Source organism: Monodon monoceros, unplaced genomic scaffold (genome assembly GCF_005190385.1).
Source record: "Monodon monoceros isolate NGI ecotype Baffin Bay Population unplaced genomic scaffold, NGI_Narwhal_1 Super_Scaffold_7, whole genome shotgun sequence".
Taxonomy (NCBI): Eukaryota; Metazoa; Chordata; class Mammalia; order Artiodactyla; family Monodontidae; genus Monodon; species Monodon monoceros.
The window spans coordinates 21126777-21198865 of record NW_021703784.1 but is presented as its reverse complement, the minus strand read 5'-3'; the positions used below and the strand labels follow the sequence as shown (position 1 = coordinate 21198865).

The 72089-nt window shown below is 39.0% G+C and overlaps 1 pseudogene; it reads right to left on the bottom strand.

Moving 5' to 3' along the window:
- Window positions 1-36780: 36780 nt before the first annotated feature.
- Window positions 36781-69125, bottom strand: LOC114887510 (annotated as a pseudogene).
- Between the last annotated feature and the right edge of the window lie 2964 nt (window positions 69126-72089).

The following is a 72089-nucleotide window of genomic DNA, read 5'->3' as shown; positions in this document are numbered from 1 at the left end:
GTTTCAGGTCGATTGTTTTAAAGGTCACATTTCTGGGAAGGGTTGAAACTGCAATTAAATCTTGATTTGCTGTGGGTAGGGAGCAAATGACTTCATTTTGGGCGTTCATTTCTTTTTTAAAAAAATTTATTTTATTTATTTATTTATTTTTGGTTGCATTGGGTCTTCGTTGCAGTGCGCGGACTTCTCATTGCGGTGGCGTTTCTTTGGGGGAGCCCGGGCTCGAGGCGCGTGGGCTTCAGTAGTTGTGGCACTCAGGATGACTTAGTTGCTCCACGGCATGTGGGATCTTCCCGGACCAGGGCTCGAACCCATGTCCCCTGCATTGGCAGGCAGATTCTTAACCACTGTGCCACCAGGGAAGCTCCATTAATTTTTTTTTTTTTTTTGTGGTACGCGGGCCTCTCACTGCTGTGGCCTCTCCCGTTGCGGGGCACAGGCTCCGGACACGCAGGCTCAGCAACCATGGCTCACGGGCCCAGCCGCTCCACGGCATGTGGGATCTTCCCGGACCGGAGCACGAACCAGTGTCCCCTGCATCGGCAGGCGGACTCTCAACCACTGCGCCACCAGGGAAGCCCCCGTTAGTTTCTTTTTAACGAGGTCTTGTGTAGGAAAAAATCTTTTCACAAGGATGGCTGAGGAGCTGTCCCTAATCACTCAATGGTTTCCATTAAATGTATTAAAGTTACGGCATTTCCTTCAGATATACAGTCAAATGCAACAGGTTTAGGTGGACGCTTCCTCATCCCCCATTACATTGGCTCCTCTTCTTTCCTCTCAGTTTTACTACCTTTCTGTCAACCCCCAAAAGTAAAAATGTGACTCCTACCTTTTCCTCAATCTCCATGCTAAATCAGTTAAGTAATGCTCAAACATGCATCTTCTTCTAACCTCAGCAAGTGCACGTGCGTGCACGCACGCGCGCGCGCACACACACACACACACACACACACACACACACACTCCTCTTCTTCTCAGTGCTTGGATTCTTACAAGCTGGTCTTCATACCTCCATTCTCTTCATGTCCAGCCCTCCTACAGATCCTGTGATTTGTGTGTAGGAGGGTTATCAGAAAGTGCTCACAGAAACATCTGTGAGGGAATAAAGGAAGCAGGATTGGGCAGATGGAAATGTAAAATTGCAACGTAGTTGCAACAGAGGCCTTAACCAATTCCACAGGGAACTCTGAAGGGCTGGACCTTCAGAGATATCCACAATTGAGGCAAGTGGGCTGGGCCCTTGTAATCCCACAGAGAGCTGTCATTAGAGGTGGGCTGCCTATGGAGATGTAGGCATAATCTTGGGCAAGGTAGCTCTCTTTAGCCACCATGCCCTCCTCAGGCTATGGCTGTAGCATTTGTCTATTTACCACCAAAACTGTGCATAAGAATACCAAAAAATTCCCCAGTTGGTCACCTGGGGTCCTAAATAGACTGCATACTGGCCCAGAGAATGGCACTTGCAGGGTATTGTCTCTGAAAGCTCTCAGTTGGTGATACTGTTTGAGGCCTTGTGGGCAGGAAAGGCAAACCCTACCTGGAATATGTGGCACTTCTAGTCAAGGTGAATTGTTGCCCATTTCAGTGTGGAGGGAATCCACTGTAATAAATCTGCTAAGAGGCTAATTGATCTCTTCAAGAGATAGTGCTGTAACAGGGACTCAGCATGGGTTTCTGTTTTTGGCAGGGGGGACATTTGGCAGTGGTAGTAACTGAATCAACCCTGGTGATTGGGAGCCTGTGCAATTGGGCCCATGAGTATCCTCTATGGCTTTTCTTTATATAAACCAATTGTACTAGCACTTATTTTTCCAGTGGCAAATGTAGGCTGACGTCAAATGGCTAGGCCATTCTGTCTACTTGGGGGTTAAGTGCCTCTTCTGTGGGTGTATGCTCTCTGGTGGCGATAACATGTGACACAAAGATCTTTACCATTTGTACTCTCTCCCATTTGTCTGTCCACATGCCTCCTCCCCAAACTTGTACACAATCTCCCGATCTTTCTCCTTCATGCCCCTGCCAAGTCAATCATCACTGCCATGGGTTTATATTCTTTCCTTGGCCTACTGCTCTTTTCATACAAAGTGGATGACCAGTACACTATCCAAAGATTCCCCATCACTAGCTTGCTTACATTCTCTTCTTATTCTTATGCTTAACTCCAGATATACCCCTTCTATCTTAAGATGGATTGATGCTGGGAAAGGCCATTCTTGGTAGGTCTGACAGAATGATGGACTGTTCTGGCCTCATAGTCACCTGACGTTTCACAGTCAAATCTCCATCTCTACTAGGGCCCCGTATATATTGGGATACATATATTGTAGTATGTTTGTCAAATGGTGTATAATTTTGTGTTATAGATAGCATGACCCTAGGATCTACTTGTGATTCTTCTATGGCTGCTTTCCAAAAATTCCACACAGTGTCTTTTCCCACCAGAGGTACAGTAGGGTCTGCTGGGTTGTATGAGTCATATGGCCCGAGTGGCAAGGCTATTGACACCACAGCCTGGACCTGTGCAGGGCATATCCTTGCTCCAGGTCTCACTCAAAGCTGGCAGCATTATGGGTCACTCAGTAAATGGGCAGAGTAGTATTTCCAGTTGGGGAATATGCTGACTCCAGAATTCAATAAAGAAGTTTTGTGTTTCTTTTTTCATGGTCAGAGGGACAAGATGTAATAATTTGTACTTTACTTTGATAAGATATCTTAGGCTCCCCCACTAGCTTCCTGAACATTGCACTGATCTGGCAGGTCTTCTATCTTTAGAGTGCACATATCTTACCAAGGCCTCCAATGTACTTGCCAAGGTTCTTTCTTATTTTGTTCAATGAATGTGATCTCTTCTGCCCACTGAGATATTCTGCAGAGTGTCTAGATGGTCTAGGTTCCTTTGGATTATATTAAGACAGACAGCAGGATAGTTAACATCCCTGGGGCATGACTATAACTTTATACTGATGTTTGTCCCACGTGAATGTAAATTGCTTCTAGCCCTCCTTCCAGATAGGGTAAAAAAAACCCAAAACATATTCCTCAGATTAGTAGCCTTATACCAAGTACCCAAGACCATGGTATTCAGTTTTAGCTACATCTGGCACAACAATTGGGCCTACTACTTGGTTGATTTTGCATTATCCCACTTTCATTCTGCGGGATCTATCTAATGTTTGTAGGACCCAGACTAGTGAATTAATGGAGATTCAATGTGGACACCATTTCTGTATCCTTCAGGTTTTTTAAGTTGGCAATCTTCTCTTCCATTCCTGGGAAATAATTTTATATTCTCAACTGGGAAATTTCAGAGGTTTCCACTTGGCCTTCTCTAGAGTCATAGTTTGTACTTCATAGGCCAAGGAACCAATGTTGAGGAGATGACCATGGATCAAGTAGATGCACTCTGAGTCAAACCCTTTTATTATCTGGACCCCATAAGCCTCACTCTAAAAAACAAGTCAAGGATGGGTAATCAGGCTCTAAGCCCTGATTATCCATTCATGATTTCTTTTGATTTACAAAATTTAACAATATCTTTATTGGCTGTCCATTTATATTGCCCATAGGGGTGCCATGTTCCATTAACCTAGTAGTTCTCAAGTTGTGATTTCAAACTACCAGCATCAGTAACAAAAGAGAGCTTATTTACAATGCAGTTTATCAAGTTCCACCTCAGACCTACTGAATCAGAAATCTGGAGGGTGAGGTCCAGCAAGTTGTGTTTTAGAAACTCTCCAGATGATTTTGGTGCATGCTCAAATTTGAGAAAAATTATATTAACCATTACCTTAGCTCTCTTTGAGTCAGGTCTCTCTGACATCCACTCTCAGTTTTTTTTTTTTTTTTAACATCCTTATTGGAATATAATTTCTTTACAATGGTATGTTAGTTTCTGCTTTATAACAAAGTGAATCAGCTATACATATACAGATATAGCCATATCTCCTCCCTCTTGCGTCTCCCTCCCACCCTCCCTATCCCACCCCTCTAGGTGGTCACAAAGCACCGAGCTGATCTCCCTGTGCTATACGGCTGCTTCCCACTAGCTATCTATGTTACATTTGGTAGTGTATATATGTCCATGCCACTCTCTCACTTCATCCCAACCTAGCCTTCCCACTTGCCATGTCCTCAAGTCCATTCTCTATATCTGCATCTTTATTCCTGTCCTGCCCCTAGGTTCTTCAAAACCATTTTTTTTCTTAGATTCCATATATATGTGTTAGCATACGGTATTTGTTTTTCTCTTTCTGACTTACTTCACTCTGTATGACAGTCTCTAGGTCCATCCACCTCACTACAAATAACTCAGTTTCGTTTCTTTTTATGGTTGAGTAATATTCCATTGTGTATATATGCCACATCTTCTTTATCCATTCATCTGTCGATGGACACTTAAGTTGTTCCATGTCCTGGCTATAGTAAATAAAGCTGTAATGAACATTGTGGTACATGACTCTTTTTTTTTTTTTTTTTATTAATTAACTTATTTATTTATTTTTGGCTGTGTTGGGCCTTTGTTTCTGTGCAAGGGCTTTCTCTAGTTGTGGCAAGCGGGGGCCACTCTTCATCGCGATGCGTGGGCCTCTCACTATCACGGCCTCTCTTGTTGCAGAGCACAGGCTCCAGACACGCAGGCTCAGTAGTTGTGGCCCACAGGCCCAGTTGCTCCGCACCATGTGGGACCTTCCCAGACCAGGGCTCGAACCCGTGTCCCCTGCACAGGCAGACAGATTCTCAACCACTGCGCCACCAGGGAAGCCCCCATGACTCTTTTTGAAATATGGTTTTCTCAGGATATATGCCCAATACTGGGATAGCAGGGTCATATGGTAGTTCTATTTTTAGATTTTTTTTTTTTTTTTCTGTGCGCGGACCTCTCACTGTTGTGGCTTCTCCCGTTGCGGAGCACAGGCTCCGGACGCGCAGGCTCAGCGGCCATGGCTCACGGGCCCAGCCGCTCCACGGCATGTGGGATCTTCCCGGACTGGGGCACGAACCCGTGTCCCCTGCATCGGCAGGCGGACTCTCAACCACTGTGCCACCAGGGAAGCCCTATTTTTAGATTTTTAAGGAACCTCCATACTGTTCTTCATAGTGAGTGTATCAATTGACATTCCCACCGACACTGCAAGAGGTTGCCCGTTTCTCCACACCCTCTTCAGCATTTATTGTTTGTAGATTTTTTGATGATGGCCATTCTGACTGGTGTGAGGTGATACCTCATTGTAGTTTTGATTTGCATTTCTCTAATGATTAGTGATGCTGAGCATTTTTCATGTGTTTGTTGGCAGTCTGTATATCTTCTTTGGATAAATGTCTATTTAGGTCTTCTGACCATTTTTGGATTGGGTTGTTTGTTTTATTGATATTGAGCTGCCTGAGCTGCCTATATATTTTAGAGATTAATCCTTTGTCAGTTGCTTCATTTGCAAATATTTTCTCCCATTCTGAGGGTTGTCTTTTCATCTTATTTATGGTTTCCTTTGCTGTGCAAAAGCTTTTAAGTTTCATTAGGTCACATTTCATTAGGTCCCATTTATTTTCGTTTTTATTTCCATTTCTCTTGAGGTGGGTCAAAAAGGATCTTGTTGTGATGTATGTCACAGAGTGTTCTGCCTATGTTTTCCTCTAAGACTTTTATAGTGTCTGGCCTTACATTTAAGTCTTTAATCCATTTTGAGTTTAGTTTTGTGTATGGTGTTAGGGAGTGTTCTAAATTCATTCTTTTACATGTAGCTGTCCAGTTTTCCCAGTACCACTTATTTAAGAGGCTGTCTTTTCTCCATTGTATATTCTTGCCTCCTTTATCAAAGGTAAGGTGACCATATGTGCATGGGTTTATCTCTGGGCTTTCTATCCTGTTCCATTTATCCATATTTCTGTTTTTGTGCCAGTACCATACTGTCTTGATTACCATAGCTTTGTAGTACAGTCTGAAGTCAGGGAGCCTGATTCCTCCAGCTCTGTTTTTCTTTCTCAGATTGCTTTGGCTATTCAGGGTCTTTTGTGTTTCCATACACATTGTGAAATTTTTTGTTCTAGTTCTGCGAAAAATGCCATTTGTAGTTTGATAGAGATTACATTGGATCTGTAGATTGCTTTGGTAGTATTTCACAATATTGATTCTTCCAATCCAAGAACATGGTATATCTCTCCATCTGTTTGTATCATGTTTAATTTCTTTCATCAGTGTCTTACAGTTTTCTGCATACAGGTCTTTTGTTTCCTTAGGTAGGTTTGTTTCCTAGGTATTTTATTATTTTTGTTGCAGTGGTAAATGGGAGTGTTTCCTTAATTTCTCTTTCAGATTTTTCTCATTTGTATATAGGAATGCCAGAGATTTCTGTGCATTAATTTTGTATCCTGCTACTTTACCAAATTCATTGATTAGCTCTAGTAGTTTTCTGGTAGCATCTTTAGGATTCTCTATGTATAGTATCATGTCATCTACATGCAAACAGTGACAGCTTTACTTCTTCTTTTCTGATTTGGATTCCTTTTATTTCTTTTCTTCTCTGATTTCTGTGGCTAAAACTTCCAAAACTATGTTGAATAATAGTTGTGAGAGTCAGCAACCTTGTCTTGTTCCTGGTCTTAGTGGAAATGCTTTCAGTTTTTCACCATTGAGAATGATGTTGGCTGTGGGTTTGTCTTATATGGCTTTCATTTTTTAAATTTATTTTTATTTTTTTTTATTTTTTGCGGTATGCGGGCCTCTCACTGCTGTGGCCTTTCCCACCGTGGAGCACAGGCTCCAGACGCGCAGGCCCAGCGGTTACGGCTCACGGGCCCAGCCGCTCCATGGCACGCAGGATCCCCCTGGACCGGGGCACGAACCCACGTCCCCTGCATCGGCAGGCAGACCCCCAACCACTGCGCCACCAGGGAAGCCCCATGGCCTTTATTTTGTTGAGGGAAGTTCCCTCTATGCCTGTTTTCTGTAGGGTTTTTATCATAAATGTGTGTTGAATTTTTCAAATGATTTTTCTGCATCTATTGAGAGGATCATATGGTTTTTCTCCTTCAGTTTGTTAATATGGTTTATCACATTGATTGATTTGCATATATTGAAGAATCCTTGCATCCCTGGGATAAGCCCCACTTGATCATGGTGTATGATGCTTTTAATGTGCTGTTGGATTCTGTTTGCTAGTATTTTGTTGAGGATTTTTGCATCTATGTTCATCAGTGATATTGGCCTGTAATTTTCTTTCTTTGTGACATCTTTGTCTGGTTGTGGTATCAGGGTGATGGTTACCTCGTAGAATGAGTTTGGGAGTGTTCCTCCCTCTGCTATATTTTGGAAGAGTTTGAGGAGGGTAGGTGGTAGTTCTTCTCTAAATGTTTGATAGAATTTGCCTGTGAAGCCATCTGGTCCTGGGCTTTTGTTTGTTGGAAGATTTTTAATCACAGTGTCAATTTCAGTGCTTGTGATTGGTCTGTTTATATTTTCTATTTCTTCCTGGTTCAGTCTCGGAAGGTTGTGCTATTCTAAGAATTTGTCCATTTCTTTGTGGTTGTCCATTTTATTGGCATAGCGTTGCTCGTAGTAATCTCTTATGATCCTTTGTATTTCTGCAGTGTCAGTTGTTACTTCTCTCCTTTTTCATTTCTAATTCTATTGATTTGAGTCTTCTCCCTTTTTTTCTTGATGAGTCTTGCTATTGATTTATCAATATGTTTATCTTCTCAAAGAACCAATTTTTAGTTTTATTGATCTTTGCTATTGTTTCCTTCATTTCTTTTTCATTTATTTCTGTTCTGATCTTTATGATTTTTTTCTGTTGCTCACTTTGGGGTTTTTTTGTTCTTCTTTTTCTAATTGTTTTAGGTGTAAAGTTAGGTTGTTTATTTGAGATGTTTCTTGTTTCTTGAGGTAGGATTTTATTGCTATAAACTTCCCTCTTAGAACTGCTTTTGCTGCCTCCCATAGATTTGGGTCGTCGTGTTTTCATTGTCATTTGTTTCTAGGTATTTTTTGATTTCCTGTTTGATTTCTTCAGTGATCTCTTGGTTATTTAGTAGTGTGTTGCTTAGCCTCCATGTGTTTGTATTTTGTGCAGATTTTTTCCTGTAATTGATATCTATTCTCATAGCATTGTGGTCGGAAAAGATACCTGATATCATTTCAATTTTCTTAAATATACCAAGGCTTGATTTGTGACCCAAGATATGAACTATCCTGGAGAATACTAGCTGTGGCACACTGGAACCCTTCAGGCTGTCTTCATGTAGCCAACCGCAGTCTTCTCCCTTTGATCTGACCTCCAACGTCTGAGCCTCAGCTCCCAACCCTGCCTGCCCCAGTGGGTGAGCAGACAAGCCTCTCGGGCTGGTGAGTGCTGGTTGGCTCCAGTCTTCTGTGCGGGGATTTCTGTGCTTTGCCCTCTGCAGCCCTGTTGCTGCACTCTCCTCTGTGGCTCTGAGCTTCACCTCCTACCCACTCAACATCTCCTCCAGTAAAAGGGCTTCCTGGTGTGTGGAAACTATTCCTCTTTCACAGCTCCCTCCAAGAGGTGCAGGTCCTATCCCTATTCTTTTGTCTCTGTTATTTTCTTTTTCCTTTTGCCCTACCCAGGTATGTGGGGATTTTCTTGCCTTTTGGGAAGTCTGAGGTCTTCTGTCAGCATTCAGTAGGTTCTCTGTTGGAGTTGTTCCACATGAAGATGCATTTCTGATGTATCTGTGGGGAGGATGATGATCTCCATGTTTTACTCCTCTGCCATCTTGAAAGTCTCCTCCCACTCTCACCTTTCGAGTTGTATGAGTTATTTTTATATTTTGGATATTAACCCCTTATTGGTACATCATTTTCAAATATCTTCCCCACGCAGTTGGCAGGCTTTTTGTTTTGTTGATACTTTCCTTTGCTGTACATGAGCTTTTTAGTTTGATGTAGTCCCATTTGTCTATTTTTCTTTTGTTTCCTTTGCCTAAGGAGATATATCCAAAAAATATTGCTAAGATCCATGTCAAAGAGCTTACTGCCTGTTTTTTTCTAAAAATTTTCTGGTTTGGAGTCTTACATTTAAGTCTCTAATCCATTTTGAGTTTATTTTTATATATGGTGTGAGAAAGTAGTCCAGTTTGAGTCTTATGCATGTAACTGTCCAGTTTTCCCAACACCTCTTATTGAAGAGGCTGTCTTTCCCCCATTGTAATTCTTGCCTCCTTTGTCCTAGATTAATTGACCATGTAAGTGTGGGTTTATTTCTGGGATCTCTATTTAGTTTCATTGATCTATGTGTCTGTTTGGGGGCCAGTACCATACTGTTTTGATTACTGTAGCTTTATAGTATAGATTGAAATCAGCAAGTGTGATACTTCAATCTTTGTTCTTTTTTCTCAAGATTGCTTTGGCTATTCTGGGTTACCTGTGGTTCCATATAAATTTTAGGACTATTTGTTCTAGTTCTGTGAAAAATGTCATCAGTATTTTGATAGGGATTGCATTGAATCTATAGATTGCCTTGGGTAGTATGGTCATTTTAACAATATTTGTTCCTTCAGTTCATGAGCATGTTATATCTTTCCATCTGTTTGTGTCATTTCCAATTTCTTTCATCAGTGTCTTATACTTTTCTGAGTACAGATTTTACCTCCTTGGTTAGATTTATTCGTAGGTATTTTATTCTTTTTGATGCAATTATAATGGGATTGTTTTCTTAATTTTTGTTTCTGATAGTTTGTTGTTAGTGTATAGAAACAAAAACAGATTTATGTATATTAATTTTGTATCCTGCAACTTTATTGAACTCATGGATGACTTCTAATTTTTTTTGGTGGTGTCTTTAGGATTTTCTATGTATAGTATCATGTCATCTACAAAAAGTGATGATTTTACTTTTTCCTTTCCAATTTGGGTTCCTTTTGTTTCTTTTTCTTGTCTTGTTTCTGTGGCTAGGACTTCCAATACTATGATGAATAAAAGTAGTGGGAGTTCCCATCCTTGTCTTGTTTCAGATCTTAGAGGAAATGTTTTCAGCTTTTCACCATTGAGCATGATGTTGGCTGTAGGTTTGCCATATATAGCCTTTATTACATTGAAAGTTTATATCTCTATAACCACTTTTTTGAGAATTTTTATTATAAATGGATGTTGAATTTTATCAAAACCTTTTTCTGGATTTATTGAGATGATTATATGATTTTTATTCTTCAGTTGTTAATGTGGTGTATCACATTGATTTATTTGTGAATAAATCAAAACCTTTTTCTGGATTTATTGAGATGATTATACGATTTTTATTCTTCAGTTGTTAATGTGGTGTATCACATTGATTTATTTGTGAATATTGAAATATTCTTGCATCCCTGACATTTATTGAACTTTATCATGGTGTATGATCCTTTTAATGTATTGTTGAATTTATTTGCTAAAATTTTGTTGAGAATTTTTGCATCAATGTTCATCAGTCATATTGGCTTGTAATTTTTTTTCATTGTGTGTTTGTCTGGTGTTTGTATCAGAATGGCTTGGTAGAATGAATTTAGAAGCATTACTTCCTCTTCAACTTTTTGGTATAGTTTAAGAAAGATAGGCATTAACTCTTCTTTAAATGTTTGGTAGAATTCACCTATGAATTAATCTCATTTTGCACTTTTGTTTTTTTAGGATTTTCTTTGACTACTGATTCAATTTCATTACTAGTAAACAATCTGTTTATGTTTTCTATTTCTTCCTGATTCTGTCTTGGAAGAGTGTACATTTCTAGGAATTTATCCATTTCTTCTAGACTGTCCTTTGTTAGCACATAATTTTTTTGTAGTAATCTCTTGTGATCTTTTGTATATCTGTGGTGTTGTAACGTCTCCTTTTTCATTTCTTATTTTATTTACTTGGGCCCTCTCTCTTTTTTTTCTTGATGAGTCTGGCTAATGGTTCATCAATTTTGATTATCTTTTCAAAGAACCAACTCTTTAACCAGTTTCATTGATCTTTTCTATTTTTTTTGTCTCTATTTCATTTGTTTCTGTTCCAATCTTTATTATTTCTTTTCTTTTACTAACATTGGATTTTGTTTGTTCTTTGTTTTCTAATTACTTTAGTTGTAAGGTTATAGTGTTTATTTGAGATGTTTCTTGTTTCCTGTAGTAGGCTTGTATCATTATAATCTTTCCTCCCAGGACAGCTTTTGCTGCATCCCATAGCTTTTGAATCATTGTGTTTTCATTTTGTTTTGTCTCCAAGTATTTTTTGATTTCTTCTTCAACTTTTTCAGTGATCCATTCGTTGTTTAGTAGCATATTGCTTAGCCTGTACATGTTTGTGTTTTTTGTAGCTTCTTTTCTTGTCCTTGATGTAGTCTCATACTGTGGTGGTTGGAAATGATGCTTTATATGATTTCAGTCTTCTTAAATTTATTGGGACTTGTTTTGTGGCCTAACATGTGATCTATCCTGGAGAATGTTGCAAGTGCTTTTGAAAAGAATGTCCATTCTGCTATTTTTGGATGGAATGTTCTGTAGATATCTATTAAGTCTACTGACCTATGTGTCACTTAACACCACATTGCCTGAGAGGTGGAGTCAAGATGGTGGTGTGGGAAGACGCAGAGTTAGCATCTCCCCAGAACTGGGGCACCTGCCAGCCACTGGTGGAGAACTCTGATGCCCAAGGAGGTGGAAGAAACCCCAAAGTGAACCAGTAGGACATAGGGAGACTGAGGGGGGAGAAGTGGAGGCCAGACAGGATCAGAACCCCTGAGCCAAGGGAGATCAGGAGAGGTGGTGGGAGGGACTCTCCAGGAAGAGCAAGAGAGGAGCGGAGGGCGATTGCATGGCCCACTTGAGCCAGGGAGCCTGCTGAGCTCCCAAGACAGTGTCCCCAATCCAAAGCCCCATCCAGGCCACGTGGGTCCTGGGGGCATAGGAGGGAGGCTGGGGAGATCAGGAGAGGCAGGGTGGAGGAGCCATCCAAGAGGAGCAGGAGAGGATCCGAGGGCGATTGCCCCACCCACTTGGGTACAGGAGCCTGCTAAGCTCCCAGGCTGGCCCCCTGCTCTCAAGAGCCCCCTCCAGGCTGCATAGGTCCTTGCTGGCATAGGAGGTAGGTTGGGGAGATCAGAAGAGGCAGGTGGGAGGGGACTTCCCAGTTAAGAGGAGCAGGAGAGGAGAGAAGGGCATTTGCCCCACTCACTCGAGCCCAGGAAGCCTGCTATGCTCCCAGATGAGGTCCCCTGCCCTCTGAGACCAGGTATTGGGAGCAAACCTGGCCCCATTCTGTTTTTTGAGCCTAAGCCCCACCATCCACAGCCCCCAGGGCCTTTTCCAGCCCTGTGAGTCCTGAGCATTGGCCCCACCCACCACCCAAACATCACCCTTGCTTAGGCCCCACCCTCCATAGCCAAGGCCTTTAACCCCTTTTTTTTCTTTTCCCTCCTCCTCTTTTTTACTATTGTGGTACTGATGTACCTTCCGCTTGATGATTCATCTTATTTTTATTTTCTTCCTAACATATCTGTAAGTTTCCTAGTCTAATTTTATTTTTTACTTTGTTATTGGTCTTTTTCTTTCTTTGCTGCCCCAGGTGGCTTGTGGGATCTTGGTTCATGAACCTGGGGTCAGGCCGAAGCTCCTGCAATAGGAGCTACAAGTCCGAACCACTGGACTAACAGAGAAACTCAGACCCCAGGAAATATTCATCGGAGCGAGGTCTCACAGAGTTCCTCATCTCAGTACCAAGACTCATCTCTACCCAATAGGCTACAAACTCATATGTTGGAGGCCTCAGGCCAAACAACCAGTAAGACAGGAACATAATCTCACTCATAAAAAAAGAAAAAAAAAATGACACGGCAAAAAAAAATCTTACCGATGAAGGAGCAAGGTAAAAACCTACAAGACCAAATAAATGATGAGGGAATAGGCAATCAACCTGAGAAAGAATTCAGAGTAATGATAGTAAAGATGATGCAGAATCTTGGAAATAGAATGGAGGCATGGATTGAGCAAATACAAGAAATGTTGAACAAACATCTAGAAGAAGTAAAGAACAAACAGAGATGAACAACACAATAATTGAAATGAAAAATTCACTAGAATGAATCAATAACAGAATAACGGAGGCAGAAGAATGAATAAGTGAGCTGGAAGACAAAATGATGGAAATAACTGCCGAGAAGCAGAATAAAGAAAAAAAAAAGAAAAGAATTGAAGACAATCTCAAAGACCTCTGGAACAACACTAAATGCACCAACATCCGAATTTTAGGGGTCCTAGAAGAAGAAGAGACAAAGAAAGGGTCTGAGAAAATATTTGAAGAGATTACAGTCAAAAACTTCCCTAACATGGGAAAGGAAACAGTCACCCAAGTCCAGGAAGCACAGAGAGTCCCATACAGGATAAACCCCAGGAGAAACACACCAAGACACATATTAATCAAGCTAACAAAAATTAAATTCAGAGAAAAAAATATTAAAAGCAGCAAGGGAAAAACAAAAAATAACATACAAAGGAATCCCTATAAGGTTATCAGCTGATTTTTCAGTGGAAACTCTTCAAGCCATAAGGGAGTGGCAGGATATACTTAAAGTGATGAAAGAGAAAAACCTATAACCAAAATTACTCTACCCAGCAAGGATGTCATTCATATTCTATGGAGAAGACAAAAGCGTTTCAGACAAGCAAAAGCTAAGAGAATTCTGCACGACCAAACCAGCTATACAACAAATGCTAAAGAAACTTCTCTAAGTGGGAAACACAAGAGAAGAAAAGACCCACAAAAACAAACCCAAAACAATTAAGAAAATAGTAATAGGAACATACATATTGATAATAAACTTGAATGTAAATGGATTAAATGCCCCAACCAAAAGACACAGGCTGGCTGAATGGATACAAAAACAAGAGCCATATATATGCTGTCTATAAGAGACCCACTTCAGACCTAGGGACACATACAGACTGAAAGTGAAGGGATGGAAAAAGATATTCCATGCAAATGGAAATCAAAAGAAAGCTGGAGTAGCAATACTGGTATCAGATAAAATAGAATTTAAAATAAAGACTTTTACAAGAGATAAGGAGGGACACTACATAATGATCAAAGGATCAATCCAAGAAGAAGATATAACAATTACAAATGTTTATGCACCCTACATAGGAACACCTCAGTACATAAGGCAAATGTTAACAACAATGAAAGGAGAAATTGACAGTAACACAATAATAGTAGGGGACTTTAACACCCCACTTACACCAATGGACAGATCATCCAAACAGAAAATCTCTTCTCCAGGATAGATCACATCTTGGGTTACAAATCAAGCCTAGGAAAATTTAAGAAAATTGAAATTATATGAAGCATCATTTCTGATCACAACACTATGAGACTGGAAATCAATTACAGGAAATAAACTGTAAAAAACACAAATACATGGAGGCTAAAAGTGTGCTACTAAATAACCAAGAGATCACTAAAGAAATCAATGAAGAAATAAAGAAAATACATATGACAATGAAAACATGATGACCCAAAACCTATGGGATGCAGCAGAAGCAGTTCTAAGATGGAAGTTACTAGCAATACAATCTCCCCTCAAGTAACAAGAAAAATCTCAAATAAATAATCTAACCTTACACTTAAAACCACTAGAGGAAGACGAACAAAGAAAGCCCTAAGTCAGCAGAAGGAAAGAAATCATAAATATCAGAGCAGAAATAAATGAAATAGAAATGAAGAAAACAATAGCAAAGATCAATAAAATTAAAAGCTGATTCTTTGAGAAGATAAACAAAATTGATAAACCCTTAGCAAGACTCATCAAGTAAAAAAGGGAAAGGATGCAAATCAATAAAATTAGAAATGAAAAGGAGAAATCACAACTGACACTGCAGAAATAGAAAAGATTTTAAGAGACTACTACAAACAACTATATGCCAATAAAATGGACAACCACGAAGAAATGGACGAATTCTTGGAAAGGTACAATTTTCTAAGACTGAATGAGGAAGAATTAGAAAATATAAACAGACCTATCACAAGTAATGAAATTGAAACTGTAACTAAAAATCTTCCAACAAACAAAAATCCAGGACAAGGTGGCTTCACAGGTGAATTCTATCAAAGATTCAGAGAAGAGCTAACACTGATCCTTCTCAAAATCTTCCAAAAAATTGCAGATGGAGAAACACTCCCTAATTCATTCTGTGAAGCTACCATCACCCTGATACCAAAACCAGAAAAAGGTATCACAAAAAAAGAAAATTATAGACCAATATCACTGATGAACATAGATGCAAAAATCCTGAACAAAATATTAGCAAACAGGATCCAACAGCACATTAAAAGGGTCATACACCATGATCAAGTGGGATTTACCCCAGGGATGCAAGGATTCCTGAATATAGGCAAATCAATCAATGTGATACACCACATTAACAATTTAAGGAATAAAAACCATATGATCATCTCAATAGATGCAGAAAAAGCTTTTGACAAAATTCAGCACCTATTTATGATCAAAACTCTCCAGAAAATGGGCATAGAGGCAACCTACCTCAACATAATAAAGCCCATATATGACAAACCCACAGCAAGCATCATACTCAATGGTGAAAAAACTGAAAGCATTTTCACCTAAGATCAGGAACAAGACAAGGATGTCCACTCTTGCCCCTCTCATTTAACATAGTTTTGGAAGTCCTAGCCACAGTAATCAGAAAAGAAAAAGAAATAAAAGGACTACAAATTGGAAAAGCAGAAGTAAAACTGTCACTGTTTGCCAATGACATGATACTATACATAGAAAATCCTAAAGATGCCACCAGAAAACTACTAGAACTAATCAATGAATTTGGTAAGGTTTCAGGATACAAAATTAAAGCACAGAAATCTCTGGCATTCCTATACACCAACAACAAAAAATCAGAAAGAGAAATTAAGGAAACACTCCCATTTACCAATGCAGCAAAAAGAATACAATACCTAGGAATAAAACTACCTAAGGAGGAGAAAGACTTGTACTCTGAAAACTATAAAACACTGATGAAAGTAATCAAAGATGACGTAAGTAGATGGAGAAATATGCCATGTTCTTGGATTGGAAGAACCAATGTTGTGAAAATGACTATACTACCCAAAGCCATGTATAGATTCAACGCAATCCCTATCAAACTACCAATGGCATTTTTCACAGAATTAGAATAAAAAAATTTGCAATTCACATGGAAACACAAAAGACCCTGAATAGCTAAAGCAATCTTGAGAAAGAAAAACGGAGTTGGAGGAATCAGGTTCCCTGACTTCAAACTATACCACAAAGCTACAGTAATCAAGACAGTATAGTACTGGCAGAAAAACAGAAATATAGTCAATGGTACAAGATAGAATGCCCAGAGATAAACTCATGCACATATGGGCACCTATTTTATGACAAAGGAGGCAAGAACATATGGTGGAGAAAAGGCAGCCTCTTCAATAAGTGGTGCTGGGAAAACTGGACAGCTACATGTAAAAAAATGAAATTAGAACACTACCTAGTGGGAAGCAGCCGCATAGCACAGGGAGATCAGCTTGGTGCTTTGTGACCACCTAAGGGGTGGGATAGGGAGGGTGGGAGGGAGGAAGATGCAAGAGGGAAGAGATATGGGGATATATGTATATGTATAACTCATTCAATTTGTTATAAAGCAGAAACTAACACACCACTGTAAAGCAATTATGCTCTAATAAAGATGTTAAAATAAAAAAGAACACTACCTAACACCACACACAAGAATAAATTCCAAATGGATTAAAGACTTAAATGAAAGACCAGACACTAAAAATGCTTAGAGCAAAATGTAGGAAAAACACTGTTTGCCATAAACCATAGCAAGATATTTTTTGATGCACCTCCTAGAGTAACAGAAATAAAGACAAAAATAAACAAATGGGACTTAATTAAACTTAAAAGCTTTTGCACAGCAAAGGAAACCATAAACAAGATGAAAAGACAACTCTCAGAATGGGAGAAGATGTTTGCAAATGAAACAACAGACAAAGGATTAATCTCCAAAATATACAAACAGCTCATGGAGCTCAATATCAAAAAAAACAAACAATTCAGGTAAAAAATGGAAGATCTAAATACACATTTCACCAAGGAAGACATACAGTTGGCCAAGAGGCACATGAAAAGATGCCCAACATCACTAATTATTAGAGAAATGCAAATCAAAACTACAATGAGGTATCACCTCATGCCAGTCAGAATGGTCATTATCAAATAACCTAAAAACTATAAATGCTGGAAAGGGTGTGATGAAAAGGGAACCCTCCTGTGCTGTTGGTGGGAATGTAAATTGATACAACCAATATGGAAAACAGTATGGAGGTTCCTTAAAAAACTAAAAATAGAACTATCATATGACCCAGCAATCCCAGTACTGGCCATATATCCTGAGAAAACCATAATTCAAAAAGAGACATGTACCACAATGTTCATTGCAGCACTGTTTACAATAGCCAGAATGTGGAACCCACCTAAATGTCCATTGACAGATGAATGGATAAAGAAGATATGGCACATATATACAATGGAATATTACTCAGCCATAAAAAGAAATGAAATTGAGTTATTTGTAGTGAGGTGGATGGACGTAGAGTCTGTCATACAGAGTGAAGTAGTCAGATAGAGAACAACAAATACCGTATGCTAACACATATATATGGAATCTAAAAAAAAAAATTGTATTGATGAACCTAGTTGCAGGGCAGGAATAAAGAGGGAGACATAGAAAATGGACTTGAGGAAAATGGGTTGGAGTGTGAAGGTGGGGTGAAGTGAGAGTAGCGTCAACATATATACACTACTGAATGTAAAATAGTTGGCTGGTGGGAAGCAGCAGCATAGCACAGGGAGATCAGCTCAGTGCTTTGTGATGACCTATAGGGGTGGGATAGGGAGGAGGGGAGGGATGCTCAAGAAGGCGGGTATATGGGGACATGTATATGCATATGGCTGATTCACTTGGTTGTGCAACAAAAAACTAACACAGTATTGTGAAGCAATTATACTCCAATAAAGATGTTTAAAAAGAAAAAAAGTACATGTACATCTTCCCTATGACCGAGTAATTCACTTCTAGAGAAATAAAAACAAATGTCCAAAAAAAGAAAAAAAGAAAAGTCACTTTGATTCCCGTGTTCATTGTACCTTTATTCCTAGTAGCCAAAATGTAGAAACAACTCGTGTCTATCAACAAATGAATGGATAAACAAAATGTAGTCTATACATACAATGGGATATTAGTCACCCATGTAAAGGAATACACTTGTGATATATGCTACAACATGGATGAACGTGAAAATATGCTCTGTGAAATAAGGCAGTGACAAAAAGACAAATGTTGTATGATTCTATTTATATGAAATATCTAGACAGGCAAATTCATAGAGACAGAAAGTAGAATAGAGTTTCCCAGTGGCTGGGAGAAGAGGGGGATGGGAGATATATTCTTATGCTTATAGTTTCTTTTGGGGGTGATGGAAAAGATTTGGAAACAGAGCAGTGATGGTTGCACAACAGTGTGAATGTAATTACTACACTGAATTGTAAACTGAAAATGCTTAAAATGACATATTTTATGTCATATATATTTAATCACAATAAAGAATTTTTAACGCCCCCCCCACAGAAAAAAAACTACATTGCCTTATTGATTTTCTGTCTGGATGACCTGTACATTAATGTAAGTGGAGTGTTGAAGTCCTCTAGTGTTATTGTATTATTGTCAATTTCTCCCTTTTATGTCTGTTAACATTTGCTTTATATATTTAGGTGATCCTGTATTGGTGCATATATGTTAATGAAAGTAATATCCTCTTCTTTATTGATCTCTTTATCATTATATAATGCGCTTCTTTGAGTTTTGTTGTTGACTTTGTTTTAAAGTCTACTTTGTCTGATATGAGTATTGCTACCTCAGCTTTCTTGTCTTTTCCAGTTGCATGAAATAGCTTTTTCCATCTCCTCACTTTCAGTCTTTGTGTTTCTTTAGCTCTGAAGTGAGTCTTTTGTAGGCAACATATATATGAGTCTTGATTTTTAAATCCATTTAACCACTCTATGTCTTTTGGTTGGAGCATTTAGTCCATTTAAAGTTAAAGCAAGTATTAACAGTTATGTACTTACTGCCATTTTGTTCATTGTTTTGGGGTTGTTTTGTAGTTCTGTTTTCTTTCTTTCTTCTTCTTTTGCTCTCTTCCCTTGTGATTTGATGACTACCTTTAGTGTGACGTTTGCATTTACTTTTCTTGTCTGTATCTGTTATACATTTTTGGTTTGTTATTACGAACCTTTATACATTATTGTTTTAAGTTGATAATCTCTTAGGTTTGAATGCATTTTAACTCGCCCCACCACATTTAATATTTCTGATATCACATTTTATGTTTTTGTTTTGTGCATCCCTTAACTACTTATTGTGGATATAGATGATTTTACTACTTTTGTCTTTTAACCTTTCTAAGTGGTTTGTAAGTGGTTGATCTACTACCTTTACTATATGTTTGCTTTTACCCCTTAGATTTTTCTTTCCATAATTTTCATATTTGTAGTCATGGCCTTTTTTTTTTAATGCTTAAAGAAGTCCCTTTAACATTTTTTGTAAAGCCAGTTTAGTGGTACTAAACTCTTAGCTTTTGCTTGTCTGTGAAACTCTTTATCTCTCCTTCAAATCTGAATGAAAGCATTGCCAAGTAGAGTATTCTTGATTGGAGGTTTTCCCCTTCATCATTTAAAATTTATCATACCACTCACTTCTGGCCTGCCAAGTTTCTGATGGAAAGTCAGCTGATTATCTTATGGGAGTTCTCTGTTCTTACCTAGTTGCTTTTCTCTTGATGGTTTTAAGATTCTCTCTTTATTTTTAATTTTTTTTTTTTTCTTTTTTTTGCGGTACGCGGGCCTCTCACTGTTGTGGCCTCTCCCGTCGCAGAGCACAGGCTCCAGACGCGCAGGCTCAGCGGCCATGGCCCACGGGCCCAGCCGCTCCGCGGCATGTGGGATCTTCCCGGACCGGGGCACGAACCCGCGTCCCCTGCATCGGCAGGCGGACTCTCAACCACTGCGCCACCAGGGAAGCCCTATTTTTAATTTTTGACATTTTAATTGTAATGTGTCTTGGTGTGGACATCTTTGGTTTCCTCTTGTTTGGGACTCTCTGTGATTCCTGAACCTGAATTTCTCTTTCCTTTCCCAGATTCGGAAGGTTTTTTTTTTTACTTATTATTATTTTTTTTTTTGGTGGTACGCAGGCCTCTCACCACTGTGGCCTCTCCCATTGTGGAGCACAGGCTCCGGATGTGCAGACTCAGTGGCCATGACCCACAGGCCCAGCCACTCTGCAGCATGTGGGATCCTCCCAGACCAGGGCACGAACCTGCATCCCCTGCATCAGCAGGCAGACTCTCAACCATGGCGCCACCAGGGAGGCCCAATTGGGAAGTTTTCAGCTATTATTTCTTCAAATAATTTCTCTGTCCCTTTCTATCTATGTTTTTCTTCTGGGACCCCTATAATGGGGATGTTAGCATGCTCGATGTTATCCCAGAGGTCTCTTAAACTATCATTCTTTAAAATTCTTATTTCTTTTTTCTGTTCAGCTCAGGTGATTTCCGCTACCCTGTCTTCCAGTTTTCTATGTTTCTCTGTATCACCCAATCTACTCTTGATTCTTTCTAGTGTATTTTTATTTCAGTTATACTCTTTAGTTCCTTTAAGTTCTTCTTTATATTTTCTAACTCTTTGTTAAACATCTCTCTGTATTCATCCATTCTTCTCATGAGTTCATTGAGCATCTTTATAATCATAACCTTGAACTCTTTATCAGATAGATTTCTCGTCTCCATTTTACTTAGTTCTTCTTCTGGGGTTTTGTCTTATTCCTTCATTTGAAACATATTTCTCTCTCTCACCACATTTATTCTAATTCTCTCTGTTTATACCTATGTAATAGGTAGGTCAGTTACATTTCCCAATCTTGGAGAAGAGGCCTTATGTAGAAGACATTCTATAGAGCTCAGCAGCACACTCGTCTCTGGTTACCAGAGCTATATGCTCCAGGGGTGCCCACCTCTGGGCTTCATGGGCCCCTGTTGTTGTGTGGCTGACCACTATGGGCCTGCTGGTAGGTAGGGCTGGCCCCTGGTCTGGTAAGTTGCTAGGCCTTGCCTTGTGCGATGGCTGCTGGCCTGCTGGTGGGTGGGCCTGAGTCTCTGTGGGGCTGGCTGCTTGGCCTGGGGCTTCCAGTGCCTGGTTCAGGCCTGCTAGTGTGAAAGGCTGGGTCCCTCCATGACTGCCTACTCTGCCTGGAGGGGTCCTAGGACTGATGCCCGTTCACTGGTGGGTGGGTAAGCTCCTGGTGCTAATAGGCTAGAGAAGGAACTCCAAAATGGTGCTTGACAGCACTAGAGTGTCCTCATGGTAGAACAATCTTCCCAAATTGGCTACCACCAGTATCTCTGTTCCCAGGGAGTATCCCAGTGGCCTCTTGCCTCTCCAGGAGGCTCTCCAAGATCTGCAAGTGGGTCTGGCCCAGGTTCCTTTCCAATTATTGCCTCTGAACTCAGACTTGGAACATGAGAGATTTTGCATGCACACTTTAAGTGCAGAGTTTCTGTTTCTAGAGCCCTCTGACTCTCCCGCACCTAGGCCCCACTGGCTTTCAGAACCAGACATTTTGGGGGCTTGTCTTCCCAGTACAGGACCTCTAAGCTGGGAGCCTAATGTGGAGCTCAGACTCCTTGCCCCTTGGGGAGAAACTTTGTGATTGTGATTATTTTCCCTTTTGTGAGTTAACTATCTCAGAGTGTGGGTCTTGACTATTCTACATCTCTGCCCCTCCTACCCATCTCACTGTGGTTCTTTCTTTATATCTTTAATTGCGGAAAATCTTTTCTGCTAGTCTTCAGTTCATTATTATAGATAGTTGAAATTTTTATGTGGCTATGGGAGATGGTGAGCTCAGGGTCTTCCTACTCTGCCATCTTGCCCACACTCCTCCAGCAAAAGTTTTAAATTTTCATGAATTTTGTTGTGGTTAGTGCTTTTGCATTTTGTCTAAGAACTCTGTCTATATCAAGGTCACAAAGATAATCTCCTATGTTTTCTTCTAGAAGCTTTGTAGTCTGTAATTTGATCTTTCTCAAATTAAATTTGAGTATGATGTAAGAGAGAGAAGTAGAGGTTGTGTGCATGTGGTTTTTAAAAATATATGATTATCCAATTGTGTCAAAGACCTTCCACATTTAAATTGCATTGATATATTTGATAAAAATCAGTTGATTATATATATGTATATATATACATATACATATGTATATATATATATGTGTATCTATACATACATATATATGTGTATCTATATATAGGCTTATTTTTAGGTTCTTTAATTTGTTACATTGATTTATTTTTCTATCTTTATGCCAGTTGGATACTGTCTTCATTACCCTTTATATAGTAAGTTTTGAAATCCTGTAGATAAGCCTTCCAATTTTGTTCATTTTCAAGATTGTTTTGGCATTTCTAAGTCCTTTTTATTTCCATAAAATTTTAGAATTAGCTTCCCATTTTCTAAAAATATAAAAAACTTTAAACGGCCTGCTTGGATTTTAATTCAGATGGCATTGAGCCTATAAATCAATTAAGGACACTAGAATTAATCTTTTAATACATAATCTCAACTCTTTCAATCCATGAGCACGGGGTACCTTTACCTTTATTTAGGTCTTATTTAACTTTCTCAGAACATTTTAGTATCTTTTATTTTATAAGTCTCATACATATTTTGTTAAATTTATCTCTAAATATTTCATATTTTTGTGCTATTTTAAATGGAATAATTTTTAATTTTTTAAAAAATGATTGTTGCTAGTATACAGAAATACAATTAATTTTTGTATTTTTACCTTGTGTACTGTGACCCTCCTAAACTTACTTATCAGTTTTGGTATTTATTTTGTAGATTTCTTTGGATTGTCTATATAAGTCAATCATTTGTGAATTAAAACAGTTATATTCCTTCATTTCCAACATTTATGCCTTTTGAAAAATTTTATTGACTATTTCACTTGCTAGATCTCCAAAATAACATTGAATAACAGTGATGACAGTAAACATTCTTTTCTTCTCTCTGGTCGGGAAAGGGTTCAGTATTTCACCACTTAGTATGATGTTATTTGTAGTTTTTTTGAAAGATGCCCTTTATCAGATTGAGAAAATGTCTTTCTATTCTTAGTTTGATGAGAGTTTTATTTTTATATCATAAATGGATATTGAATTTTATCAAATCCTTTTAAAAAATCTTTTGAGATGATCACGTAACTTTCTCCTTTATTCTTTAATGTAGTAAGTTACAGTTATTTGTTCTCCCAATAGTGAACTGGTCTTGTTTTCCAATAATAAATCCCAGTTCATCATTTATTATCTTATTACTACTAAATTTGGTTTTTATTGAAATTTAGTATTCCCATCCATTATGTTTGTAGGCAACAAACCACAATAATATTATTGATGCTTGTGATTTAGTCACCAGTAAAAATGAGATGTTTTCATATTTCATTACAATTAATACAGATATCTTGAATATAGTTTATGCTCACTACTGCATTGGTATTATATATCATGGTTATTACACTTTCTGCTATATCATATTACTCAATGAGTTAAAGAAGTAGTACCTCTTATTATAATATCATAAATCTATTTTCTTGTATTTGCTAACTGTGTTTCAGCACAATGTATTTCTTTTATAATAGTCTGTATTTTACTTATACATTTAAAAACGTTTTCCTGTGAAGGGGTCCCTAGGCTTTATCAGACTGCAAGAGATGTTCATGGCACCGAAATTTAAGAATCCCTGGACTAGAGCTAAAAAATTCAGTCTTTATCTTAAAACATATAGAACTGGATGGGATCACCTAGAAAGTGTAGACAGAGAGGATTAGGGAGTGGAGGACACAGCCCCATATATTCTCAATGTTTAAAATTTGGTAGAAGTAGAGGATCTTACCAGGAGAAAAATCAAGTGATTGTGATATGAAAGATGTGTAGAAAAAAAGTTTCAGTAACACATCCAATTCTACTGAGAGGCCACAAAAGATGAAAATGGAAAATTGGGACGCTGACCAGGTTATGTCACTGATGAGTAGCAGCAACAAAAGCACAATTAGAGGAGGTCAAGAAGTGAATGGGAGTCAGGTTAAGTAGAGAAAGGAGCATAGATAACTCTTTTGAGTAGTTTTGCTGCTAAGGGAAGCTGAGAAACAGTGGAGCTAGAGAAATGTGGAATCAAGGGAGTCCAGTTTGTTTTTTTAAGACAGGAGACGTTAATTAAGTCATGTTTGTATGTCAATGAGAATGATCCATTAGAAAGGGAGAAATTTATGTAGAAGGGAAAAGATTGAAGGTGTAAGGAGGTTGGCAGAAGGATCATTAGGCAACGAGGTGGTTCTTTTTCTACTGGATTTATATTTTTCTATGAAGTATGAGGTAAGATCCTTAGGTATAAGGAGGAAGAGGAGGAGAAATTAGAGATTTGAAGAGAGAAGAGAAGGTTTGAAATAGATGCCTGGGGGAGTAGAAAGTTAATTTTCAGTATAAGTGATTTATTTAACCATCGGGTCTTATGACACTTGCTAAATAACTCTTATTAGGTATTAGGGCTGTCTTCAGCCACTCTTGTCAAGATAAATGTTATAAATTAGTTTTATAGGCAAAACACAGTCCTGGAATCCTTTTTAGTCTTTCCCATGTTAAGGTTTGTGTGACTGTTTAGGGGAGAGCACAGGGGGCAGGACTGTACCACAGCTGATGATAAATAGCCCTCTTCTAATCCTACAAAGTCAGAATCTGTAGGCAAGTGCTTTGTCATCCAGATTATTTAAAGATACTAGAAAGTTTCAAATGCTTAACACTAGTCAGTTTCACAAGATATCTTTAAACCAACTTCCATCACACTCCCTTTGTACCACTTACCCATATGTTGGTTACTTAATCCTTTGGCAGAAGTTTCCATTCATATCTGGCTATTTGATATCAGCCAGTTTCAGTGTGTGGATCATCACTCCCATGTAATGGACTGAAATGTCATGAACACTGGCTTTTGACAGTTCTAAATTAACAAGAAGATGAAAGGAACATTTGATTATTGAGCCAATTTTTTTTAAATGCATCTTTCTTGTTAGAAGTGATGGGAAAGGAAATACTGGAAAAGCACATGATGACTTAATGATGTTTTGGGAAAAAAAGTCAGTCTGTTTTCAGCAGTTCTTCCATGGAATGGCTGATTAGGCTTTGGTTGGTCCCACCTAAGTTTTATTTTTGGAAAAGAAAATTAACCTAACAGCTGTGGCTTATTGCAGTCAGCAAGGGCATCTACTTTATCAAGGGGCCTGTTATCTCAGGCCCCCATATGCTTCCATCCCTAGTCCATCCTTATGAAATGCAATCTCCTGGTGACACAAGGGCTTGCGTTTAATATCATGATAGTTTCCAAAAAATCTATCACAGGCCTGAAACCTTTGGGAACTGGATTCTAACTCTTTCACTTTATATATTTGCTCTCTCTTCCAATTTCAAGTCACCTACAAATTGTTGTTGTTGGTGGTGGTGGTGGTGGAGGTGGTGTGTGTGTATTTTAGTCACCTATACATTAGGAGATAGCACTGAAGAAATGCCCCAGGACTGCTCCCTCACTATACTGAGGTCCTTTGCAGTGAGAATCATGTGAGCCTGAGGTCCACCATGTTTTTGACACTATGGCCATGTCTTGCTTTTAGAAAATTTAATATGTATATTTAGAAATATTTACCTAACAAATATAGTGTATATATGGTTGATTCTGATTATTCTTGGTACTTGTGTTCTGTAAAGTTCCAGCAACACTTAATTAGTGAATACTGAATCATTGGTCCTAGGAGAAATACAAGGTTCTTTTCTTTTACTTTAAAAAATTTTTATTTTATTGATGTATAGTTGGGTTAGTTTCAGGTATACAGCAAGGTGATTCAGTTATACCTATATATACATTATTTTTTTCATATCCTTTTCCATTATGGTGTATCACAAGATATTGAATATAGTTCCCTGTGCTATACAGTAAGACCTTGCTGTTTATCCATTCTTTTTTTTGAATTTTTGAATTTTATTTTATTTATTTTTTTATACAGTTGGTTAATAGTTATCAATTTTATACACATCAGTGTATGCATGTCAATCCCAATCGCCCAATTCATCACACCACTACCCTCACCCCCCACCGCTTTCTCCCCTTTGTGTCCATACGTTTGTTCTCTACACCTGTGTCTCAATTTCTGCCCTGCAAACCGATTCATCTGCACAATTTTTCTAGGTTCCACATATATGCATTAATATACGATGTTTGTTTTCCTCTTTCTGACTTACTTCACTCTGTATGACAGTCTCTAGATCCATCCACGTCTCAACAAATGACCCAATTTCATTCCTTTCTATGGCTGAGTAATATTCCATTGTATATATGTACCACTCTTTCTTTATCCATTTGTCAGTTGATGGGCATTTAGGTTGCTTCCATGACCTGGCTATTGTAAATAGTGCTGCAATGAACATTGGGGTGCATGTGTCTTTTTGAATTATGGTTTTCTCTGGGTATATGGCCAGTAGTGGGATTGCTGGATCATATGGTAATTCTATTTTTAGTTTTTTAAGGAACCTCCATACTGTTCTCTATAGTGGCTGTATCAATTTAAATTCCCACCAACAGTGCAAGAGGGTTCCCTTTTCTCCACTCCCTCTCCAGCATTTGCTGTTTGTAGATTTTCTGATGATTCCCATTCTAACTGGTGTGAAGTAATACCTCATTGTAGTTTTGACTTGCATTTTTCTAATAATTAGTGATGTTGAGCAGCTTTTCATGTGCTTCTTGGCCTTCTGTATGTCTTCTTTGGAGAAATGTCTATTTAGGTCTTCTGCCCATTTTTGGATAGGGTTATTTGTTTTTTTAATATTGAGCTGCATGAGCCATTCTGACAGCTATCTTTTCATGTTGTTTATGGTTTCCTTTGCTGTGCAAAAGCTTATAAATTTCATTAGGTCCCATTTGTTTATTTTTGGTTTTATTTCCATTACTTTAGGAAGTGGATAAAAAAAGATGTGATTTATGTCATAGAGTGTTCTTCCTATGTTTTCCTCTAAGAGTTTTATCGTGTCTGGTCTTACATTTAGGTCTCTAATCCATTTTGAGTTTATTTTTGTGTATGGGGTTAGGGAGTGTTCTGATTTAATTCTTTTACATGTAGCTGTCTAGTTTTCCCAGCACCACTTACTGAGGAGATATCTTTTCTCCATTGTATATCCTTGCCTCCTTTGTTATAGATTATTTGACCATAGGTGCATGGGTTTATCTCTGGGCTTTCTATCTTGTTCCATTGATCTATATTTCTGTTTTTGTGCCAGTACCATATTGTCTTGATTGCTGTAGCTTTGTAGTATAGTCTGAAGTCAGGGAGTCTGATTCCTACAGATCCAGTTTTTTCCCTAAAGACTGCTTTGGCTATTCGGGGTCTTTTGTGTCTCCATACAAATTTTAAGATTTTTTGTTCTAGTTCTGTGGAAAATGCCATTGGTAATTTGATAGGGATTGCATTGAATCTGTAGATTGCTTTGGGTAGTATAGCCATTTTCACAATATTGATTCTTCCAATCCAAGAACATGGTATATCTCTCCATCTGTTGTTATCATCTTTAATTTCTTTCATCAGTGTCTTATAGTTTTCTTCATACAGGTCTTTTGTCTCCCTAAGTAGGTTTATTCCTAGGTATTTTATTCGTTTTGTTGCAATGGTAAATGGGCATGTTTCCTTAATTTCTCTTTCAGATTTTTCATCATTAGTATATAGGAATGCAAGAGATTGCTGTGCATTAATTTTGTATCCTGCTACGTTACCAAATTCATTGATTAGCTCTAGTAGTTTTCTGGTGACAAGTTTAGGATTCTCTACGTATAGTATCATGTCATCTGCAAACAGTGACAGTTTTACTTCTTCTTTTCCAATTTGTATTCCTTTTATTTCTTTTTTTTCTCTGATTGCCATGGCTAGGACTTCCAAAACTATGTTGAATAATAGTGGTGAGAGTGGACATCCTTGTCTTGTTCGTGATCTTAGAGGAAATGCTTTCCGTTTTTCACCATTGGGAATGATGTTTGCTGTGGGTTTGTCGATATGGCTGTTATTATTTGAGGTAGGTTCCCTCTATACCCACTTTCTGGAGAGTTTTTATCATAAATGTGTGTTGAATTTTGTCAAAATCTTTTTCTGCATCTATTGAGATGATCATATGGTTTTTCTTCTTAAATTTGTTAATATGGTGTATCACATTGATTGATTTGCATATATTGAAGAATCCTTGCATCCCTGGGATAAATCCCACTTGATCATGGTGTATGATCCTTTTAATATGTTGTTGGTTTCTGTTTGCTAGTCTTTTGTTGAGGCTTTTTGCATCTATATTCATCAGTGATATTGGTCTGTAATTTTATTTTTTTGTAGTATCTTTGGTTTAGGTATTAGGGTGATTGTGCCCTCATAGAATGAGTTTGGGAGTGTTCCTTCCTCTGAAATATTTTGAAAGCATTTGAGAAGGATGGGTGTTAGCTCTTCTCTAAATGTTTGATAAAATTCACCTGTGAAGCCATCTGGTCCTGGACTTTTGTTTGTTGGAAGATTTTTAATCACAGTTTCAATTACATTACTTGTGATTGGTCTGTTCATATTTTCTATTTCTTCCTGGTTCAGCCTTGGAAGGTTATACCTTTCTAAGAATTTTTCCATTTCTTCCAGGTTGTCCATTTTATTGGCATGGAGTTGCATGTAGTAGTCTCTTAGGATGCTTTGTATTTTTGCAGTGTCTGCTGTAACTTCTCCTTTTTCATTTCTAATTTTATTGATTTGAGTCCTCTCCCTCTTTTTTTTTGATGAGTCTGGCTAATGGTTTATCAATTTTGTTTATCTTCTCAAAGAATCAGCTTTTAGTTTTATTGATATTTGCTATTTTTCTTTGTTTCTATTTCATTTTTTTCTGCTCTCATCTTTATGATTTCTTCCCTTCTGCTAACTTTGGGTTTTGTTTGTTCTTCTTTCTCTAGTTCCTTTAGGTGTAACGTTAGATTGTTTATCTGAGATTTTTCTTGTATCTTGAGGTAGGATTTTATAGCTACAAACTTCCCTTTTAGAACTGCCTTTGCTGCATCCCATAGGTTTTGGATTGTCGTCTTTTCATTATCGTTTGTCTCTAGGTATTTTTTGATTTCCTGTTTGATTTCTTCAGTGATCTCTTGGTTATTTAGTAACGTACTTTTTAGCCTCCATGTGTTTGTGATTTTTACATTTTTTTCCCTTTAATTCATTTCTAATCTCATAGCATTGTGGTCAGAAAAGATGCTTGATATGATTTCAATTTTCTTAAATTTATTGAGGCTTGATTTGTGACCCAGGATGTGATCTATCCCAGAGAATGTTCCATGCACACTTGAGAAGAAAGTGTAATCTGCTGTTTTTGGATGGAATGTACTGTAAATATCAATTAACTCTACCTGGTCTATTGTGTCATATAAAGCTTGTGTTTCCTTATTAATTTTCTGTTTGGATGATCTCTCCATTGGTGTAACTGAGGTGTTAAAGTCCCCCACTATTACTGTGTTAATGTCAATTTCCTCTTTTATTGCTGTTAGCAGTTGCCTTATGTATTGAGGTGGTCCTTGTTGGGTGCATATATATTTATAATTGTTATATCTTCTTCTTGGATTGATCCCTTGATCACTATGTAATGTCCTTCCTTATCTCTTGTAACATTCTTTAAAGTCTATTTTATCTGATATGAGTATTGCTACTCCAACTTTCTTTTGATTTCCATTTGCACGGAATATCTTTTTCCATCCCCTCACCTTCAGTCTGTATGTGTCCTTAGGTTTGAAGTGGGTCTCTTGTAGACAGTATATATATGGGTCTTGTTTTTGTATCCATTCAACGAGCCTGTGTCTTTTGGTTGGAGCATTTAATCCATTCATGTTTAAGGTAATTTTCGATATGTATATTCTTATTACCATTTTCTTAATTGTTTTGAGTTTGTTTTTGTAGGCCCTTTTCTTCTCTTGTGTTTCCCACTTAGAGAAGTTCCTTTAGCATTTGTTTTAGAGCTGGTTTGGTGGTGCTGAATTCTCTTAGCTTTTGCTTGTCTCTAAAGCTTTTGATTTCTCCATCGAATATGAATGAGATCCTTGCCAGATAGAGTAATCTTGGTTGTAGATTCTTCCCTTTCATCACTTTAAGCATATCATGCCACTCCCTTCTGGCTTGTAGAGTTTCTGCTGAGAAATCTGCTGTTAACCTTATGGGGGTTCCCTTGTATGTTATTTGTCTTTTTTCCCTTGTTGCTTTCAATAATTTTTCTTTGTCTTTAATTTTTGCCAGTTTGATTACTATGTGTCTCGGTGTGTTTCTCCTTGGGTTTTTCCTGCATGGGACTCTCTGTGCTTCCTGGTCTTGGGTGGCTATTTCCTTTTCCATGTTACGGAAGTTTTCGACTATAATCTCTTCAAATATTTTCTTAGGTCGTTTCTTTCTCTCTTCTCTTTCTGGGACCCCTATAATTCAAATGTTGTTTTAGTTAATGTTGTCCCAGAGGTCTCTTAGTCTGTCTTCATTTCTTTTCATTCTTTTTTCTTTATTTTGTTCCACAGCAGTGAATTCCACCATTCTTTTTCTCCAGGTAACTTATCCATTCTTCTGCCTCAGTTATTCTGCTATTGATTCTTTGTAGTGTAGTTTTCATTTCAGTTATTATATTGTTCATCTCTGTTTGTTTGTTCTTTAATTCTTCTAGGTCTTTGTTAAACATTTCTTGCATCTTCTTGATCTTTGCCTCCATTTTTTTCCCAAGGTCCTGGATCATCTTCACTATCATTATTCTGATTCTTTTCCTGAATTGTTTCCTATCTTTACTTCATTTAGTTGTTTTTCTGGGGTTTTATCTTGTTCCTTCATCTAATACATAGCCCTCTGCCTTTTCATCTTGTCTATCTTTCTATGAATGTAGTTTTCCTTCCACAGGCTGCAGGATTATAGTTCTTCATGCTTCTGCTGTCTGCCCTCTGGTGGATGAGGCTATCTATGAGGCTTCCATGGTTACGTTCTGAGAACCTCTGATCATGACATTTTCATCTACTGATCAATAATACAGAGTCTTGTTTTATGTGTGTTTCTGTTTAAAGACACCTTATTTAATATACACCTTGAACTCAATCGCAAAAGCACTATAACTTTCACCTGAACAAAGCTTATCTTACACACATGTTTTCTCCTTAAGGCACATCACAGCTTTCTTGCCCTCAGAAACACGAGACAGCCCTTTAGCACTGTGCTTGGAGGCTTGTTTTAGATAGAAAAATCACCACCAAAAAGCACTAAAATGCAAAAACGTGACACTAAGTGGACAGTGAAAAGACAGACTATGGGAGTTGAAATAAGAAGGCAGAATGTCACCTAGTTTGACGTCAATTGGGAACGTACACATTGTGCAATTCAAAGTTTTCACTGATCTGTGCATGTTCACAAATGGCTGTGAAAGCACCATAGGTATTGATCTTGGCATTACAAGTACATTTTAGTGAGTAGGTGAATTCACAACTGCGGAATCTGCAAATAAGGAGGATGAACTATGTTTTTTTCAAGCAGATATGGAACATTTACAGATATTGACAACACTTTAGGCAAAACAAAAGCAAAAAACAAAAACCCTCAACTGTCAACGGATCAGTATCATACAGATTACATCTTGTGTCTAGAGTGTAATTAAAGTACAGACTAATCTTACCTCCCCGAAACTTATCAAACACTTAGAATTGAATAATAACAAAAATAACATAATTTAAAATGTGTGGGATATAGCTAAAATAGGGGGCATAGAGAATTTTATAGCTTTAAATACTTCATTAAAAAAAGTGAAATTGGATGTGCTAAGGGTATATCTTGTGTTAGAAAAGGAACAACAGAGCTAATCTAAAGAAAGTAAAAGTAATAAGATAATAAAAGTAGAGACTAGAAAAACAGAGCATAAATATATAATAATTTAGATTAATGTAACCAAAAATTAATAAACATGCCTCTGCTGAGACTGATCATAAAAAAAGGTAAAACAAACAAAATGTTAGGAATAAAAAGTGGTTATAATACAATATAGCAGACTTAGTGAAAGAATAATATATTTACATTTTGCTCATAAAATTTAAACATATACCAAATGACCATATTCCTCAAGGAGAAATAGAAAACCTAAATAGTCCTGTAATTAAAAAAATATTCTATCAGTAATCAACCACCTCCCTTGATTGAAGACATCTTACCAGATGATTTTATTAGTTCTACAAAACTCTAAAAAACAGATCATTTTAGTTTTATACAAAGTCTTCAAGACAATAGAAAAACAGAAAAATTCCCAAGTCATTTTACAATATTAAATAACCTTGATGTCAAATTTGGACAAAGAGAATAAATTAAAAATAAACAGGGCTTTCCTGGTGGCGCAGTGGTTGAGAGTCCGCCTGCCGATGCAGGGGACACGGGTTCGTGCCCCGGTCTGGGAGGATCCCGCATGCCGTGGAGCGGCTGGGCCCGTGAGCCATGGCCGATGAGCCTGCACGTCCGGAGCCTGTGCTCCGCAATGGGAGAGACCACAACAGTGAGAGGCCCGTGTATGGCAAAAAAAAAAAAAAAAAAAAGCCAATCCACTTTCTTTCCCCTTTAGAAAACTAGAATGCTACTCACCTTTACTTACTATGTCTTTTAAGACCCCTTCTCTACTTGTCTTAGAGCTCACTTGTATGAACACAGTGATTTTGCTTGCAAGATTTCTGAGTTCCCTGGCTTTAATCCCTGGCTGAGGAACTTGAACTGATTGGGAGCAGCCAGATGATTTCTTAGAATCTCTGAATCTACCTCATCCATTTTAATCTATCTTTCTCATCATGGAGATAATTTTCCTTGAAAAGGCAGAAGTAAAACAGAAGTTAAGCTCTATTTTCTCTTTGTTATCCATGAACATTACACTATCTTTCTTAAGTTAATGTCTAAAATTATTATTATTAATAACCCATAACTTAATAGATTTCAAAGGGTGATCACATACTTGGCCTGGAATAGTCATTGCAATTTAGCAAAGGAATATCCTGGAAAAAACTTGAACCCAAACCAAATAGAATAAATGGTTTCATTCATTTATTCAATAACTATTTATTGATCATCTGTTATATGTCAGGAATTATACTAGGCCCTATGGACACAGAGTTTTGTGTTCCTAACCTGGAGGAGCTCACAATTTAGGAGCTAGGAAGGGAGTGGGTTGGGGAAAAACATAACCTGAATGATAACACAGTAGCTAAAATTTCAGTTAGTTGTATATAAAAAAGATGATTAATAACTAGGTACTAACATGAAGGGAATTATTTCATGGTGCCAACGGGCTGTGTCCATGTCTGCCCTCTTCCAGAAACCTAGTGAAGATGTGGAAGGCATGCTCATCAAATCTACAGATAACACAAATCTGGGAGGAAGACTTAGGGCAGGGATGACACTTAGATTTAAAGCATTCCTAACAAGTCAAAAAAATAGGCTTAAAGCAGATAAAACGTAATACAGAAAACAATTATGTATATAAAATTTTTGATTGCATAGTATAGGAAGGAAAAGACTTGAATAAGCAATACTTCATACAACAAAATCCGGAAGTTTCAGTTGACCGCAAGCTCAGTTTCAACTGGTAAAAAGTTAATGCATTTTATGCTATATTAGTAAAAGTAAAATATGAAGATATGCTTGTGCATGCAGCTAATTTAGCAAATATCAAGCTATATTAAAATTATTTGTTTAGTGTTCCTCCCAATAGATTGTGAAATCCTTGAGTATAGGGTTTGTAAATTGTTTATTTACATATTCCCAAGATGTAGCTCAGTTCTTGGAATATAGTGAATATTCAGGAAACAACTGTCAAATGACTAATGAATAATAATTTTGTGTAGAGGCTGCTCTAAGCTTGTTAATGTAATTAACTCACTTAATCCTCTCAATATACCTATTAAGGAAAGTACTATTACTATTTCCATTTTATAGATGAGGAAACTGGGTCCTCAATATGTGGTTTATGAAATAAGGGGCACAGAAAAGCAAAATACACAAAAACTTTCAAAATCTAAATATAGAAAATCGTTTCCAACTTCTCTCTTCAAGACTTTTTCAAGACACAAATAACTTGTCAAAGGTGACACACCTATAAGTGGCAGAGCTGAGAGTTGAACCCCTGAAGTCAAGCTCTTAAGCTTAGGTTCTTATCCACTTTGTTTACTATAGTGTTTACATAACAATATGCTATTGGATTGCGTGGCTCAGAGCATCATAAGGTTCAAAGGCCAATGGAGACACTTTTCCTTTGCTTCTTCCCTTTCTTCTTCTCTCCTTCCCTCTCTCTCTTTTCCTTCCTTACACTTTTATAAAAGAAAAAAAAAGATGTAAATTGGTTTATAAAAATAAATGTAACAAAATGGAAAACAAAAAGGAAAAGTTTCAGTGAAGGGAAAATTAAGATAGGTAAATAAGATGGAGTCATAGTAAGGTTAGTACAGAGAACACACACAGTGAGGTCCTATTTCCATGAAATTCTTTGTGACTGCCTAACTCCATACTTAGAGCTCCCTTCTCTCATCTATTGCATTTCTTGTTTATATGATGCATTTGGCACTTTATCATAGACTTCTGATAATTTTATGTATATAATCTGTTTTCCCTATCTGTGAGTTCCACATCCCTGGATTCAACCAACCGTGGGTCAAAAATCACAGATATAAAGTGCTGATTGTACTATGCCATTTTATAAAAGGGGCTTGAGCATCTGTGGATTTTGGTATTCGAAGGGAGTCCTGGAACCAATCCTGCAGATACTGAGGGACGACTTTACAGCTTTTATCCCCTTAGTAAGATTGTACACTTATTGAGGTAGGGACCTTGTCATATTATCCTTCATATTCATTTCGCCACTAACATGATGCTAGTTTCATAATAGATTCTGTGTAAACACCTATTAAATTGAAAGGACATTCAATTATTGGGAGTTAATCCATATCTACTTCTGAACTTTTCCCAAATCCTTGTTTCTTCTCTTTGTCTTTCTGTCTTCCTGGAACTCCAGGCAGAATTAACCATTCTTCTTCAGTGCTTCTGCAAAGAACAATTTCCTTTATATTGTATTTCTACTCTAATACATTACCTACTACTTATATGTCTATTGTCCTGTATAGGCTGTGAATCGTTTGTGAACATTATTTATGCTCATATTCCACTATGAGTTCAATTCCTAGTAAAAATTCAGATTCAGTAAACAAACATGGTAAGGAGTAAAGAAGAAAGGGAGAGGGGAATAATTTTTTTCCTTTTGCCATTTGATTACTGATCATCACCAGAAAGATGTTAGGAGAAAACACTTAGGTGACAAAACTTTGCATGGTATGGGCATGGGCCACAATACACCCTGTTATGCATGGTAGGCCTAGCCCAATCCAGTGAAGGATGGATCTGGTATATACAGAGAGACCTGTGCCCTGGGACTAGAGGTCTGGAACAGGAATCCTTTATCACACATACAGTTGACTTTTACCTAATCTTGGTTTCCCCTCTCTGCACCTTTTACCTGGCCCAGCCTCTCCTAACCTCTCTGCACCACATTTTCCTGTTCAGACCAATTTCCAGTCTTTCAATAGAAGGAGACCAGTCATGGGGCAACCAAGTTAAAGCCTAGTCTCCCAAGAAACACTGAAGATGGAGGGGTTTAAAGAGGACACGATGGAAGAAAATCCAGCTCTAATTGGCAAAAATGAGGTAGTTCAATAGGTTATACGCTCCAAATAGTTGTTCCCTCTGGTGATACAGCAACAAAAAGTATTCCAGCTGTGCAGACCTGGAGCTGCTGCTGACTTATCCCTGAGATTGCTCACGTACCTGAGAACACAGTGCAGGAATGAGAACACAGTGCAGGAATGAGGGCCTTAGATTAAAATACACAGAAATACAAAACCAGAATATTTATATTATGAAAAAAAAAGTTAAAATGCACAAGATACATCATTCGCACACAGCTAGTGCAGCTGGCATCCTGGAGAAAGTGGGACCCAAGGTACAGTCATCCAAGGGAGCCAATAAATAAAATTGTATTGGCACAGAATGGAGTGGGATTGAGCTTAGAAGCAGCAGGTCTGCAGCTGCTCCCTCAACCACCCCTTTTGCCTAACATCACAACCCACTGCTTGGGACAGTTCTCAGCACTGTATCCCAGGAGGGGGTTATGAGGAGACAAGATGAGGAAAACCCTGCCTTACCCCTGAGATATTTCCTCCCACAGAAGGTAGTGGCTTGTGGGTTGGGTCCATCAATCTGGTCTCATGCTTAATCTTTTCACTCTAGCATAGGAAATATTATTCCCTATCTTTCTTTAAGAGTAAAACAACTTCCCTATCCAGGCCACTTTCAAAAGGTGGAGATTCTGGGGTTGGAGACTCAGATAAAGCATGTAGGGAGGGTTACCCCCCAAAGCCCTCAGGTGTATTTGGATAGAGGGAAGAGGGGGTGATGCTGTGGACCCTGGCCTGAGTTATATGGCAGTGCCAGCTGCCCCTACCCACCCTGTCCCCACTTTCTCCACTCTGCCAATTGATGTCTGTTCCTCAAAACTTTCTGATCACAGAAGGATAGCACCCACCCACTGTGGCTCAATTCTGGGCCTCTGGGAGCATGGCAGGGCTGTGAATCTCTTCTTCCTCTTCCCGAAGCAGGCTGGCCTTCTCTGTGAGCTGGGAGCTTGCTGGGCCTTCAGTGGACATGAGGCTATGATATGGTTGATGCTCTGGCAGAAGTGGCACTTCTTGGGCTGGGTGGCTGTTTGGATTCCTTGGCATGATGGTCTAGACCTCCACGGTTGTAGCACCTGTCTCCCTTTGATCTGCGTTTCTGCATGTTCTTCCCTTTGGGCCGCCTCTCGCTGCCAATAAAGGACACCCCACCAGGGCCGGTGACTCGGAGAGATTCAGGCCTTTGGCGGACTTCTTAAAGGTGAACTCCACGGCTTCACCATCCTTCAGGCTCCGGAAGCCCTCCATGTGCAGCTTACTTGGGTGCACAAAGACATCCCGCGCGGGCTGTCATGGGCAGGAAGCCGAATCCCATGCGCAAGTTGAACCACTTACGGATGCTGGCTCCGTGCATCAGCTGCGGCTCCACGGGCGCCCTGGCCGCATCCTCCTGCGACTCCTCAGGTGCCGCCACCTGCAAACTGCTGGTTTGACCCCAGAGCCCATGGCAGTTGGCTGAGCCCGGGGTCCCAGGCCCCTGGCTGGCCAGTTGCTGGCCCCAGAGAAGTCCGGAGGCAGAAAGAGTATTAATGAGGGGAAATAGTGGAAATTACTTGCTATAATGAGATTTTGGAATTTGTGTCTTTTGCTTTTCTACACCCCCTTTCAATGAATAGCCTTGTAAGTAAGAGTCTGTAACCTTCCTATCTGGGTTCGGATGCTGCCACTACTACTGCATAGCTATATAACCTTGCGCAAGGCATTTATTTCTCTGTACCCCAGACTCATTATGTATAGTATTGGGTTACTAAAAATAACCTACCTCACAGGGTCCTAGTATGAATTAACTAAATAGGTATGACAGAAATAATTAGAATGGTTCTTGGCACATAGAAAGTACTATAGAAGTGTTTGCTGTTATTATGACCCCTGTTTTTGAAAGATAGAATTTCTTGCATTGCAAAGTTTGGAATGCCAGATACTACTACAGCATCAACTTCCCTTTTAGAAGAACTGGAAACACTCCAGGACTTACTTTTAGCCAGGGTGCTCTGCACTTCCTGAAGTGATGCTGGCCACAAAAGCAATGCTCATACAAGATAATGAAGTACCACATGATTGCAAAGTCAAGAATATCTAACCTCTAAAAACACCAAAAGGAACTTGGTTTAGATTTGTCCTATGCTTGAGAGCATAATTGGTATAAGGCAGGCAAAGATCCAATTAATGGGTGGCCCAGGCAATGGAGAGGAGATCCTGGGGATGGGAGGATGGCCCCACAGAACACCCGGACTCAGCTATGACATTCCTGACAGCTGCACACAGGAGCTGGCTCCAGGACCTGAATCCAAGTTTACAAATTCTCTAAGTTAAAAGTGATGGAACAGAGGCAACTGAACCCATACTACACTTTTATTCTTGTAATAGCATCTTAACTCAGTAAAGTCTTTTGAAGTTTATAAATACTCTTTCCAATATAAAATCTCAGTGATTCACTAGTGAAAGATAGAGAGCATATATCTTCTCTAAAAAATTCATAATATAAAAATAAGTATTAAGAGGATGATACAAATTTACTTATCATCCCCAAAGTCATTTCCAATCTTTCACCTCTTATCCAATAGATACAGTTTTTCTTAGAGAAAACATCCTGGATCTAGAAGTTGAGAAACAAATTAGGAAAAGTGAAACTATTGAAAGGGTCATCTCAGCTAGGTAAGAAAAATAGTAACGGCACCATAAGCATGGCTCCAATGTTTAGATTTGACTCTACTCCCTCAGCCTGTACAGAAAGTCATGGCAGACACAGCTCCTACAGTGCTATGGTTTGCTGCTTCAACCCCACCCCAAACTCTGATTGAATCCATTCCAGATTCCCCCTTGCCCAAGCTGCTCAGCACTGCCTACTGCTCAGTGAAGATACTCCCAGTTGGAAGTGGTAGTTGAGGAGCAAATAAGATAGCAAGTTCAATTCAACTCAACTTAATTGAATTAAATTCAGTTAAATGTGTACTTATTGAACTCCTTATAATACAAATTATATAAATGTGCTAATTCATATAAATAAACTAGGTTCAGGATTAGGGATATAAGAAATCAATATAAGGTACTATTTCTACCTTCAAAGAGCTCATAATTTAATGAGTTAGACATGTAAAAGTATTAAGAACCAAGCTGCAGGGTGCCTTTTAAGAGATATAAATGTAATAAAATGGGCTATGAGGGCACAGAAAAAAGTGCTTATTTCTAATGGGGCAAGACAAGTACCCTGTGCTATAGTATCTCATTTAATCCTGTGAACTCATTAAGGTGGAAGCTATCCCCATTTGAGAGATAGAGTAACTGAGCTTGAAACAGGCTGCCCAAAGTTATGCAGGAAGTAAATGAGTGAACTTAGACTTGAACTCAGGTCTTCTGAAGCTAAAATCTTGTATTCTGTTCCTCACATCTTGCTGACAGTCCTGATCTGATTGGGGACCTGTAAAATTCCATCGTAGGGTCCCTGAAACCCTATACATTCCATGGGAAGGCAATGCCTTGTCCTTACAAGGGTCTGAGCCTACCCTGATATTACTTACAGTGGGAATTACAACATTTCGGTGGACTTGTGCATCTGGATTACAATAAAGGCAATATTAGGGAGATATAAATCCATAATTGCAATACACTCAATAAGGAAGAGGCACAGAATCTCAGAAATCAGTCCAGGAATGGGTTCTGCTCCCTGCTGTCACGTGATGCTTCTATGTCTGCAGCCCCTGTTGCAGCCCCCAGCACTGTGGCAGGTCCGTGAAGTGGTTTTCTCAGGGAGAACAAATGAGTGCTGCTGAACCAGGTGCCTGTTGCAGAACCATCATTCTATAGACTTTTTATTTGCAACGCTCACCTTAGGAAGTTAATGCTTCTAAGTGATGCCTAGGCAAACTGCCAGTTGTTTTTGCTTAACGTTAATACGTGCTTCTGATTTGGTTACTATGGTTACAGACACTTCCAGTGTTGGCTTTCACTCAAATCAGAAGCCCATCTTTTATACATCGTGAATGTTGCACTCTGACCCAACATTCCAATCTGGTCCCATCCAAACAGGGACCCATAACTTCATGTTGTAGTCTTCAAGGGCAGGGGGTTAGGTAAGGGGGCCTTATTTTTAAAAAAATGTTTTATGATACACTTTTATAATTAAGTGAAATGCTACCTTCTGAAAGGAAAACAGGATATTTTTTCCTAATAGGAGCCTGGGATCCAATTCAGGTGAGGGCCATTTACCTCAAATGGTACACACTTTACCTCCATGGGGAAAATTAGTTTTCTTTGCATTACTCCTCCAAAGTAATCAGAATTCAACAGAATTACTCTCCTTCATCACTACATAGTGGGGGATCCCCAATATCATGACTGGCTGCAACTTTGTCTATCATCACCCAAGGCAGAATCACCACCAGCCCGTGAAATTACTTCCCCCAATAGCAGGATGACCTTTATAACTGCCAGCCTTCGGAAAAGTGCCTGGGGAAGCCTTAGCCCATTCTTCCGATCAGATGCCTAGCTGCCTCTGCCTTTGATAAATTAATCATTCAGAGGGTGCCAGCTCAGATGCTGTGAGATTTAAAATAAGCATGTGCTTTACACGTCTACAGTTACCCTTCTGCTCAAGCTACTCAGACAGGAGGCTGGAGGTTGTTGGGAAGGCTGATAATGTACTCCCTGTCCCCTTTTCAAACTGCCCTTGACATTCATTTTTTACTAACTTAATCTGCATACAAGTCTTAGGCAGGGAGGTGAGGGCTCCACTTAGAATGACTGGTCCTAGGCCCCATCGCCAACATTTTGGTAACAATAAAAAGATGCTCTTGGGTTTCCCTGGTGGCGCAGTGGTTGAGAGTCCGCCTGCTGATGCAGGAGACACGGGTACGTTCCCCCGGTCCGGGAAGATCCCACATGCCGCGGAGTGGCTGGGCCCGTGAGCCATGGCCGTTGAGCCTGCACGTCCGGAGCCTGTGCTCCGCAAATGGGAGAGGCCACAACAGTGAGAGGCCCACATACCAAAAAAAAAAAAAGAAAAATGCTCTTTCTCATCATACATATTATTTTGATTCATCACTGTTTGCAGTGGCTTCGTTTTGTTCTTGCTGGAAAGGATTACGGAGAATACTTTTATTCTGGGTCTTTAAAATAGGAACGCTTTATTCTGCTCCCCTAAAACCCAGGCAGCAGGCAGCTCTGGCACTCCCCCAGAGCAAATAATGACTCGGTACTTCAATATTCATTCTGAACACTATCTATTCCCCTGGGCAGTGAGGCACATGGCCCTCTGGAAATCAAGCAGCAATAAAATCCAGTTTAAACTGGTCAAAGTTAAGACATTTCAGAGAACGTGCACTTGTTTTTTTCTACAAGTATAAATCTGACCACACTACTGTCTGTAGCTTCTCCTCAAGGACAGCAAGTATAGCTGCTGTAGTCAGGAAGGGATCTGACTTAAGAAAAAGGGCTCAAATTAACTATTTGCTTGCTTGATAACCAAAACGTTCCCCAAAGCCAAAGTCACAGTAAGGATACCTAATGAGGAAGGAATAAATAACAATTCTTACTTGCCTGCAGCCTGATTTCAGTTGGGGAAAGTTTAATTTAGTGCTTGTGTGAGTGGCATGTGCAAATTTGCAGAAAAACTAGCATTAACTGTTTATTTACTTGTCCTTTTGGAATTTGGCTTGCAGCCTGGCAGCCATTCACTGGCCAACACTTAGCAAAAGTGAGGAGTAAGGAAAGTTTATTTTAGACAACCCCACTGCCTCTTTCTGCTCCTTCTTTCCACATCTGTGGCATCCCTTCTCCCAGATGCCTCGAGCTATTACGTTCACTCTCTCTCTCTCAAAATTTGCTCTGGAAAGAATCAGAATAACTCATTTGTTCTAAGTTATGAAACATCATCCCTTTGGGACAATAATGTCTTTTTTATTCAGCAGTATTAGCAAATAAGGCATTCTACATAAATAAAATTTCCAGATAAATGAAGATTATACTTTTAAGTGCCAATTAAAAATTGTCTTGGATAGCTACATTTTAAAATGCATTATGTGTATCACTATCTTCATACACTAAGGATATTAAAAAATAATAATTGACCAATTGTGTAGCACTTTACATACTACAAAGTGTTTTCACTTACATTTTCCCATTGATTTTGACAGTTTTTAAAGGAAGATACTAGGTTCATGTTTGTAATATATGAATCATTGTTTCAAGTACAAGTTGCTATACTATAATTCATACTGCAATGTAATGCAATGATATCTTTCATGAGTGTATATCATTTGCCCCTTTGGGTCTTTGTGCTTGCTACCTCTGTAGAGTCAGCTCCTATTTCTCATTGCTGGAGAACCAGTATCCAGCAATTTTGACCATCCATCCTGGTTTACTATTTCTCCTTCAACTGACTGCTTCTATGAATTAACTTATTAAAATAGTGTCTTAAAGTAAGACCAAACAAAGCTATCCATTTTTTTCAGCTTGGCTTTCAGAATGACTCTATTTCCAAGATATAAAGCTTTAAAAGTCTCCTCTCTGACCACATTTTCTCAGACCATGACCCTTTTCTGGTTTTTAATGTGCTTCCATACCCAGCCTGGACCTTGTTGTGAGCCAAGCCCACAATACTTTATATTTTTATTTCATTTATTTATTTTTGGTTGTGTTGAGTCTTCATTGCTGTGCATGGACTTTTCTCTAGTTGCGGTGAGCGGGGACTACTCCTTGTTGCAATGTGCAGGCTCCTCATTGTGGTGGCCTCTCTTTTTGCAGAGCACGGGCTCTAGGTGCACGGGCTTCAGTAGTTGTGGCTCATGGGCTCCAGAGTGCCTGGTCAGCAGTTGTGACGCATGAGCTTTGTTGCTCCGCGGCATGTGGGATCCTCCCGGACCAGGGCTTGAACCCGTGTCCCCTGCATTGGCAGGCGGATTCTTAACCACTACGCCACCAGAGAAGCCCCACCATACTTTAATTAGGATCCCCCAATTGCTTCACTTCTGAGCAAGCCCAACCATCAGGTTCCTCTGATCCTGCCCGCAGGTTGCTGAACATTCCTAGGGAAATTCAGGGGCCCATGTTGAATAGTACATTATGATTTTTAAAATTTTGTAAAAATAATACATTATTTATAGAAATGTAGAAGATGAATTTTGAGATGGTCTCTTCTCCAGTAAAGGAAATAAATCACTAGCTTCGTTGGGCAGTTTGGTGTATTTCTCTTCAAACCTTTTTTTGTGTGTATACGTGCACATGCATGTGTGTTTGTGTGCATTTAGATAATACTTTTAATTTTGCATTCTTCTTTTTCCACATATGTTTATATCATTGGCATGTTCCCTTGTCATTGTATAGTTTTTCTACCCATCATATTTAATGATTGCATAATATTTTGTCAAGTAGTTATAAATATTTTCAATGTAAATCATGTCTCCATTATTAGATGTTTACCTTCTTTCTTATGGTTTGTGACTTTGTAAATAACACTGAAAAAACCTTTTAATATTTGTACATTTTCTCTAATTAGGATTATTTCCTAATTAGCTCCTTGAGTTAGAATTACTGATCAAATGGCAAGAACTTTTAAAAAACTTAAAGTCTCTAGAATCTTACATCTTTCCTTCACTTAAATTTTTATCTTTTCCTATTTAATATGCTCACTAATTGATCATTTATCTTGTGTCTACTTTGTGTCAGGGACTAGGGAGACCAAGAGGAATAAAACATGGTCCCTGCCCTCAAGGGATCCTCAGTTCAAAGTTATCCCATGATTGGTGCCACAATGAAGTATTTAAGTGGTGGTGACACAAGGAGAGAATGACTAACTTGACAGAGGAGGCAAGATGTTTGCCTTAAATTTTTTTTTTTTTTTTTTGCGGTACACAGGCCTCTCACTGCTGTGGCCTCTCCCGTTGCGGAGCACAGGCTCCGGCTCAGGACGCGCAGGCTCAGCGGCCATGGCTCACAGGCCCAGCTGCTCCGCGGCATGTGGGATCTTCCCGGACCGGGGCACGAACCCATGTGCTCTGCATCGGCAGACGGACTCTCAACCACTGCGCCACCAGGGAAGCCCTGCCTTAAATTTTAAAGAATGAGCAGGAATTCACCAGACAAAGGCACAGACCCTGAAGAAGAACGTTGTACTCAGAAAACTACAAGCACTTCATTTTCATTTGAACACAGTGGGGGAACCACTAAAATAAGAACACCTGATGTAATGTATTGCAAGCTAGGTATTGAGTACTTGCTAAATGTTTTGTAGACATCATCTCCATCAGTCTTCACAACAACCTGTGAGATAGGTATTATTAGCCACATTTTACAGATGAAGATTACTTAGTCACTGAATACTGATAAACAGCAGAAGTGTATCTGAACCCAGGTCCACCTGACTGCATAGCCAGAGGCCCTATTCATCCTGTTTTACTACCAGGTAGATTATAATTTCTGCTAAAGAGTATGGCTTTTTTTTTTAGTGCAGCAGGACTGATTATTCCCTCTTCTGTAGTCTTGTCAGACCTGTACATATTTCTATTACAGCATTCATTATACTTATTTCTAGGGTCTGTTTGCAAGTATGTCTTCTCCATTAACCTGATATTCTCAAGTGTAAAGGTTGTCTCTTATTTATATTTATCTTCTCAATGACTAACTCAGGCTCTAGCAAAGTGCAGAGATGAAATCAGTGTGAATGAATGAATTATTGGATGAATTTGTGAATTTTTAAGCCAGCCTGCAACAGGCCCTTTCTGTCTTGCAATTGCCAGTCATTTACATTTTTAGGAATTATCTGTTGTTAAACACAACCATTATTAAAAATTAGATTTTATAAACATATAATTAAATACATTCTATTAAAAGCACAGGTAGGACATTGTCAAAATTCATAATTTCTTAATTATTTTACTATTACATATGCCCTTGCATTTATTTCGTTTATTGCTTCTGAGTGGTGGAAATAGTCTCTAAAAGTGAGCTTCTCTTCCAACTCTGCCTTCATATTGGTATCTTACAATTGCCTTTAGTGCTGACCCTTTCTTTTCTTTTTTTTTTTTAACATCTTTATTGGAGTATAATTGCTTTACAATTGTGTGTTATGGTATTCATTGTTCTGATTTCCCTGTTTCTCTGACTATTTCTCTTTCCTTTGCGTGTTCCTCTCTTTCTTCCTGTCTTTTAGAAGTTCTTTCTTTGGTCCTCTTAAATTCTCTTATTTTTTATTTCACCTACTTCCAAAGTGTCAATTTCTATCTCTGTAGAAACGAATTTCTCATTTATATCTCCAATACTAGCTTCTCTTTTTGGCTCCAAAATGCATATATCTTATTTCCAAATACCTGATGGGTATCCTGATCTAGATATTCTAGAATAGTTCTTGAACCACCGTGCCCATCGCATGCCTGAGACCAGCCCCCCACACCCTTGTGGCCATTCTGACTCCCGTAATCAAGTTGATGGTGACTTCTTCATTTTATTTAGTTACCTAGGCATGGATACTTAGTGTCATCTTTGTTTCCTTCCCCTCAATCCCCCTGACATTTTCCTTAAAATCTTCATCTGATAGTAGTGTTCCTTATGTTCTCTTTTCTACTGAATATTGTATAGATGAGATAGCGTGACCACATTTTGCCTTGTATTGCAGTTATTTATGCACTTGTCTTATACTTCTTAGATAGCAAGTCTTTTAAAAGGCCAGAACTAATTTTTAGAGTTCTTGGTATTGCTTAGAGCATCTAATAATATTATACATAGTAAATGCCTTATCTATATTCATCAAACTTAATTGAGGGACAGCCTGAGGGAGCTCTCTTATGATTAAATTGTATGGACTTTATGAATATATTTTGGTGTCTTAAAGGCTTCCTTTGACTAATTTCAAGTTCTTGGCTAGGGCTTGCATAATTGAGAGTGACAGATAAATAACTTCAAAGTAAGAATTTGAAAGCAGTAAGCTGAATAATGGCCCCCAAAGATGTTGACATCCTAATTCTCAGAACCTATGAATATGTTATCTTACATGGCAGAAGAAACTTTACAGACGTGACATAAATGATCTTGAAATGAGGAGATTATCCTGGATTTTCCAATTGGGGTGTGTCCCATGTAATCACAAGGGTCCTTAGAAGGGGGAAGCAGGTGGGTCAGAGTCAGAGAAGGAGATATGATGACAGATGCAGAAGTTGGAGTAACGTGGAGCCAGGAGCCAAGGAATGCAGGGATCTTCTAGAATGTGCAAAACACAAGGAAATGGATTCTCCCTGAAGCCTCCACAAGAAACACAGCTTGGCTGACGCCTTGATTTTGGGCTTTTGACCTCTAGACTGATTGTGGACTTTTGATCTCTAGAACTATAAGGTAATAAAGTTGTGTAGCCTTAAGTCTCTATGTTTATGATAAATTGTTATAGTAGCAATAGGAAATTAATACAAGGGATCTTGCTGGAATGTACATTTTAATCTGAGACAAAGCCAAGGAGTCAATTCTTAATTGTGGAATTTCAAGTATATCTGTAAGCTGGTTGGAAGGGGTAGGTTTTGGCCAATACATCCACGGATTATAAGACTGGTTGGCCGCATGACAAGGAATTACCAGAAACGCCTCAGGGGCAGAAAGTGTTCATGTGTACGCATGATGTTCTGATCAGCAAACAACTCATCATAAACCCAGGAGTCAAATTAGCCTTCAGAGAATGAGAAATCAGAGAGCTAGAGGCTTCCCAGAAAGTACTCTTTTTATTAGAGATGAAGACATTAGAGACTAAAGTGTGAAGTTAGGCCTTTGTCACAATTACCTCATGGCTGCACTGGGACCAGAATCCAAGTTGTTTTAGTCCTAGTTCAGTGTTCTTTCCTCTCCACTTCACTTTAACCACCCATATATTTAAACCACTGTTGAAAAATATCACCTTTCATTCTTTAGCAAGATTTTGGCTAATGTGATCATGTATTAATTAGTTACCTATTGTTGTGTAACAAATTACCCCAAACCTAGTGACTTAGAACACATTGATTATTTCTCATAGTTTCTGTCAGTCAGAAACTCAGAGGCATCTTGACTGATCATTTCTGGCTCATGGTCTCTCAGGTTGCAATCAGGATGGTGGCTGAATGGGGCTGGAGTAACCCCTTCCATGCTTGAAGTTGGTGTTGGCTATTGGTGTGAGGCCTCTGTTTTCTCCATGTGAGTCTCTCCATAGGGCTTCTTGAGTATCCTCATAACATGGCGGCAGGTTTCCCCCAGATCATGAAATATAAGAGAGAAAGAGGTAGAAGCCTTCCTTTTTTATGATCTAGACTCAGAACTCACATAACATCACTTCCATTGTATGTGATTTATTAGAAGTGATTCACTAAGTCTGGCACACATTCAAGAGGAGGAGGATTAGATTCTACCTTTTGAAGGAAGAGTGTTAAAGAATTTTTGGACATATTTTAAAACCACCACATCATGCCTTGAACCTCATAAATTCTTTGCAAAAGATATTATTATTCTTACCTCCATTTTAAAAAGTAGGAAAGTGAGGTTTAGAGACCTTAAGAGACTTGCCAAATCTAGTCTTTGTGCCTCCAAAACTAGTGCTCTGTTTTATCCTCCACTTTCACTTTTTATTTTCCAATACCGGTGTCCTTATGGAGCAAACACAAGAAGAATATAAAATATGTCCCCCTTTTTCCTACACACTTTTGTGGCTCATTATAAAGAAGCATAAATTAAAATGAAATGTTTTCTGTGAACATACATTTTCACCTTCAATTTATTTCCCACCCTCACTTCATCTTGTTCTCCTGCCCTGCAATGGACAGAGGCTGCAGTAAGATGGCCATGCAGAGTGTTCTATGGCTGTCAATTACCGGGGTGACAAGGAGCATGATTCTTAACAGGGTACACAAGCTTCCTTCCTCCAAAGCACAGATATGCTCCATGAGAAATAGATGTTGTGTCATTTTAATCCACATGGTTAGCTGCCTCTCCTTAAAGTTCGGTGACTCTATCCAGGGTAAAGAAAGAAAAAGCAATGTATATCGATCCTCTGATATGTCCCAGATATGGTGCTTTATATACTGGTGAGCTCCTTGAGGGTGAGACTTATTTACCTTTGTCTCTTCCTTCTCTTCTCCCAAATTCTAAACAGTGACATTCCATGGGGCTTGATTTTTACATTTCTTCCCTTATCCATCTATACTAACTTTTGGATGAGCTCGTGGCTTTAAATGCCCTCTGTATCCCAATAGCTCCCAAATTTATGTCATCAGCCTGGATCTCTCCTCAGCACTGAACACTCACATATCCAGACACCTACTAGACATCTCTGCTTGGTGTCTTAAACCCAACCTGTACAAAACTGAACTTCTGACTTCCTTTCCCTTTAAACCTTTTCCTTACCAATCATAGTGAATGATGCTAATATTCATCCAATTGCTCAGATCAAAAGTCTTGGGAGTTCTTTCTGACTTTTCTGAAGTCTTCTCATACCCACATCTGATGCATCAGAAAATTCTATTAGTTTTATTTTCAAAATTTTATCTCAAATCCAGTGACTTCTCAACACCTCTATCACTACCTCCCAGTCTTAGTCATCATTCTTCTCCTAACCTGTCCTAACTTTTCCTTCTTCCATTCTCATCTGTCTTCCTCCAGTCTAGTCCCATGCAACAGTCAGAGTGATCCTTTGAAAATATAAATCCATATCTCATTACTCCCCTGGTCAAAATCCTCTAGTGCCTTCCCACAACACTCAGAACTTCTTTCCAGTGCCTCCAAGGCCCAACACACTCTGGCCCTTTCCCACCTGTCTGAGCCCTTTTCCTGCCACACTCACCCTTGCTCACTTTGCCTCAACCACAGGGCAGTCTAGCTTTTCCTTGAACATGCCAAGCACACCCCCACCCCAGGGCTTTACAACTCCTCGCAACTCTGCTGGAATGCTCTTCCACCAGACAGCCACTTGGCTTTCTCCTTTACTTCATTCCAACTTCTGCTAAATGTTGCCTTCTCAGAGAGGTCTTCCTTAGTTACTCTATTTAGAGCTCACTCTCCCACTACTTTCCCATCAGTCTCTGCCCCCTTATTCTGCTGTTTTTCTTTATAGCACTGATTAATTGTGCTGTAAACATATACGTAAATATTGGGTTAAGTGTGGTTTTTGCTTATGTCCTTCAGTACAACATAAGCTGGAGCTTTGTTTTATTCATTAGGCTAATAGTAGGTGCTCAGTCAACATTTTCTGAATGAATGAATGAGTGAATGAATAAGTGAATTAATTAATCTTTGTATCCTCAGTGTCTAATCTCAAATCTGTAATGTAAAACCTGCTCAATAATATTTACTTGAATTATTTCACTTAATGCACCTAACTAACTTCAGATGTGAATAATTTTCTCACTTTACAGACATTATGTAATTTGCCTAAGGGCACTCAGCTGAGCAGAAATTTGATTCCTGATCTCTGCACTTTAGAGCTTCTGCATTTCCACTTCCTCCTAGGGTTTCCATTTCCCTATGCTGCCTACCAGGTCTCAGGATGGCTCAGATGACAATGAAAAGGCTCCTCTACATTGTGTTCATATGAGAAAGCTAAGGAGAACTCAGGTGGATGGGATCTGGGTCTCCATAGTAACCCAAAGAGACACTTGGCAAATTCCAAGTACCAAGTCTTCTGATCGATGAGGGCAATAGCATTCTTGTCATTTCCTCCTCAAAGAGCTGTTCCAGAGTGCATCCTAAGAGTTTTTCCTGTACCTTGGCAATCGACAACACACTCCAAGGCTGTTGTCTGAGGCCAAGTCTAGATGGCCTTAGAGCCCACATTCCACTGTGGTTCTCTTCAGATCTCAGGAGAGATGGTGGAAAGACAGGGTACATATTAAATGACACTCTGCATACCTTAGGAAGCTGTGGGTGGGAGTGACGGTAGGAAGCATCAGTGAGCAAAATCAATTACTTTTCCACAAATCTTCATGTCAATAAGCCTTGCAAATAAGGCTATTTAGTGTAATTATCATGTACTTTGTAGCTATTGCTTCCAAGACTGCCCAATCTAAAAGGCTATCTTCTCCATGAAGCCAACTTCAGTTACTCCAGCTCAAACTAATCATTTTATCACTTGCCATCGGGTTTTATATTTTGTCCTTCAATTATAGAGTTCTTTGATACTGTTCTTGATTCTTTAGCGGGCACATAGCTTGGCTCCCTAACAGGATTGCCAGCTCCTTGAGAGCAGGACCACAGCATATATTCCTCTGTTGTCCTCACAAAGCTCTTTCCTTCCCCTCTCTTTTTTACTATAATCTACATATCAGCTCATCTCCATGGAGATTCCTGAAATAATCCAGGCCAAGGTAGAGAGTATTTTAGGTGGCTTCCTACCCCACTCTCCTACATCCCATCTCAACCAGGTTTTATATTCTAGAATTCACTGTGCTACATTGACCCATTGACTGATATGCCTGGAGGGAGCTCTGGTCACTTGCCCACCTAGCCATAGTCTTCCCTGAAGGCCTCCTACATCAGGTAGGAGATACAATTCTCTTACTTACTGACCCTTTAACTCCTGGCAAGTCATTTAACCTCTTCCAGTCTCCATTTTCTCTGTCTCTTAGGGCTGTTTGTGAAAATTAATTGAGGCAGTGTGTATTAAAAAACTTTTAAAAATATACATTTTCTTACTATATTTTTAGATACTTATAAGGTAATAACAATAACCAAGATTAATAAGATAGTAAGATGTGGTAATAAAATGGAGATTTTATTTTGTACAAAGCTAGCTGACTCATCTGGGCATTATAACCATAACTTTGTAAGAAAGAAAACTATCTCCATGTGGATTTTTCTCTGGAAGTAATTCCTAAGACCAGGATTCAAGTGCAAATACTATATCCCATGAAACACCAGCAGGGGAAAAAGGAATTGATATAGAAAAGGGAAGGCAGGGAAGAAGAGGTGTGTTATTTCACCAGCAACCAGAGTGGACAAATGAAGCTTATTCCCATGAGAAAACTCCAGGAAAATTATACAGCACATGCCTTGGGATTATCCCACTCGGGAGGTGAAGGAGCAGGGGATATTAATGCACTCATTCGCATCACTCATTGCTTGCAGACTGGTGGGGGTGAGAAAGTTAATTCCTGGTACTTCCAGCCTGCCTTGTGGAGGCGTCTGGGGGTGGTGGTGGGAGCTATAGTGCAGCTCTCTGGAAAAACCCACAGGCACATAACTGGCTAAAATATTGTGATCTATAATAAGAAACACATATTTGGTCTTTGTCACTGTTTCTGGCACAGAAATCCTAAAACCATTGGAATTTCTTAAATGACGAGAGTGATAAAGGTAAGACAATTTTAAGATTTTTTTAAGTTAATGAGGTGACTTTTGGAAAGTACCTAGGTAACCTAGGGGTGGAGGCTGGCCACCATGGGAGCCAAGTGTGTGATTAGAGGGTTGGAACTTTTAGTCCCACTCCCCTGACCTCCAGGAAGGGAAGAGGGGCTGAAGTTTAAATCAATTGCCAGTGGCTGATGATTTATTCAATCATGACTATGTAATGAAGCCCCCATAAAAAACCTAAAAATGTTGGGTTTTGGAGAGCTTCTGGGTTGGTGAACACTGGATATTCAGGGAGAGTATGTGCCCCTTCCCACATATCTTGCCCTGTGCATCTCTTCCATCTGGCTGTTCCTGAGTTATACACTCTTATAATAAACTGGTTATCTAGTAAGTAAAATGATTTTCTGAGTTTTATGAACAGCTCTATTAAATTAATCAAACTCAAGGAGGAGGGTCATTGGAACCTTCGATCTATAGTCAGTCAGTCAGAAGCACAGGTAACCACCTGGACTTGCTATTGGTGTCTGAAGTGGGGCTGGGGGGACAGTCTTGAAGGACTGTCTCCTGGTAGATAGTGTCAGAATTGAGTTGTAGGCCACCCAGCTGGTGTCTGAGAATTGCTTGGTATAGTGGGAAACATTTCCCCCAAATGAATAAATTAGGCATCATATTTTTATATTCATTATTTAATTATATCTGGGTTTCATAATAACTTTATGAGTTATTTATGAGAAAGTATTATTATTATAAGCCAAATTCTACAGATGAGAAGCCTGGCACTAAGTTATGAGTTAGAATTTCTTGTTTAAAAGGCAGAAAATAAAGAATTAATTCTTTTGATCTGAAATGCATAAGTCACAGAAAATGTATAATGATAAAAGCTAATAAGTGGTTATTTAAAGGATAATATAGTCAACAATGCCTGGAAATCAGAAGCAAAATTCCTTTTTCTATAGTAAAGGGCATTTAATATAAACTTAAAAAAAAAAGGTTATGTGTGCGTCAATTGTTCTTAAATTGTTTTTGTAAAACTTTTGCCATGTTTCCAGCATTTTTATGAAGTCTTAAGAGGAAAAAATTACTCTGTGAACATTTTTTTCTTAGTAAGGCAAATAAATAAATAAAGATGAAACTCTGCATGCCTCTGAAACCCAGATAAGCGTTCCTTTGTAACTCTCACCAATATAGAAAAATCTATTTAAATTTTCTCACTTCCCCTTTCCTTTCAAACATGATCCAGTTAGCCTTGGCTCCCACCTCCTCCTTCCCCAGTTATAAAACCAAACAGAATGTTTGTACTGAAGGGACAAGTCTGTGCAGTGACTCAGAGGAAACAAGCGTTTATAAACCGTGTTTCACTAAAGCCTCGGCACAAACATGGCTGTGGCCCGATTCCAGATTGGACAGGGTGAAACTCAGTAGTATAGGCCTGGCAAAGCAGAGTGTTGGAGGAGTCTAGCCAGAAACAAGACCTGGGCTGCAGGAGGCCTTGAGGCAACACCACACCTTGGAGATCTTTCATCTCCAAAGGTCAAAACAAAAATTGCTTAAAACTAAGTCAGACAAATAAATGTTTGGGTTTTGCTGGAATGGCTTATTCTCTTTGAATTTTCAGTATAGTTTAGCCTGGCTGCAGCTTCCTTGCTGGTGAATCTCTATTTCACTGTGTCCACGAGCTGTGTTCTTTGCGTAATATTTTGCCCTAGGGCCTACACTGACCATATCTGCCTGGAATTCAAAAGGTTGCAAGGATAGTTCGGTTTATCTCTGAAGTCAGTCAGATCTAGTTTTGACCCTCAATTCTCTGCTTTATACTTTCATTTGACAAATATTTACCGAAGACTTATTTTATGCCAAGTATGGTTTTAAGTGCTGAGAATGAGTGAGCCAGCAGGATAGACGAAGCCCCTATTTCCTTGGTCTTCCCTTCTAATTGGAGTAAACAGGAAAAAAAAAAGAAAACGAGAACACAGATTATTTCACAGTGATGGCAGTAATGTCATGAAAATACAGTAAGTCCCCTGCATACAAACGAGTTCTGTTCCAAAAGTGTGTTCGTAAGTCCAATTTGTTTGTAAGTCCAACAAAGTTAGTCTAGGTACCCAGCTAACACAATCAGCTATATAGTACTGTAGTGTAATAGGTTTATAATGTTTTTCACACAGATAATACATTAAAAACAAACACACACAGAAAAAAGAAAACATTTTTAATCTTACAGTACAGTACCTTGAAAAACACAGTCGTACAGTACAACAGCTGCCATCCAGGGGCTGGCATTGTGTGAACAGGCAAAAAGAGTTACTGACTGGAGGAGGGAGAGGAGGTAGGAGATGGTAGAGCTGAAGGACTGTTAGCAGTTGGAGATGGAGGGCAAGCTACAATTTCACTCACTCCTGACGTTGATGGCACAGGTTCTGGTTCCCTGCTGGATTCGATTCTATCTACCCTCTTGAAGAAACGATCCAGTGATATCTGGGTAGTAGCTCTTTTTTTCTCATCATAGATGACACGGTAGCACTAGATTGCGTCCTGAACAGCTGCTGCAACCTTCGTGTACCATTCTACGTTCAGGGCCTGTGCCTCAAAAACTAACATTGCCTCCTCAAATAAAGAAAATTCCCTTGCCATTTCCTGCGTCATGAATCTCTTTGGTTCTTCAGTTACTTCTTCCTCTTGTCTCTCTTTGTCCTTTCTCTGGGCCTCCAATTCCATCAGGTCTTCATTAGTATGCTCCTGGTGTTGCACAGCAAGGAGTTCAGTGAAGTTGTCCTCTTGCAGATCTAGCTCCAGCTTCTTGCTGAGGGCCACTAAGATAGTGAAGACTTCTTTGGACTCCTCATCCACCTTCCCAAATCCATGAAAATCATGAACAAACTGCAGGCAAAGCTTCTTTCAAACCTCATTTTTGGTGATGGCCATAACCTCACACCAAGCAAAGTCAATATTCTTTATGGCCTCGTAGATGTTATAGTCCTTCCAAAATTGTCGCAGGATTGTTCCTGGTTCGTCACTGGCCTTTACTGCCTGACGAAAAGTATGATGTAAAATAATATTTCTTGACTCCCTGGTCCATAGGTTGGATGAGCGACATAGTATTCGTTGACAGATGCACTACTTTGACTTTGGGATGAAAGTCATCCATGAATGGGGGGGGGCCTGGAGCATTGTCGAGCAGCAAAAGAATGTTGAATGGGATGTCCTTCTCCAAGCAGTATTTCTCTACCTCAGGGATAAAGTGGTGGAAAAACCAATCCTGGAAAATGGCCTGTGTAACCCAGGCTTTGGGGTACTCTTCCACACAACAGGAAAAGAGCCCTTGGCTATGTTTTCAAGGGCTTTTGGGTTCTCTGAATGATAAACTAAGAGAGGCTTCAGCTTCATATCGCTGGAAGCATTGCCACCAAACAATAGGGTTAGCCTATCCTTTGCTGCTTTATAGACTGGCATCAAAATTTTTCTTTAACATCTTTATTAGAGTATAATTGCTTTACAATGGTGTGTTAGCTTCTGCTTTATAACCAAGTGAATCAGTTATACATATACATATGTTCCCATATCTCTTCCCTCTTGCGTCTCCCACCCTCCCTATCCCACCCCTCCAGGCGGTCACAAAGCACCAAGCTGATCTCCCTGTGCTATGCGGCTGCTTCCCACTAGCTATCTACCTTACATTTGGTAGTGTATATATGTCCATGCCTTTCTCTCAATTTGTCACAGCTTACCCGTCCCCCTCCCCATATCCTCAAGTCCATTCTCTAGTAGGTCTGTGTCTTTATTCCTGTCTTACCCCTAGGTTCTTCATGACATTTTTATTTTCTTAAATTCCATATATATGTGTTAGCATATGGTATTTGTCTTTCTCTTTCTGCCTTACTTCACTCTGTTTGACAGACTCTAGGTCTATCCACCTCATTACAAATAGCTCAATTTCGTTTCTTTTTATGACTGAGTAATATTCCATTGTATATTTGTGCCACATCTTCTTTATCCATTCATCCAATGATGGACACTTAGGTTGTTTCCATCTCCGGGCTATTGTAAATAGAGCTTCAATGAATATTTTGGTACATGACTCTTTTAGAATTATGGTTTTCTCAGGGTATATACCCAGTAATGGGATTGCTGGGTCATATGGTAGTTCTATTTGTAGTTTTTTAAGGAACCTCCATACTATTCTCCACAGTGGCTGTACCAATTCACATTCCCACCAGCAGTGCAAGAGTGTTCCATTTCCTCCACACCCTCTCCAGCATCTATTGTTTCTAGATTTTTTGATGATAGCCATTCTGACTGGTGTGAGATGATATCTCATTGTAGTTTTGATTTGCATTTCTCTAATGATTAATGATGTTGAGCATTCTTTTATGTGTTTGTTGACAGTCTGTATATCTTATTTGGAGAAATGTCTATTTAGGTCTTCTGCCCATTTTTGGATTGGGTTGTTTGTTTTTTTGTTATTGAGCTGCATGAGCTGCTTATAAATTTTAGAGATTAATCCTTTGTCAGTTTCTTCATTTGCAAATATTTTCACCCATTCTGAGGGTTGTCTTTTGGTCTTGTTTATGGTTTCCTTTGCTGTGCAAAAGCTTTGAAGTTTCATTAGGTCCCATTTGTTTATTTTTGTTTTTATTTCCATTTCTCTAGGAGGGGGGTCAAAAAGGATCTTGCTGTGATTTATGTCATAGAGTGCTCTGCCTATGTTTTCCTCTAAGAGTTTGATAGTTTCTGGCCTTACATTTAGGTCTTTAATCCATTTTGAGCTTATTTTTGTGTGTGGTGTTAGGGAGTGATCTAATCTCATACTTTTACATGTACCTCTCCAGTTTTCCCAGCACCACTTATTGAAGAGGCTGTCCTTTCTCCACTGTACATTCCTGCCTCCTTTATCAAAGATAAGGTCACCATATGTGCGTGGGTTTATCTCTAGGCTTTTATCCTGTTCCATTGATCTATATTTCTGTTTTTGTGCCAGTACCATACTGTCTTGATTACTGTAGCTTTGTAGTATAGTCTGAAGACAGGGAGCCTGATTCCTCCAGCTCTGTTTTCCGTTCTCAAGACTTCTTTGGGTGTTCGGGGTCTTTTGTGTTTCCATACAAATTGTGAAATTTTTTGTTCCAGTTCTGTGAAAAATGCCAGTGGTAGTTTGATAGGGATTGCATTGAATCTGTAGATTGCTTTGGGTAGTAGAGTCATTTTCACTATGTTGATTCTTCCAATCCAAGAACATGGTATATCTCTCCATCTATTTGTATCATTTTTAATTTCTTTCATCAGTGTCTTATAATTTTCTGCATACAGGTCTTTAGTCTCCTTAGGTAGGTTTATTCCTAGATATTTTATTCTTTTTGTTGCAATGGTAAATGGGACTGTTTTCTTGATTTCACTTTCAGATTTTTCATCATTAGTGTATAGGAATGCCAGAGATTTCTGTGCATTAATTTTGTATCCCGCTACTTTACCAAATTCATTGATTAGCTCTAGTAGTTTTCTAGTAGCATCTTTAGGATTCTCTATGTATAATATCATGTCATCTGCATGCAAACAGTGACAGCTTTACTTCTTCTTTTCCGATTTGGATTCCTTTTATTTCCTTTTCTTCTCTGATTGCTGTGGCTAAAACTTCCAAAACTATGTTGAATAAGAGTGGTGAGAGTGGGCAACCTTGTCTTGTTCCTGATCTTAGTGGAAATGCTTTCAGTTTTTCACCATTCAGGACGATGTTGGCTGTGGGTTTGTCATATATGGCCTTTATTATGTTGAGGAAAGTTCCCTCTATGCCTACTTTCTGCAGAGTTTTTCTCATTAATGGGTGTTGAATTTTGTCGAAAGCTTTCTCTGCATCTATTGAGATGATCAAATGGTTTTTCTCCTTCAATTTGTGAACATCGTTTATCACACTGATTGATTTGCGTATATTGAAGAATCCTTGCATTCCTGGAATAAACCCCACTTGATTATGGTGTATGATCCTTTTAATGTGCTGTTGGATTCTGTTTGCTAGTATTTTGTTGAGGATTTTTGCATCTATGTTCATCTGTAATATTGGCCTGTAGTTTTGTTTCTTTGTGACATCCTTGTCTGGTTTTGGTATCAGGGTGTTGATGGCCTCGTAGAATGAGTTTGGGAGTGTTCCTCCCTCTGCTATATTTTGGAAGAGTTTCAGAAGTATAGGTGTTAGCTCTTCTCTAGATGTTTGATAGAATCCGCCTGTGAAGCCATCTGCTCCTGGGCTTTTGTTTCTTTGAAGATTTTTAATCACAGTTTCAATTTCAGTGCTTGTGATTGGTCTGTTCATATTTTCTATTTCTTCCTGATTCAGTCTCGGCAGGTTGTGCCTTTCTAACAATTTGTCCATTTCTTCCAGGTTTTCCATTTTATTGGCATAGAGTTGCTTGTAGTAATTTCTCATGATCTTTTGTTTTTCGGCAGTGTCAGTTGTTACTTCTCCTTTTTCATTTGTAATTCTATTGATTTGAGTCTTCTCCCTTTTATTCTTGATGAGTCTGGCTAATGGTTTATCAATTTTTTTTATCTTCTTAAAGAACCAGCTTTTACTTTTATTGATCTTTGCTATCGTTTCCTTCATTTCTTTTTCATTTAGTTCTGATCTGATTTTTATGATTTCTTTCCTTCTGCTAAATTTGGTGGTTTTTTTGTTCTTCTTTCTCTAATTGCTTTAGGTGCAAGGTTAGGTTGTTTATTTGATATGTTTCCTGTTTGTTAAGGTAGGATTGTATTGCTATAAACTTCCCTCTTAGAACTGCTTTTGCTGCATCCCATAGGTTTTGGGTTGTCGTGTCTCCATTGTCCTTTGTTTCTAGGCATTTTTTGATTTCCTCTTTGATTTCTTCAGTGATCACTTCGCTATTAAGTAGTGTATTGTTTAGCCTCCATGTGTTTGTATTTTTTACAGACCTTTTCCTGTAATTGATATCTAGTCTCATAGCGTTGTGGTCAGAAAAGACACTTGATACAATATCAATTTTCTTAAATTTACCAAGGCTTGAGTTGTGACCCAAGATATGATCTATCCTGGAGAATGTTCCATTAGCACTTGAGAAAAATGTGTATTCTGTTGTTTTTGGATGGAATGTCCTATGAATATCAATTAAGTCAATCTTGTTTAATGTATCATTTAAAGCTTGTGTTTCCTTATTTATTTTCATTTTGGATGATCTGTCCATTGGTGAAAGTGGGGTGTTAAAGTCCCCTACTATGAATGTGTTACTGTTGATGTCCCCTTTTATGGCTGTTAGTATTTGCCTTATGTATTGAGTTGCTCCTATGTTGGGTGCATAAATCTTTACAATTATTATTTCTTCTTCTTGGATCGATTCCTTGATCATTATGTAGTGTCCTTCTTTGTCTCTTCTAATAGTCTTTATTTTAAAGTCTATTTTGTCTGATATGAGAATTGCTACTCCAGCTTTCTTTTGGTTTGCCTTTGAATGGAATATCTTTTTCCATCCCCTCACTTTCAGTCTGTATGTGTCCCTAGGTCTGAAGTGGGTCTCTTGTAGACAGCATATATATGGGTCTTGTTTTTGTATCCATTCAGCCAATATGTGTCTTTTGGTGGGAGCATTTAGTCCATTTACATTTAAGGTAATTATCGATATGTATGTTCCTATTCCCATTTTCTTAATTGTTTTGGGTTTGTTATTGTAGGTCTTTTCCTTCTCTTGTGTTTCTTGCCTAAAGAAGTCCCATTAGCATTTGTTGTCAAGCTGGTTTAATGGTGCTGAACTCTCTCAGCTTTTGCTTTTCTGTAAAAGTTTTAATTTCTCCATCAAATCTTAATGAGATCCTTGCTGGGTAGAGTAATCTTGGTTGCAGGTTTTTCTTCTTCATCACTTTAAATATGTCCTGCCAATCCCTTCTGGGTTGCAGAGTTTCTGCTGAAAGATCAGCTGTTAACCTTATGGGGATTCCCTTGTGTGTTTTTGGTTGTTTTTCCCTTGCTGCTTTAATATGTTTTCTTTGTATTTAATTTTTGACAGTTTGATTAATATGTGTCTTGGCATGTTTCTCCTAGGATTTATCCTGTATGGGACTCCCTGTTCTTCGCTCAGACAGGACGGGGTTAAAGGAGCCACTGATTCAGGGGCTCTGGCTCACTCAGGCTGGAGGGAGGGAGGGGCACGATGCTGGGTGAGCCTCTGGCAGCAGAGGTCAGTGTGACGTTGCACCAGCCTGAGGCACGCAGTGCGTTCTCCTGGGGAAGTTGTCCCTGGATCCCGGGACCCTGGCAGTGGCAGGCTGCACAGGCTTCCTGGAAGGCGGGTGTGGATAGTGACCTGTGCTGGCACACAGGCTTCTTGGTGGCAGCAGCAGCAGCCTTAGTGTCTCATGCCCGTCTCTGGGGTCCGTGCTTTTAGCCCCAGCTCACGCCCGTCTCTGGAGCTCCTTTAAGCAGTGCTCTTAATCCCCTCTCCTTGCGCACCAGGAAAAGAAAGAGGGAAGAAAAAGTCTCTTGACTCTTCGGCAGGTCTAGACTTTTCCCCGGTCTCCCTCCCGGCTAGCCGTGATGCACTAACCCCCTGCAGGCTGTGTTCATGCCGCCAACCCCAGTCCTCTCCCTGCACTCCAACCGAAGTCCGAGCCTCAGCTCCCAGCCCCACCCACCCAGGCGGGTGAGCAGACAAGCCTCTCGGGCTGGTGAGTGCCAGTCGGCACCGATCCTCTGTGCAGGAATCTCCCCGCTTTGCCCTCTGTACCCCTGTTTCTGTGCTCTCCTCCGCAGCTCCAAGGCTTTCCCCCTCCTCCACCCGCAGTCTCCGCCCGCGAAGGGGCTTCTTTTGTGTGGAAATCTTTCTTCCTTCACAGCTCCCTCCCACTGGTGCAGGTCCCATCCCTATCCTTTTGTCTCTGTTTATTCTTTTTTCTTTTGCCCTACCCAGGTATGTGGGGAGTTTCTTGCCTTTTGGGAGGTCTGAGGTCTTCTGCCAGCATTCAGTAGGTGTTCTGTAGGAGTTGTTCCACGTTTAGATGTATTTCTGGTGTATCTGTGGGGAGGAAGGTGATCTCTGCGTCTTACTCTTCCGCCACCTTCCCCTCCTCCTCCTGGCATCAACTTTTTCTCCTTTCTGATGTAACTTTGGTCTGGCATCCTCTTCCAGTACAGTCCTGTCTCATCCACATGAAAAACCTGCTCGGGTAAACATGTGCCTTCATCAGTAATTTCTCGAAGTGTTTCAGGAAATTCCTGGGCAGCTACCGTATCTGCACTCGCTACCTCGCCGCTTACTTTTACATTGTGAAAGTTGGCTCTAGCCTTGAATTGATGAAAACAGCCATGGCTGGCATTAAAATATGCACCCTCTGATTCTTCGCCGTGTTTCTTCTTCAAGTCTTCATAAAGGCAGTTAGCTTTCTCTTGAAACAGCATTAAACTGATGGGGATTGATGCTGATGCTGATCCTGAATCCACACACTGGGAAGTTTCTCCGTTTCCTCCATCACATTTCCACGTTTCTTTGATATTATTGTCGACATCATTGGCACAGCAGACTTCACATGTTCCATGATCTTGTCCTTGTTCTTTAGAATTGGGCCGATGGTTGAACGATTCATGTTATGAGAACGAGCGATGTCTACCATCTTTTCACCTCACTCCATTCTCTCAATTATTTTCACTTTTGTTGACATCGTTATTATTTGGAACTTCTTAGCAGTACCAGCTACATCATCGCTGCTTTTACGCTTGCTTCCAGACATCCTGGGCTTGAAATAAAGATACTGCACTACTGCACTCTATACAGTACTGTACAGTAAAGTACACAAAAGCACAACCACTTGTAGAGGATGCACGCATGTGACAATATATGCCAGACGTGTGAACTAACATGATTGGACATGCAAACACACTTTTGAATCTTTGAAAGTTTGCAACTTGAAGGGTCGTATATAGGGGACTTACTGTAAATCAGGGAGCTTGACTGGGCAATGAGGAAAGCCCTATGCAAGATTGTGAGGAGGAGGCTCCTATGAAGAAGTGACATTTAAGCTGAGACCTGAATGACATGAAGGACCCTTGAGGATAAGAGCACTCCCGGCACAGGAACACAAGGTCCTGAGAGAGGAATAACCTTGGCCCATTTGAAGAAAAAGAAATCCCATGAGGCTGGAGCACTGAGAGTGAGGGAGAGGAAGATGAGGTAAGTTGGAGAGTACGGCAGATGAAAGATGAACGCCCATTCTTTGAGACACCTCTCACAGAGAGGTGGGTATATTTCCCCTCCCCTTGAATCTGGAGTGGGCTCCAACTGTTTGTGTTGAACCCCAGCGTGTGGCAGAAATGATGCTGGGCAAGTTCTGAGCCTAGACTTTAGGATGGCTGACACCTCCATCTTAGTCGTTCTGTGGCTCTAAACTGACATGTGAGAAGGCTGACCACCTGCTGGAGAGACCACCTGGAGAGGCCCTGAGAATAAATACATGAAGAGGATAGGGCCAAACCTTCCAGCTGTTGTCCCTGCCAAGGTGCCAGACAAATGAGGGAAACCATCTCAGATCAGATTAGTTGCCAGCTGAATATCACTGAGTGACTCCAGTAGATGTCTCATGAGACAGAAGAACCATCTGGCTGAGCCTTGCCCAATCCTGACATACTAAATCATGAGATAGAATTCAATGGTGTTGTTTTAAACCACTGAATTTTAGGGTAATTTATGTCTCAGCAAATGATATCCAGAACAGAGAGACAGGTTGAAGCCAGGTTACTTTGATCCTTAGCCAGGATAAAGAGTTTGGCTTAAGCTGGTTGAGGTACCACAGGAGGGTTTAAGCAAGAGGTGTAGGAACTACATTTTAAAATTTCCTTTGACTGCTATTTGTTTCTGGTTTCCTAGTTCTTTGCCTCGTACAAGTAACTGAACTCTGCCTTGGTCTCTTTAACTGTAAAATACGAATAATAATAGTGCCTACATCATAGGATTGTTTGAGGATAAAATAATATAACATCATTAACAAGAGTGCCCAGCACCTGGTTAAGGGTTCCTAGAATGATATCTGCAATTGTTACTGTTTTGCTGGCTCAGCTTCAGAATTGAGAAGACTCTAGCCACGCTTAAATTCCTCTCAACAAGTTCAGGAGGCCCTGAGGAGAACTGTATTATTCACATTCCAGTTGGTGCCTCTCATATGCACCAGAAATGTCCTGCAAAGCTGCCATCTTGTATTCTCCACAGCCTTCTCTCCTCCTCTGATGTTGGTCCCATGGATCCTTCGAAACAGCAAGCCACATTAGCCTGACTGGATAGCGGCCCAGGCCTTTGCAGTCCTCTTCTGTGGCTGCTTTGTCCCCTCCAGCCTGGGATGTACCAGGTTGCTACCTCTTAGGCTGTCAGTTGGTGGACTCGGGCCATCATCATGCTCAAGTGGGGTAAACAGCCTCTCTCCTCCCCCTTGGAGAAGAAACTGCCAGAAGAGTGATTCCTTGATCTCCTGGATTCCTACAGAACTTTCAATAATGAAAGTATATTATGTTGTGTTATGTTAGATTACGTTATGTATTTCAGTAATGCCCATTATAAGGTGACTTAGTCCAACCACAAGTGGACTGTGAACAAGCTCACTTGCTGATAAGCTCTCTACTTGGCATCTGCCGCCCTTCCCCTTACCCAGCCTCTGCTTCCCTTGTTTGTGCATTAGGTCAGTTTTTCTCAAGCCTGCATTGGAAAACATCAGTTCAATTCTTCAGACATGTCCCATTAAAAAAAAAAGTGTTCTTGGTTAAATGACTGCTCCTTTCCACCTTTCCATTTCAGGTGCTCACAGTGCACATCTCCATACTAAGACCATGAGACACACTCCAGCAAGAAACACTGTTTCACTTGGCTTAATCCAGTATTTCATAAACCTATTTAATCACAGAAGTGTTTTGTTTTCTCCTATGAAGAAATGTTTGAGAGGTGCTACATTTAGTTCCTTCACCACTTCCACAGATTATAAGCTTTCTTTTATTTAGTTTTTACCCTGACTCTTTCAATTATAATAAATAATACGAGAATTTTTTATTCTTCTGGGTGTTAGTTTTGTTGCATAGTGAATAGACTGCCTGGGTTTGAGTCCTGAATCCATTACTTATAGCTACATAACTTTGGACAAATTACTAATATGTAAAATGAAGGTAATAATAGCATTTTCCTCTCAATACGGCTGCTGTGATGATTAAATGATCTCATGCACAGAAAGCGAGTTCCACATTTTCTGCTCACGAGTGTTAGCTGTTATTGATATAATTATATTATGTTACATTACATTATATTATTATTACTATTATTATTATTTTAAAAAAGCAGTCAACATTTAGGGTCTATAAATATTTCTTTTATATAAAGATTTGTCCAGCTTTATCTGAAGTAAGTCATCCTGTTCTCTTCTGAATCATCACTGCTCTACCGTGTTTGACTTTAGGACAGGTCTATACAGGTAGTGTATTGATATCACTGATATTAATATGAGAAACGTGTTAACTAAATGCTTTTTTTTCTCCACCTCCTGTATAACACTTCAGCCATTACACAACAAATATCTCCAAAAGAAAGGTTATTGGAGAGGTGTAAGCCTCGTGTTAGCCGTTTATTCTAAGTACTCAGGAGTTCTTTAGTTCAGCAGTTCTTACTATGTTTAGGAGAGCCATGCATGGTGTGGTAAAAATCCGTATTGATCCCATTTTCTAAATGAGGCCTTCAAGGCATACGGAAATTTTATTTTTATATTTCTGCCACTGGAAGCAAAAAGACATAGGCTGGTTATCAGGGTAGTGGAAATCATGATTAGGACCTCTCCAGGATCTACTAGCAGTCACTGTTAAGCTTCTTTTGTGGGGGCAGTCAGAGCCAGCCTCGAAGAATGGGAGCAGCAGCCCTTTGATTCCAGCCTCCAGGGAGCAGGTACAAACAGCATTTTTTTGACTTCGCGAGAGAAAGTTAAGGCCAGTGTTTCCTTTTTGAAGTATAGAAGATCAGGGTTGAATTGAATACAGATAGACTACAGTTTATCATAAATTGAAGTTTAGTGATAAACACGTTCCATAGTTTCCCTTGATCTTGCTCTATATGGCAGTCTTCTTTAAATTATATGTATATTATCAACAGCAAAAAGCAGGTTAGATGCTCTGCTCAGCTTCCTGTGCCTTGCCATGCAGACAGTTGCCCCAAAGAAGAAGGATTCTATATATGGGAAAATATTCAATAAGGCTATCCTTGAAAACTTGAACTTACATTAATGGTGAATGTACTTAGTACAATCACTTAATAATCAGCTTTATTGACTTTGAAGCCTTCTGATTTAGAAGCAATAAGCTTTCAGGCACATCTTTTGTATAAAGATGGAAGTGATTTTATAATGCAAAGCACAAGCCTCCTTACAGAACTGTTACTGTTATTATTGTTATCATTATTTTTTTGGCTGGCTTTCTTGCTTGCATTCTCTCCATCCTTGCACAGAACATGATTTTCTTATGACTGGGAAGAGCAGGAGTCCTCAGTGGGTCATTTAACACCCAGAGGGCAGGGCTGTGCCCATCTTGTTCCCACTGTATCTCCAAGGCTGATATCACTCTGCTCTGGCACTGAAGATTGCTTTTCAAAAAGTCAAAAATCAATTTTGAGTCTTTTTAAAGAGCAACTCTTTCTAGAATCCAAAATATGATGCAAATATGAAAAGATGTCTTCTTTGCTATCAGTTGCAGTCTTCTTCAAGACAATTTCATATGTTGCCAAAAGCAAGAAGACAAGTATCTCTTAAATGCAATGCAGACAAATTGCCTACTGCTATTTAATGAAAAGGAAACAAAATTGATCTTACTTTGTACTTTTACACAAATAAAAATATTTTTAAACCCTCAGGCCAGAAAACTTCCCTAGAGTAATACTGGATGATGGCTTCACATTTTTTTCTTTACAAAAATATCAATACCAACTCTCGAATATATGGGTTTTATCTTCTTTTGTGCAAAATCAAACCATAAAATAATTTTTATCATCTATAATATACATAGTCATGTTTTGCTGGAGTTCTTCTCAAAAACTTGTTCTCTAAGATATATCTCAAAGTGAATAAAAATAAAGTTATAAAAATATTTCTATTGGCAATATATTTTTTTCCTGCTGTTTCACTGAACCAAAAGGGTGAGAGAAAAGATTCACTGGGAATTCATTTGTTAGTAATTTACACATACAGTATCTTGGAATATTTTTCCTGCAAATGACTTTATATTGGAGATGAATCTTCCTACAGCTTCTAATTCAAACCATGTGTTCTGGGTTTAATATCAGGATCATTCTCGACTATCTGGCTTGAAGGACAAGGAAGGACAAAGAGCTCTTTAATAACAATGCAATATAATTATAAAAAGAAGAACCCAAACCAAGAGAAAGATGTTGCCATAAACTTCAATGTCTATGAAACTGGCATTCAGCTTATTTCTCTGAGTACCTATGAATTCAGCTTAAAACGTTCTCTGTTTTATCATTACTGGCATCCAAAACACAAGCCACACATCAGCTTTCAAGATTAAGTCTTGCTCTCCTCTTCTTGGCGGTGTGTGTTTGTGTGTGTGTGTGTGTGTGTGTGTGTGTGTGTGTGTGTTCTTTCCAAATTAAAGTAATCACTCTTGCTTTGCAAAATACAAAACATAGGATTTATGGGAAAATGGCAAAGTTTGTGGGAAATCATATTGTTTAACATATACCACAGTCTTGTTAATTTGAAACAATTTTCTGTGCAGGTTTTTCTATTCCCCACCCTCTCATCTGGAAAGCATACATGAGCCTTCCTTAAAAATATGCCAGCAGGGCTTCCCTGGTGGCACAGTGGTTGAGAGTCCGCCTGCCAATGCAGGGGACACGGGTTCGTGCCCCGGTCCGGGAAGATCACACATGCCGCGGAGCGGCTAGCCCCGTGAGCCATGGCCGCTGAGCCTGCGCGCCTGGAGCCTGTGCTCCGCAACAGGAGAGGCCACAACAGTGAGAGGCCCGCGTACCACACACACACACACACAAAAATGCCAGCAAATATGCCATTCATTTATTGAATCCCCATTATGGACCCAGCACTGTCGTGGGCTCTGTGAGACATCTTGGCACTCAAAGAACTCATGGTCTATTTGGGGTTAGCGGATTTATAAGGAAGAACACTGATGAATGAAATGACTTTGTGCAAAATCATGTGCCTAGACAGAGGCAAATGTTAAATGTTACAAGGTGTGCTTTCCTGCTTCTATGCCCTCACTCATGCTTTTCCATCCACCTGGAATACCATCTTCTTCTTTTAGAAACTCTACCCATTCTGTAAAAACTGGCCCAATGGCAATCTGTAGGAAGCATTTCCTTATTACTCTAAATCAGAACTGGTATCTCTCAGCTCTATAGTCCTACATCATTTTTCCCCTAGTACTAATCCTAAGGGAGTTATCACATGGAGGTTCATATTGTAGTTATTTATGTACATGAGCAAAAAAAAAGTCCCCTTCAGTTCCTGAGGGCCAAAATTAGGTCTTTTGAATCTTTGGATGCTCCACAGCATGTAGAACCATTTCATCCATTCATTGAATGAGTGCTCTATATACATTTATTGAATGGTTGACTGACTGATCAAATGATTGAATCACAGGCTTTTATACAAAAACTCCAAGGATATTTGTGTTGTATATAACAGTTTACCAAGACCTTTCCCTTACATTATCTTTCTTAATTCTCTAAGGTAGTTATTATCATCATCACCTTACAAATTAATGAACCAAGGATCAGAGAAGTCAAGCAACTTGTTTAACCACATATAGCAAGTGAATGGCAGAGCTGGCACTCAAACTCATGTCTTTTGGCTCCAACTCTAGTGCTCTTTCCATTCCTTTATTCTATTTCCTATAGTAATTCATTCTTTATTCACTGCAGGTTTTATTTAAATGCATTTTAAATCTTTATAACTGTAGATTGTAAGCAGTTTGAGGAAAGACTATTGAGATTATTAGTACTCTTAAAGAACTAATGCAGCACCTCATTTTTATACATTTTCATGAATCTGATGCTAGTTGAAGAAACGGTGCTACTAATGTTTCATCAGATGTTAAACATCTAAGGTTGGGGCCTCTTAAGGTGATAAGGCCCTTTTCTCTCTCTCCAGAAAGCAGTTGTTTGGTCTTTTTTTATCTTATGTCATAGGTATGTTTTTCAAGTATCAAACTGATGTCCATGAATTAAAATGCCCCAATATTTAATACATCAGTTAATTTTTTTATAAATAAGGCTTCCTATTACAGCTTTTCTATTGTATATCGCAGTTCTCTAGCACTCATCAGAACAATGGATACTTGTACATGCCTTACAGTTCAAGTTTTGGGTTCTCTTATAGCCAACTGGCTGCAAAGTAATAATATCTATCTGATGAAAAAAATGTTCTGGTAGAGTGACAAGTGGCTTAACTTGGAGTCAGAAGACATGAGTCAACTATCCTTTCTTCCATTTAAACTAACTGTGAGATGCTGGGCAAATCCTTAATATGTGTGGGTCTTAATTTCTTCATCTGTGAAATGAAGAGATTAAAAAGTCTGATCTCCAGCTGTAACATTCTAGGATTCATTTGGTCTTTTGTTCAACAAGAAAGCCATATGCTTTTTTGTTATAGGGAGATTAATTTTATACAATTAAGACATCTCTGCCATTGATTAGTATGTGAAATTAAAGAAGTTTCTTAAGCTCTCCCTTGGCTTACTCACTTGTAATGTACAAAGAGTAATAAATGCTGTACAGGATTTTTAAAAGACAGGTTATGAGAAAGACCTTTATACATTTCAATATACTGTACACATATCTTTGGACCTTGGCTGCTCAAACATAAAATATCAAGGATGACATAATTCTCATTACGCTTCTTGTACCAGTTTTTAATTATTTATTATTATATAAATTTTGATAAATACACAATAATATATATATATATAACATATATATAAAATTTGAAGCATATAATAGAAATGAACATCTGCAAACCCACTATCTAGCCTAAGTGCTAGAACATTCTCAACATAAATTAAACCAAACAATGTTTTTCTCTGATTCAGCCCTCTGCTTTCTCATTAGAATTTGTGTGTTTAACTTTTAAAAATATTTTTACCACATATGTATGGATCCCTGAACAGCATATTGTTAAGTTTTGCTTGTTTTTTGGTTTTATAAAAATGACATCATACTGTATGTAATCTAAGACTTCCTGTTTTCCCCACTTAATATACTTTTATTATTAAAATTATAATTTTAATATATTAATATTACTAGCTTACCACATTAATCACAATATTATATATTAATTACATGTAATTTTTATATTAACATATAAATCACATAATTTTGTTACAATTACACAATTTATAGATTTATATATGTTAATTTTACATATAATTTATATATCAATATATCAAATTATATATATTTATATTATAATTAATATAACATTATTATATTATAATTTACATATGCTTTCTATTACTATATGACTATATAAATATAAATTATATGTAAATTATAATAACATTACATATTAATTATAATATAAATATTGTAGCTTAGAGATAGATAAATCATTTTTGCTATTGTATACTATTCCACTCTGTGAATATGCCACACATTATCCATTTTCATGAAAATGAACATTTGGGTTGTTTTCAGTAGTTTTACTATTAAAACCATAAAATCAAAGCAGACACAAGCCTTATGAGGAAACATATTCTCCTGGTGCACATGAATAAGAATTTGTCCCCCTTCTACCCATGCTTAATTTTTCTCCTTAATATTTATCACTATTTAACATTGTGCACACACACATATATCTTGATAATTACCTGGATTCACAACTGGAATATAAGATTCTATTTTATCAATGCCGTAACCCCAGTTCCGAGAAAAGAGCATCTTGCAAGGGCTCAGAAAATACTTGTTGAATAAATGAATTAATGAATGAATAGATGAATAGGGTTTTGTTGCTTGTTTGTTAAGTAAATTATCCTGTTTGGATTTCCTACTGATACAGAAATCAGCACGGAATATTAGAAGGACACCGAGCACACTCTTCTGGGTTCTGATCCCAGATTTGCCACTAACTTTGGGCAAGTTACCCAATCTTTCTGATTCTGAGTATCAACATTTATAGAAAGGAAATAGTAATAATTTCTGGGCACTATACAAATGTTTTATAAACCCTGACTTGATAAATATATGCTAGTTGTCAATCCTTATAGAAAAATCCCACATATTTTTATGGAGACAAAAAAAAATGAGCACAAGATCAAATTATTTGTTCTGTATTAAGAATTTCTGCAGTTGTGTAGGAAGCCAGAAAGGAAATAACAGACTGGAGAGAATTAGAGAACCGAGTTCCAGGGGCCTAATCTGATACACTTCCTATGCTGGATGTGGGGCAATCAAGTTTTTGCTGCAAAATCAAGCTATTTTTAACTTCAAGAAAGCATAAAGACTTCTTTTTAAGTAGGCCAACCAAGATAGTGTGTTACCCTTTTCAATCAGCCTGCCTAAATGAAATATTCATCTTTTGTGTCAAAATATGAAGTGTTATATATAGTTGGGCACTAAGAAGGGATGAAGTCTTCTGAGGGTAAATCCTTTAAAAGTCCTGGATAAAATAACTGTAGCAGAAACATCCATTTATATTGAATTAAGGTTCTATACTCTAGAGAAATGAGGTTTAAATTTTTTTTTCTTCTATCCTTGTCTCACATCAACAGGCAAAGGCAGAGGTGACGATGTCTGGGGAAACATTTCATCCGCCTGGATCCAGGGCAGCATAATGGAAAGGACCCCTGGATTTGGAGTTGGTTCGACCCTGTGCTGCTCGAAGTTAATAGTGTTGGCCTCTATTTCATCATCTGTAAAGTGGAGTTAATAACAATATTGTCCCACTCTGGTGGTTGTAAGAATTAAGTATGATAATGTGAGTAAAAGCCGTTTGTGAACTGTAAAGTACAATGTTGATGTTATGAGATCTGAGTTCTGAGATCTATTGTCATGAGACTGAAACCCAAGGCAAAGATGGTGTATTTCTGTTATTAGAACTAGACAAAAAATTGAAGGAAAAGTTTAATTTTGCCCTCTTCCTGTTGCCCTCACCTTTTATTAGACGTTCTTACTTCCTTCCTCACCCTGTCTTTCCCACGGGTGCCCAGCACTTGCGCTCAACCACTGCTGAAGGTCTCCTGTACCCAGACCTGGAACCATATGCCCCTGTGCCCTACATGTCCATCCTGTGCCCCTCCCTTTAGGTTTGGCTCTGCCCTCTCCTTCCTAAAATAATACCAAGGTCTAGCAGAATGGGAAACAAAAAGATTATTTGGCTTCCTGTTCACTAAGAGCCCAAGTCCTGAGTTTTGCTGTGATCTCTGCGTGAGGTTTATATAGTCACGGAGAATCACTGACAAGACTGAGGAAGAAATGGTCCACTGGGAAGCTTTAACTTTTCTACAACTTGCCCAAATGTGTTTTGACACTTTTACATATAACAGGAACCTCTGGAAAAAGCACAGGCCTCTCTCAACCTTTGACAAGGTCTGGGTGACACAGTTAATATGAGATCATTGTTAATAGATGCTCATGGAGTAGTGTTTATGGTTTTAATTCCGTGTTTCATAGCCATAGTGAGAATTTAAATGGATTGGTTAGGAAAAGAAACTTAGTAAATTCCTAAGGGAAAAAAAGTTGTTCAAAAAATTTTTTTAAAATTAAATGTGGATTACTATGCATGGATTGGAGCTAGAACTGAAAACCCGCTCTTATAATTCTCTCTTATTGTCTCAGTTTCTCTCTACATTCTTCTTCATTCCCTTCTCTATTCTTTCCAGGTCAAATCCTGGAGGAACTTAGCTTGCCTGGCTTAGCTCACCATTACTACCCTGTGGGAGGTTCTTGAATTAATCCACCTAGTGAGTTTCTTCTGGTCCACCCCACCTACTCTTGATTTAACCAGCAGCAAGTACTTTGCAGAGAACAGCCTGGCTCTGACTCCTTAGGCAGGGCTGAGGGTCTGCAGGTTTCCAGTAGAAGAGAAACATGACTGACAGATTCAGGACACTTGTCAGGGCTGTATGATCATGAGGGAGGGAAATTGCTTTGAGCGGATCCCTGTCTTAGCTTGAGAAGCTTCCCCCCGCCGCCCACCAAGTCTCAAAGTTGCACACCCCTCTCATCCTCCCACCTCTACTTCAAACAAGATTGGTTCTGTAGATGAGACACAAATCTCTCTCTCTCTTTTACATATACAATTCAATTTCTCAAAGACTCCGAAAAGGAGTAGGCAAAGAGTTCTGGTCTTGGGGGCGGGATGGGAAGGCTCTTTCCTTGAGTGCAAAGCATCTCAAAGGATTTCATTTAAGACTGTTAGAGGGCTTCCCTGGTGGCGCAGTGGTTGAGAGTCCGCATGTCGATACAGGGGGCACGGGTTCGTGTCCCGGTTCGGGAAGATCCCACATGCCGTGTGAGCGGCTGGGCCTGTGAGCCATGGCCGCTGAGCCTGTGCGTTCGGAGCCTATGCTCTGCAACGGGAGAGGCCACAACAGTGAGAGGCCCGCGTACCGCAAAAAAAAAAAAAAAAAAAAAAAGTTAGAATTTGAGGCCAGTGTTGAATTTCATTTCCCATTTCAAATCCCAGATTCCATTCTTCCACTTAACCAGCTATGAGACCTTGAGAAAGTTATTTCATCTGTATAATGGGCACATTGGTAATATTTACCTCCACACTTTTATAAGGATTAAATCAGGTAACTCATGCAAAGTGCTTAACCCAGTTCCTGGCACTTAGCAAGTCCTCAATATATTTTAGCTAGATTTTTATTGCTATTGCTTGATTACTTTATTAACTCTCCAATC